The following is a 72,089-nucleotide window of genomic DNA, read 5'->3' on the forward strand; positions in this document are numbered from 1 at the left end:
AAATACCCAATCATATTTTGGTGCCCTAAAACGACATAGGTTTTGTGATAAACGACATACTGAATTTTCTTTTGTTAACTGCTCTTTGTAGAAAAGAAATATGCAGAGACCCAAAAGTTTCTAAATTGACTGCTATACATTAGAAAATCAAAATGTAAACGGTTGTACCAAAAAATATTTTAGAATTAGGTACTCTATGTTTAGTTATTTCTCTGATACATCTTTCTTTACTTAACTCTGTGGTTCTAAGTATAGAACGTTAAATAAGATGAGCTAGAGTTTATGGACTGGTATAGAGCGAGCCCTGATCTGACGACAGCTGTTGAGGTTTCTTTGACATGACTTAATAGAATTTAATTTTAGAAAGGAAATAGAAACGTTTTTGTTTTCCCTATTTTATATGAGTAAGATAAGTTTATATGCCAATATTCGATCCACAAGAAATATTCTAACGAAATAAACAGTTTTTAAGTAAATCAAGGAAATGAAACTCCAAATTGATTCTGTCAGTCGTACCGTGTTTCCACATATAACGTGGAGTTAATTGAAAAATTACTCTGCCCTACCTATTAAGTACTGTTATTAAACATGTTACTTGATTAAGATACGTCAACTTTTAAATAGACTTGTTCATTAAAATTCATTTGAAGTGATTTCAATCTAACCAATTTTTATATTTTAACCCTTTCTTTATTTATTTATGACAAGGTTATTGGTTAAGCGCGCCAATGTTAAAGTAAATAGCTACATAGAAATTTGCTTGTGGATTCTTAATGTCTTTTTTTCTTCACGAAATTTATTGACATTTTAAATTATTAGTAATTTTTTACTGTCGTAATGGATAATATTACTGAAAGGAGAGAGAGAACCACCAGGAGAAAGATATGAAATAATATGTCCAACGTATTAAAGGAAGGATTCGACAGACGACATCCCAAAAATGACAGACAACGTCACACTCATTTACTCTCTCGTTGGACAGACTTTACTTACTAACGAAGCAATATAATATACCGGGTGTGTCTCAAAAGCGGCTCACCCCTATAACTTTTTTATTTTTCAGGTAAAAAAACGAGATTTGGTATGTTAGTATAGGACATAAATTAGGATTGATTGACGCACTCAATTATTGTTTTTGGTCACTTCCTGTTTCACCGGAAATGACTACAACTTTTGATTTTTAAATAGTAAAATGACACTCTGAATAGAATGACATATAATATATCAACTTTTGACATTTTTGCATATGGTTTATTTGAAATTGTAACATGCAGTTCATATTGACAATTTGACTCGAAATACCAAGTGTGTGGTATCAAACTCTTCGTAAAAAATGCTTTTTCCGAATTTCCGAACCCTTGAAAAAATTGAAATATAAAAAAAATACGATTTTGGGAATCTTTTAACCGGTCAGGACAAGACACGAAAAACATTAGATGATCAAATCTATTTTTCCAAGGCTCCTTGATTAAAAATGAGTGTTTTAAGACAGCCATGGCACTCTAGATTTAAATTTTAAATACAATTTTTGTTTTGTCCAAGGTTGACATATGATATGTCATTCTCTATCAGAATGTCATTTTCTATCGAATAAAGTGAGCCTGAAAAAATAAAAAGTTATAGGGGTGAGCCACTTTTGAGACGCACCCGGTATAGTACCTATAGTTCATATCAAATAAACTTTTATTCACGTGTTTGAGCTATTGAACTTGATCGGCACAGCGTTGCCCACTGTTACATATTTTCTTTTTGTCAAAATATTTTTGGAAACAAAAATAAATTAATTATAAATATCTAAACAGTTATTATTACAACAAAACTCACCTTCTTAACAGCACCTAAGGGACATAAAAGGCCATTATCATCGTTATTTATAGATTTAAGCCCGGACCCCATTAGCCAACACGCTACGCCACGCGGTGCCATGCTACCCCACGTCATGAAGAGCAGTGCGTATGTTTTTATATTTAATTACATGTATTGCGTACACACTAGGCAACACGCCACGCCAACCGACGCTATAACACGCTATGACACGTGTGATGATCGATTCATCGGTCCCAGGGGTGCAACTTTGTTCAAGTTAGCAACCGATCGTTTAGAAGCGATGTCAAAACCAGATCGATACTATGTTCATTGCAAAACTATTGTCGCTCAAATGCTGCGAAATATGGTATCACTATCACACTCTTGCACACGTGTCTAGACTGTCGCCTCGCCACAAAGCGAGAAATCAGAATATTTAGTTTTCCTATAGGTTTACTTACCTCTACACTCCATAGGTCTACTTCAAATTTAGATAATAAACTTAGTTAAATCGCATGATTAAATAGAGATTGTAGCAATGTAAGTATGTATATGTACAAAATGAATTTAAATAAAAATGCTAACCTCACTTTTTTGAGTAGACATGGATATGATATTAAAACTAGTAATTACTTAACGTTCAAATAAACCACACAACCCACAAGTTCTACAATCTACAACCAAGTTATTTTAATCAAATATGGAGAAAAATAGACCACAAGAAAAATAGACCAAAAGAAAAATAATTAGACTGAATGAATAAATAATGAAAGATTATCTTCATTCATTACTTGAAGTTCTACGTTGAACTTTTGTATTCTTAATCTAAGCTTCAAGAGAGACTTCAAACTACAAATAAAATATATTTACGGTGAAACGTGGGTGAAACTGAGCGAAACCATGGAAAACTTTTGAAGAACCGTTGAAAATCCATTAAAGTCGGTTAAAATTTAAATATAGAATTTAGAGAATCTATTTGAAGTTAGGTTTGTATCACTTGGCTAGCTGGTGGCTAGTAGTAGTCTATGGCATTAGTACTTTGCTTTATGGCCCTGGGGTGCGACTTTGTTCAAGTTAGCAATCGATCGTTTAGAAGCGATGTCGAAACCAGATCGATACTATGTTCATTGCAAAACTGGTGTCGCTCAAATGCTGCGAAATATGGTATTACTATCACACTCTTGCACACGTGTCTAGACTGTCGCCTCGCCAAAAAGCGAGAAATCAGAATATCGCTACAAATCGATGTTGCTACTGAACATAGTGCATCAAGCTACAAATTACTTTGCTATCGCTTTGAAACATGAACAAAGTTGCACCCCTGACCTGTCAGGGCCATTCGGCCGTTGTTTTGATTATTATCATCAGGGTTCGCCTGATGCCTGATTTAATTTTGACATTTGATGTCATATATTTTCGTTTTGGGAGCGGGAGCGGGATCTCCCGTTATCGTCGTAATATCGGGAAGATCCGTGCCGTTCGCTTCTTCGAAATTTACGATTCAAACAGCTAATATTTAATTGTTAGTTGTTTTAAACAAGTACGATTTTTTAAAAAATAACTGGCTATAGGTTATTGAACGTAATGCAAGGTTATTAGGTTAATTGGTGAAAAAAAACTACCTTTAAATAACCGGTTATTTTAGAGGAAAATACCGGTTATTCAAAAAACCGGTTACTTTTGCCCATCTCTAGTCCCAGATCTCACCGACGACGTGTGTTACGGCGCGGCGTGTCGTTCCTCGCTTGTCTCTCTAGTCCCGCAGCTATTTTCTAACGGTTATTTTGTTATTTTCGAATGCAACAGAAAACAAAAATATTTTTTTGAGTGTTCAATCAGTAAGAATACAAATTCTATTATTAATTTTACAATTTAATAATCAAAAATTAGGGAAAGAAGGTTAATGGAGATTGTGAAGTTAAGGTATTATGATTATAATCTAATATCGGTATGGGTATCGGCACTTCTAGTATTTTTGTATCCCTATTGACAATTTTTTTAACTCTAATAAACATTTCAGGCGTGTTAACAGGTGTTACCAAATGTATACAACCATTCCTCGTCGCAACACGTGGGATAACATGGCATCGCGTCGGTTGTTGGCTAATGGGGTCCCGGCTTTATTCTCAGACCTTTTTTTCTAGTGATTAAACATTTCAAATTCCAATAGATTTTTACAAATAAATGAACTTTCAACAATATGGTTTTGTATAGACTCAGAAATAAATAATGCTATTAATTGATGCCACTTAAAGAAAATTGCAGAAAGTAAGCAAAAATATATTCTATAACTACATGCAAGACTTAAAGGCGTACAATTGAAATTAATGGGTTTTTGAAAACTATGATAATATGACTGGAGAACAAATCAGCTTTGAATCAGAGTCATTGACCTAAAGTTTAAAAACTTGTAATTAATGTAAGAAACGTCAAACAAAACTGGGATCATGATGTTGACTCCATTTTACATAGTTAGTTCTCTCCAGTTATGTCTATTCATTACATAATTTCTATATCATATTCAGTATCAGGCACCTGTGTTTAATTATAATTAACATCGTCTAAATTTATAGAGCTTTTAACATCTTACTCAATAACCGTTTTGTTTATCTTAATTTCGTTCTTACATTAGCCTACAAGTTTCGGTTCAAAAAATATTCCTAACAGAAAAATCCTTACCAGGTTCTTAGATTAAGCCAGAGACCACAAAATGCCTTCTGTCTGTCTTCGACGGACATTAAAAAGAAAATGAATTATTCCATGGACCATGCATGGAATTTAGCACTAGGTAATTTATGAATATTTTGTTACGCCAACAGAAAAGTTCAAACAGAGGAGAGATTGTGACTGATTTTTAATTCGCATTATTAGCAAGTTATTTTGAAAGAATGAAAGAAAAAACGTATTTTATGTCAGTGATATTTGTTCGGAATTTGTTTTGTTTTTGTTTGTGTTTCATTTTATGTTTAGTTATCCAAGAGTGTAAATATTTTATATGATTGCTATTCTGTACTCAATAATTGATTATTTTTGGAGATAGCGTCCAGTTCATGAACAAATTAGGGTAGTTTTCAATGTTACTCTTTTTTCAGCAAATTCACCCTAGGAAACTCGTTCAAAATAAGAGTACATCTACCTTTGCCTTATGAACTTTTTTTTGTAACTTGACTATTTTTGGAGATAGCGCCCAGATCATGAACAAGTGGTGGTAGCTTTAAGTGTTTTTTTTTCAGGAAATTCACTAGTGCTATTGGAAAATGGATTCGTGTTTTATTTGCAAGAAATTATTGAATGTTGCTGAAATTGTGTAATTTTAATATGAACACCCTTAAGTTGGTAAATATATATTTATATAAAAATTTATATTTATATAAAAATAAAAAAAAACGCTTTGAGACAAAGGTTATTGAAATTTAAACCCATTTTAATGGGTTTCCATATTGACTATCTTTGTTAAATTTTATTTGTTATTACTACTTGTAAAAATGTAGAACAAGTTCAGAAGTCTTTAAAACATAATTAATCAACATAAAACGCATATCACAAAAGGAACACTAATGACAAAGCTATAAATAAAAATGGGAATAAAGAATTTATGTCATATTTTTCGATCTGCGTAACGTTCAACAATAATAAAAAAGAAAAATAGTGGTAATTTGTTTATTTATGGTAATTAGTGACGATAGTATGATAATAAGCAAGAAATAGACAAGTAGCAGGCGCCTATATACAATCCGGAATGACAACACAAATTTATTTATATTAGGAAATTCCAGTACCTGAACTTTAAACAAATTAATAGGTAAAAGGTGATTGGTTAAAAGCATCTGAAAACCAAAATCAAATCTAATATCAGTGATTTTTTAGATAAAATAACAATTTAGGTTCTTTAGATAATGATGTCATTATACAATTTATACAGGGTGATCCGAACCTTAGATCCGAACTGTATTCCGGAAACTTTGGCAGCATATTCGGCAGATAAAAATAAGTAAAAAAGTTCGTATAAATGTATGTCCTAAAATGCTTAGATTTGGAGATACAGGGTGTAGAAGTTTCATTGTTATTTCGAAGTGGCGCCCTTTACAAGTAGGAGTCATATTGGCATCAAAATCAAATTTCTCATGTCAAAAAACGCCCAGACACCAATTTTCATCCAAATGTTGATGTTACTTCACAAATTATTTGGAAAAAATCAAAATAGAAATGAAACTTCTACACCCTGTATCTCCGAAACTAAGCATCTGAGGACATACATTTATACGAAGTCTTTTACTTATTTTGTCTGCAGAATATGCTGCCGAAGTTTCCGGAATACAGTTCGGACCACCCTGTATATTTAATATACAGGGTGTCTCATAAATTATTGGTAAATAATATTTTATCTGGTTGTAGGTCTATTTCTATCCCAGAAGCATTCCCATGAGATTATTTTTGCAAAAAAAAATCGAAAATTTCACATTTTTTTTACATTTTCCGAAAAACTTTTAGGTGCCGCTGGACCATTCTCTGCAATGTTGCCACCTCCAACGTTACACATATTCTTCCCTATTTGTTTGTTCATATAAGTTCACAGAAATTTTAATTTTCTTCACAATAAATTTGGAAAATTAATTTTAATTCATATCAGTAGCATTATAAATAATTCTAGAAAAACAAACTGAAGTTATTTTTTAGCACATGTTAAAAAGTATGTACAGTATGTTTTTCTGGAAGTTTCAGTTCAAATTCATTTTATTGCAGATTATGGCTTATAGCCTTATTATTAATTTAAGGATTTTTGATACAATACTAAACATAAACTTTGGAAAACCAAAAGAAAATATGATTTTATCGATTTTAATTAAAAAGAAATATACTTAATATTAATAGTCAATTTTTCAACATAAAATTACCACAGGATCTCATAAATTCTTCTATCATATAAATCTATTTAATATCCCATTACACTAAAAATTCCTGCTACCTGGTAACCTGCTGATTACAACTCAGAGAGTAAGAAAATATCCACAGTAAACATTTCCTACAATATAGCTAAGAATACATATAACTTATACATTTAATTTAAGTAATATTCCTTTTAAAACTGAAGATCTCTAAATCCTATGACATAACTATGTCTTTATCTGATATTATTCAGCTATAAATTTCAAAGAGAATTCCGCTACAAGCAGTAGTCAACATTATCTTCACCGAACATTGAGATAAATTATATAATCCGATATCGTCAACGTGGGTGGTCCACTTTTTAGTGTTGATTTCTATCTGTTTCCTTAACCAATTAGTCAAAAAAGAATTTCAAAGGCTTAGGATGAAGATTAATGGGAATCTACGGGTTGTATGACGCGTTTTATTTTTAATTTTGATGATGAGAAATCACTGTATATATTATAATAAATGTCCTTGTATTTAGAAGAGCCAAATTGGTCCAAAACTGATTTTAGAATCTGTAAATTTCAGTAATTATGCTGGCTTTTATTTTAGATAATAAAATTATGAAAATAAATTCTACCATTTGAAATTACATAAGTATGTTACGCTCAATAGTCGAGTTCGGGCAATGGCCGAAAAAAATACGCAAATCTAGTTTTGAGCAAGGAATATTTCCCAAACCCGAAAAAACAACTAACCCCAATGCATTAATTAACACCCTCCAAATAACCACGCTAACCAACTCACCAAATAACTAAACCAATCCAACCAAAAAGAGTGAAACCAATGTAATCAAATCACACTATAAGCAAAAAAAATAATCGAATAAAATTAATTTTTCGGGTTTGGGAAATATTTCTTGCTCAAAACTAGATTTGCGTATAACCATTTGTACCATCCTTAGGGATAGGGTCTCAGAGTGATGAGTTCGATAAGCACCTTAGCCAACTAACAAGGCTCTTTGTGAAGTTTTTCACGAGTGATTAAAGGCAATTATATTAAATCATTCCATGAAATAAAAAAAAAACAAACATTTATTTCTATATGAAACAGGTAAAAATTAACGCAAATTCATTCGATTATGTCATGTATCTATACTAAATGTGTTTTAAATGCCCAGCCCTATATATCACTAGTTACTGTTGTTGGATTATCAGTATGAGTTTCTGCAGTATAATGAGGTGATGGAACTCTATGGCTGGAAGATGGAGTAGTATACGAACAAGGTACAGACGAATGTTGTGGATAATCATATGCTCCAATTTGGGCCTGATATAAAATATTGCTTATTAGATGTTCCACAGTAGCTTTTGAAAAATTGGTTTTTAAATTTCGTATCGTATGGCTTACTAGTTCACCAAATATTGTGTATTTATCACGTAGTTCTGCTCTCTGTGCTTCCTGATATACCGATTTAATCATATTGAATGTATCCTCAGAAATACTGCTCATATTACTAGAATCTGCGAGTTTTGAAGGTTTCTTAACAATGTTCGGTGCAGAATATAAAGGTTGACTACTTGTTCTTCGTTCCTTTGTATCTATTTGTGATATTTCTTCAGTTTTTTGTGACTCAGACTCTTCTTCTGTGTACTGTTCCAAAGGTTCAACCTTGAGTTGAACGTCCAAAATATTCCGATCTAATTCACACGTTTCACCCTCATTGGCATCACTGTCTTCACTACTTGATGAACTGCTACCCTAAAATAATACGTTTAATATACGTGGGGTTTCAAAAAGTAGAGTATTTTATTATAATTTGATGTAATTGGCATATTTTTACATGTTATGTTTTTGACAGGATATTTTGTATCAGAAGTGGGATGAGTTTCCTGACAATTCATATAAGGTATAAGTCTTAATAATAATTTTATGTGGCTGGAGTTATGTGGTATATTAAACTATATAATATTTATTTTTTTTTTATAATTAATATATACTGAGTGTGTCTCAAAAGTGGCTCACCCCTATAACTTTTTTATTTTTTCAGATAAAATAAATAGATTTGGTATGTTAGTATATGACATAAATTTGGATTGATTGACTTCAATTGTTTTTGGTCACTTCCTGTTTCACCGGAAACGACTAGAACTTTTAATTTTTAAATAGCACTCTCAGTATATTTCTACTTAATTCGATAGAAAATGACACTCTGAATAGAATGACGTATCATATGTCAACTTTTTCGCTTATAACAAAATTATATTTTAAATTTCAATCTAGAGTGCCATGGCTGTGTTAAAAACACTAATTTATAATCAAGGAGCATTGTAAAAATAAATTTAATCGTCTAATGGTTTTAGTGTCTTGTCCTGGCCGGTTAAAAGATGCCCAAATCGTATTTTTAATCATATCTTATTTTTTTCAAATGGAACGAGGGTGGCTCATTAGCATATTTGGAGTCAAATTGTGGTTATGAATCACTTATGAATCGCATATCGCAATTTTAAATAAACCGTATTCGAAAATGTCAAAAGTTGACATAATATGATATGTCATTCTATTCAGATATGATATGTCATTCTATTCAGATTTGTGTCATTTTCTATCGAATAAAGTAACAAAATACCGAGGGTGCCATTTATAAAAAATAAAAAAGTTATAGGGGTAACCCACTTTTGAGACGCACCCGGTATATATAATTGTTTTTTATAATTAAAAATAGGAATACCAACTGAAACTTACCTCAAAATCCAGTCCAATTTGACTGTCATTAATAGGTTTGTTTTTCTGTTGTAAAAAACACATGGACGCGTAACCAAACCATTTAGGTTTGAAAACGTGCCCAAATCCAGATTTTTTTAGTTTTTTATAAGTTCTTCTTTCTCGTTGATACTGGCTAATGATGTTTTTTAATTTCCTTTCAATTTCTTCATAGTTTGTCCCAAATAATTCGGCTATTTCCTTAAGAGAACAATACTTCTTCAGTCGGTTTTTGTAGTTTACATGAGAGGTGTTCCATAAATTTGGGTGCTGTCGATAGGCTTCTATTAAATTGCTGCATTCTTCCACCGTCCATTGTTTCTTTCCTTTTTTAACACTCATGTTCTAGAAATAAAAAAAATATATCACTCTGGTTTCATTATGTCTCATATTATAATGTTTAATAAATCATACTATAAACCGGGTGCGTCTCAAAAGTGGCTCACCCCTATAACTTTTTTATTTTTTCAGATAAAAAAACGAGATTTGGTATCAGTAGCGGATACAGAGGGGGGCCCATGGGGCCCGGCCCCCCCTAAAATCTATAAATTGCGTTATATATTAGGCTTTTGGGCTAAAAATCACGCCCTAAAAAGTATATTCAACATTACTTTTTATTTTGGATCCCCCCTAAAATAAATTCCTGTCTCCGCCCCTGTTTGGTTTGGTTTGCTTTGGTTTGGTATATTAGTATATGATATAAATTAGGATTGATTGACGTATTAAATTGTTTTTGGTCACTTCCTGTTTCACCGGAAATGACTACATATTTTGATTGTTAAATGGCACCGTCGGTATTTTTTTACTTTATTCGATAGAAAATTATATTCTGAATAGAAAGACATATCATATGTCATTAATAAAAAATTGTATTCTAAAATTCAATCTAGAGTGCCATGGCTATGTTAAAAGCACTAATTTTTAGTCAAGGAGCCTTGGAAAAATAAATTTGGTCGTCTAATGTCTTTAGTGTCTTGTCCTGGCTAGTTAGAAAATGCTCAAATCGTATTTTTAATCATAGTCCAATTTTTTCAAATAGAACGAATTTTACGAATAGTTTCATACCACAAATTTTCATAATTTCGAAAGTTATAATTTCAAATAAACCATATGCGGAAATGTCAAAAGCTGACATGATATGTAATTCTATTCAGAGTGTTATTTTCTAACGAATAAAGTAAAAATTTACCGGAGGTGCCATTTAAAAATCAAAAGTTGTAGTCATTTCCAGTGAAACAGGAAGTGACCGAAAACAATTGAACACGTCAATCAATCCTAATTTATGTCATATACTAACATACCAAATCTCGTTTTTTTATCTGCAAAAATAAAAAAGTTATAGGGGTGAGCCACTTTTGCGACGCACCCGGTATAAGGTGTTTCTTAATGGCATGTTAATATTTAACAGGGTGGTTCTTGGACTTCAAACAAACTTCATATGAATACGTCCTAAATATCTTAATTTTTGATTTTATTTTTTTTTCAAATTCAAGACGTGTATAAAAAAAAAGGAATGTATTATAGAAATAATATATAATAGAAATACTATAACCTATATATTTAAGTTTTTAAATTTACTTACTACACCACTGCCAGTAGCGCCACAGTCATATGGATTCGATTGTTCTTCTGTTTTAATTTCATCTTGGTTATTAGCGTTGATCTTTTCATTAGAACTTTGATTGCAAATATTTCTGAAAAAATTCGAATCGCACACAAGCAATACAGCAGACTAACTTATAGCAATATGTAACCAGCAATAAGCGAAATTAGTTAATTAGTGTCTGAGGCACCGCAATATTGCCTTCTGTAGGCAACATTGCGTTGCTTCGGTGTGCAAGGCAACATTCAATCTTTAGTATGCTGTCAATAAGCGATAATGGATAATGTCGCGTGTTGCTGATTGTGTATTGCTTATTGTCTATTGCTCAATGTGCAAAACCACTAATTCTCAAAAACAATTTTTGACATTTTTAACAAACTATTTTATTATAATAAATAATTAAACTGTACTCAAAATGCAATTCTGTATCGATTAAAAGTTATTTTATCGATTGCGTTCAATTTCTAAAGGTGCGTTCACACCGGATGCGCCGCTCCGCGCAAAACATTTTTTTAACATGTACTTTTGAAGTGTATTTTTTTAGCGCGCACAAAAGTATATGCTAAATAAATGATTTGCGCAGAGCGGCGCAGCCGGTGCAAACGCACCTTAACCTTGTTTTGAAAACCCGGACGAAAAGCCATTATATTATGTAGGTACTCCTTTTGCATGTTGAACACTATAGTTTTATGAAAAATTGTATTTTTTACATTGAAAACCATCAAAACTTGTAAATGTAAAAAGTTAAAAATAGTCTAGTTTTTTGGGAGAGGTTTCAAATAATGTTTAGCTCCATTGGCGTAACTACAGGGGTGTCCGGGAGTGCCGCCCCTCCCAGATACTGCTGGGCACCCCCCAGAGAAATCCTGAATTATGACTCTTGGCTACGTATTAATTTTTATTTGCTTGCATGTGATGTAGTAAAAATGACGTTTTCTAGTTTTGTTTAGTTAATATTATTTTATTGTGTTCAAAAAATGTGCTAATTTTTATTTTTTTAGAAAATTTGTAGGTATTTAAGTAATCTACGGGAACACGGTTTGATAACCAAGTCTATGAAATTTATTGATAGAGAAATTCATGTAAAATTGTATTCAAAAAATTTGTTTTTTAAAATTATTTTTCATTTAAAAAAGAACAAAAGCTCAACCCCAAGGCTCAACCCTAGGCCCCCCCAGGCCCACTCCAGGAAAAATTGCTAGTTACGCTAATTTTTAGCTCCACTCTAGACCTTTACTCACCTGTGGCCTTGCAGTCTTCCGGCACCGGTATTTTTTAGAATATATCCACATAACGTACATTTTGCAGCGTGCTTGTCATTTACTTTTACTAGATCGAACTTCAGTTCATGAAAGTTTTTATTACACTTTCTACCACTCATTTTTCAGTCTACTGCCTTAATTCAACAAAGACAAACAATAACCGTCATTTGTGACATCTACAGGATAATCTGAGTAAAACTAAATAACTAAAAATATCCGGAAAAATGAAAAATCAATCACTATAATGACAAACCTAACCTTAAACCTGCATCTGTGACATTTTTGATATTGTCAACATACTTGAGATTTTTTTGAGACAATAAAAGCCGACGCCCAAATATGCTTCCCCCGTCTTTTGATTTTTTAAATAATATAAAGTTTGATCGAAAAAAAACGGCGCCAAAGAAAGCTGGGGAATGATAATCGATGATAATTTTGGCGAGGTTAATCTCTAGGCATCATTTGCCATCAGTCGACAATACGTCGACTGTAAAATAAAAAAAAGAAAAAAAAAAGGAATAAGACATTTAGAAAATTTGAGAAAAAATGTCAAAATTATTTTTCTAGATGAAACAAAACTATATTGTTTATATTTTTATATTTTTTTTAATTTACTTCATAGTCGACGTATTGTAGACTTGTTGAGATGCTGATGTCACCAATGCTTATTCAAGGTCATGTTATTGTCAATTCTATACATACATTCCCTTTTTTTTATCTCCGAAACTATGAGAGAGACAAGTAACAAGTAAGTACTTATATGATACTACAATAGAAGAACTATACGAAATGAAAGCTGTTTCAAAAAACGTAATAATATGTATAACGGGTGTTCCGTTTAAAATAACAGAAATGCTACTACTTTTAAAATGAAGCGGCAACACCGTAATACTGAAAATAATTTTATTATAGATGTAGCAAGAGTCTCTATGTAAAAATTCAAATTTTCAAAAAAATCAACGGTTTTTCAGTAACGTCTAATCTATCGTGAATCACCGTGATACATAAAATATTAAACAATACCTATAAATTAAACGATTGTTTTATAGGTTATATTGTAATATAGGCTATAGGCACAAAATACCAAACAATAATACATTATTAAACAATACTTATAACATATAAATCTATTTTATATAAAAAATATGTTTGTATACTATACATACCCAACGCTTCAATAGATTAATGCACGAAAGGAATACATTACACAAAATATCCACATGGCTGTCGCAGTTGGCGTCGTGTTTACCCATAGAGCGAACTCTGTCGACAAAAACACGGACAAACCTCAGAGACTCTTCCGCCAGGGGACAGGACTTGTCGCTGTTCACGAAAACAGTCCCAGTTTTGTTGCGTTTTGTCTGTTTCAATTTACAACACAAAATATAATACATCCACCAGACTGTCAAGAATATCTTAATGTTAAAGACTATAATAGCGACAAATTTAATGAGTTTTAATAGTTTGTTGTGTGTGGTGAACTTTGTATAAACTGTAATTATATTGTAAAAAAAGTGTAAAAGTTGCAACTATAAGAAAAAGCCAGGAGTTATGTTTCAAAAAATATTGTGCTGGGTTGGCGTTGGTTTCTATGTAATTTGACAAATAAATAAAGCTGTCTCTTTAGTTGTCAGTTTTGAGTCAATATTTTTTAATTCTCTTTCGTGTCGATTGCTGATTGAATTGGAGTCAGAAATGGCTCAAAACGAAATAAGTAAATTACCAACAGATATTCAGGCTGAGGCGACAAACGCCATATCCAAACTATTTCCATATAAATCCCGAATAACTTATGAAAAGGAATACAAAAGCTTTCAAAAATGAAAGCAATTAAAAAACGTGCGAGAAGAAATAAAGTTTTTAACCTATCCTCGCTGTTAAAGTATCATTTAATCTACTCTTGCGGTTAAAGTACTATTTTATCTACTATTTTTGATAGATATAAGGCAATTTTAACAGTTGCTATGGAAAAAATATTTAATTTGTATTTTATTATGCCTGAAAAATGTTAAATTCGTACGCAAGAATAATGGCGCATTCACCATTTTGTCATAAAAATATTTCCTTTAAAAAATATTTAATTATACACAAGTTCGTGCTAAAGAAACGCAGATATAATTTAAGAATCTTATTTTAAAACATTTGTTTAATTTGTAAAATGTATATTATTCATGTATATTTTTAAACTCTCAAAATATCTGTCAATTAATTATAGCAATTTTCCACACTAATATAGAAATTAACCAGCACATATTATTATGAGTTGGCTCGCAGGATAGAAATATTTCACACTAGATCAACCGACTGAATTATTTAATAAAATTTAATACAGAAATTGTTTATAACATTAGATAGATCTGTTCAAGGCAATAAACAATAAGGACCTATATTTCTGGCTGTTTTTACAGCCTTCAGTTGGCTTTATATTTGGTGTTATCTGACTAAAAGAAAATTATGTTCAAAATTAAGTTCTTTGTGTTGCTGATGCTATCGCTGGTTCCTAACAATTGGACCGATGACAGGGGCGTGTGTGAGATGAATGCTTGCCAGGCTCTCGAAGAAAGTTTAATCCAATTAACGGAGTTTGCTGATAAGATTGAAGAACAAAATAGGACGAACGATCAGTTTAAGAATTTGGAGAGGCGACTAAGGTCTTTGGAACAACCCAGTAAGTAAATACGACCTACCTTATGGTAATAATAATTACGGATGGTATTTTTTTTATGTATGAATATCTATCGAAAGTTATCAATATATCGAATAACCAATAGTTGACTTATTAAGATATATTTATAGCATTTATTTACCTATCGAAAATCGATAACCGTTACCCATAATGTGATTTCTCATATACAGGGTCCGGCAATAGTGCGTCGGGCATATGTAGCTCCTAGAATAAAAGAAACTTGTGAATTTGATCTAAATGCAAACCTAAAGTATGGGAAAATATTTAAGTTCTTTACTTTTTTTCTCAAAAACTGTTCGAACAGAAGACTCGACGATCAAGAAAATAAAAAGAGTCAACATCTAAATATCAATTCTAAATCATTGAAAATCCGACCAGCGCACTTGTTATGTAACTTTGCTTTGTATACACAATATAGACACTTCTAAACATTCCTTCACTGTTTCAGTATGGAACATAGTAAGGGATGATTCCAAATGGATGGACTGTGCAAAAGGTCCTTGCAAATGTAAACCAGAAACCAAGTCCTTAAGTTGTTGGCAACAAGAAATCACTCAACTACCTTCAGATCAAATCTTGCCATATGACGTAAGAGCTATGTATGTGTGATTAGGAGAATATGGTATAATTTCTTATTAATGCTTGTTTTTAATACTTGCAGCGATTTAGGTATCAATGGTTTGACGACACTAAATAAGAATTCATTCAGTAGTTTACCATATTTAAATGAACTGGATTTGTTTGATAATAAGATTGATTTTTTGCCACCAGATATATTTAAACAGCTGAACAGTTTAGTATATTTGTAAGTATAGTATAGTTTTGGTATATTATAGTTGAGTTATGTGTTTAAATAACTGATATAGAGGTAGATGTAGAAAGAATGAACGTATATACCGGGTGCGTCTTAAAAGTGGCTCAACCCTATAACTTTTTTATTTTTTCAGATAAAAAAACGAGATATGGTACGTTAGTATATGACATAAATTAGGATTGCTTGACGTATTCAATTGTTTTTGGTCACTTCCTGTTTCTTCGGAAATGACTACAACTTTTGATTTTTAAATGGCATCCCCGGTATTTTTTACTTTATTCGATAGATGAATGAATTATTATTCATTCTGAATAGAATGACATATCATATGTCAACTTTTTACATTCTCGCTTAATAAAAAATCGTATTTTAAAATGCAATCTAGAGTGCCACGGCTATGTTTGGTTAGGTTAGGCTATGTTAAAAACACTAATTCTTAATCAAGGAGCCTTGGTAAAATAGATTTGATCGTCTAATGTTTTTAGTGCTCAAATCGTATTTTTAATCATATCTCAATTTTTTCAAATGAAACGAGGGTTGCTCATTAGCATATTTGGAAAAAGCATTTTTTACGATTAATTTGATACCACACACTTGGTATTTCGAGTCAAATTTTCGTTACGAACCGCAAGTTATAATTTCAAATAAACCATATGCGTATATGTCACAAGTTGACATATGATATGTCATTCTATTGAGAGTGTTATTTTCTATCGAATAAAATAAAAAAATATGGAGGGTGCCATTTGAAAATCAAAAGTTATAGTCATTTCCGATGAAACAGGAAGTGACCAAAAACAATTGAATACGTCAATCAATCCTAATTTATGTCATAACTAAAAGTTATAGGGGTGAGCCACTTTTGAGACGCACCCGGTATAGAACATCGCAACCTTGTGTTTCTTGAGTTATAACTCATCATATTCAGTCTCAGGATTTAGTATTAGGATTCAGTAGACTCTTTTTGTAGACTGAATTCTTATTTCTATAACTTTACGTACTTCTAGGAGACTACACAAAAACGAATTGGAATACCTTCATTCTGATCTTCTCGTAAACCTACCAAACCTGCGGACTTTTGACGTTTCAGCCAATAAACTGAAATCTTTACCGCCAAACCTATTTCGAGAAAACAAAAATTTGATCTTGCTCCATTTATCGAGGAATGAACTGACCTCAATCCCTGAGGTTTTATTTAATAAACTAGAATATTTGGAGGACTTGGATTTGAGTAATAACTATTTGGTAACGCTTCCCAAGTTTGTTTTTTCGGATTTGAAGACTTTGAGGAGGTTACATCTTTCTGAGAATAATATAACATTGTTACCTACAGGTATAATAAAATTATTATATAATAATTGCAGTTTGCATGGCTTGCACGTGAACTGTAATATCTACAGTAATCACATTATAGTGCTGTGATTTTAAGTACTGTACTAAGTTAGTATACTAATATTATATTAATTATACAGGGTGAGTCTCACAAGGGGCTAATTTTAAATTAAAAAACATAATATCTTGATAATAATGCAACATAGGTTGTAGATTAAATTTAGAATAAAGAACACCCAGAATCCAGTGGTTCTCAAAATTTTAGCAAACAATATTTTTTTTTTATTTTCGAAGTAAAACATAAAAAAATCTTTGTTCTTTTCAACTTATTTGAAAAACAGTGAAGAGAAAATATGTTTCTTTTATCGAGATCTACTAGCACTGAAAATATTTGCACTTATTTAGAACTCACCCTGTATAATTGTACAGGGTGTTACATATTCTAGTTAAATGAAGGAAAAGTTGCGCAATTTGATGCTGATTGGTGATGAGCAAATACAAGACCAAGACTCATTTAACCCACCTCATATTTCTTCTAGTTTTCGAGATCCTAACAACGAGGCTCAAATATGTGACACCTCGTGTGACACTGTGTACACGTGCATCGTGCATGCCTCATGTACTTGTTTGCCTTTGGTGCATCTTGGACATGAATAAACTGTAGATATGTTATTAATCCTTTTTTAGGTGTATTTGACAAATTAACAAATCTGGAATTGCTCAACTTGAGAAAAAATAAAATAACTCATTTATCTGATCAACTATTCGGTAAAATGGCTAATTTGAAAATATTACAGTTGACAAGTAATCAGATATCACAGGTAAATATATTTTTTAATAATTATATAAACAATCACTTGTTTTTTAATAAAAATAAATGTTTTATATTCAAATAGGGGTTCTAATAATAGATCAACTGTGTATATATATTTTTGATAAAGTTTACAGTAAAAAAAATATTGGTAATTTTGGAAACAGATAATATATTATTGTGTTCTTGACAAATCTTTTATTTAATTTTCTTGATGACAGACTGATACTTGAACTGTCATGTTCTGTGTCTCCTATTAAATTATAACATGGCATTTTTAATTTCCTATAGTACTTGTTGAATATATAAACATTACTATTATGAACTTGTAGAACAACAATAAAAGTTTATTCTTAAACGTTAATACCAAAATAGTAACTAAATTTATTCTATTTTATAGATATCTCCTAATGATTTCATATCTCTTATCAGTCTCGTGGAGCTACATCTTGGTCAAAATATGATTAACAGCCTACCAGAGAACGCTTTTTTGAGGAATAAAGATCTAGAGAAGCTGTACTTGTTCTCCAATAATTTGGAAGAACTCAAAGAAAAAACATTCAATGGTCTCATCAGTTTGACGTTTTTGTTGATAAACAACAATATCTTGAAGGATATAAGTCCTAGGGTATTTATTTACACACCCAGTCTTCAAAAACTGTAAGAATTTTGCTCTTTATATGCTGTGTATAATTAGTTAAACTTCACTGCTAAAGTTAATATGAAATTTTATTTCTAAAAAAAATATCTATGGATTTTCATTAATGAAAAGCGGACCTCCCTGTAAATGTTAAATGAATTAATTTTTAGGCAACTGGATAGCAACAAATTTCAGTATTTACCAGCGAAAATATTTGATCCCCTCACAGAACTGGTATCAGTAAAATTGGCCAAGAATCCTTGGCATTGTGACTGCAATATTTTATACTTATCCTTGTAAGTTTAAAATGAGTGAATTATTTGTTTTGATGATGAAATTGAAGTTCAAAATAGTCAAAATCAATTATTTTAAATAGGTCTGCAATACTTGACTTCATTGTTTCACCTCTTTATGTTATTAATTTTAATTTTTAACTCTATGTTATTTATGCTCGTTGACTCGTAGGTAGAAGTTGTTATGTCTCCAATATACTACTCACCGCATTCACAGGGTACCTGATCCTGACAGATGCACTCTTTCTCTTGTTGTCTTGCTTTTGTTAAAACGCTTGTTAGCGTAGTTCCAGACTTCTTTTTCTTCTTTTACTTATTTTTCGATCTGTTCATTAAAATGTTGTATCCTATGTTATAGGGCTTGTTTCTCTCTACAATTTCCTGTCTTACAATGTACCGTTTCTTGTCGGGGAAGGGATCATAGTTTCATTGTTGTCGATTTTCGAAAGAAATCAGTACATGTATATTATTTCGTACATTTTTCATTTTATTGATTTTATGGAAAGCACTGTTCATTAAAATGTTGTATCCTGTGTTATAGGGCTTGTTTGTCTCTACAATTTCCTATGTACCGTTTGTGTCGGGGAAGGGATCATAGTTTCATAGTTGTCGATTTTCGAAAGAAATCAGTACACGTATATTATTTCGTACATTTTTCATTTTATTGATTTTATGGAAAGCACTGTTCATTAAAATGTTGTATCCTGTGTTATAGGGCTTGTTTCTCTCTACAATTTCCTGTCTCACAATGTACCGTTTGTGTCGGGGAAGGGATCATAGTTTCATAGTTGTCGATTTTCGAAAGAAATCAGTACATGTATATTATTTCGTATATTTTTTATTTTATTGATTTTATGGAAACCACTGTTCACTAAAATGTTGTATCCTATGTTATAGGGCTTGTTTCTCTCTAGTATTTTAAGGTTGCCTCTGTAGGAGTTCTTGGGAGAGGGACTGCCAACTGTCTTTCCATCTTTTTGGAGGTCTTCCCGGCTGTCTCTTACATATGGGTTTTGTACCATGGGGTTTTCTCCCATGTGTTTTACCTGTGCGAACCATTGTCTTCTTTTTTGCCTACACCATCTCACTACGTCCTGCAATCCACATTGTTGTCTGATATTTGTGTTTCTAATTCTCTTCTAGTATTTCCCATTATGGTTTTTAGATTCTTCATTTCAGCGACTCTTAACATGCTTTTGGTCTTGTTTGTTTTCTCTCGGATTTCTATGCCATACATCATTATTGGTCTGATGCAGGTCATACAAATTTTAATTTTGCTGTCTGTTCGCATGAAGGGGTTTGTCCACACCATTTATCTCAGATATCCTGACATGGCCGTTGCTCTGTTAATTTGGCTTCTCAGATCTTTCTCTGGGTCATGGTAGTGCGACATATCTAGTCCTAGGTATCTGGATTGTGATTTTTATTATCTTACCGGCTCTTTAGAGAAAGTTAAGCAATTAGTTTTTTAGTTCCAGACTTAAAAACAGTTTTTCTGATATTTCTTTTATATATTATGTATTATGAAAGCATCAAGCGGTCAAGACAGATCATCTTCTTCAGAATAGCGAACCAATGAGTCAAGCACATGACTCCCAAATTTTTTTAGTATCAGATTTTTTTTACAATAAACTAAAATAAACTAAACTAATATTAGTTAAAACTAAGTTTCAAGATAATAACTTTATTTATCCAAATCCAAACTGATTTTCATTGTCTTTTAGATGGATTGATGCAAATAACAATAAAATATGGGACTCTGACCCATCCTGTAGAGGACCAGGGTATCTCGGTGGACTGCTCCTTAAGGATATGACCTTTGACAAGCTGTGCGAAGGTCAGTGGGCCAGCATGTTGAATCTTGCTGCTAGAATACCGGTTAAACCAGACGGTTTCAACCAGAATAAAACCGATAACTAAAATATAGTGTAAAATTATTATTTCTTGTTCATAGTTTTTCATATATGTAATGTATATTTTCCTAATGGAGTATACTTTAGAATAAAATATTTATTGGATCATGTATTGTTTTAGTAGCCTATCAATCAACTTCTCGAAATCGGTATTCGGTACGTATTAAGAATAGTTAGGGATTAGCTTCAGATAATATTATGATAAGATATACTTATTGAGAATATTTATTTGAATATAATATGTTATGGTAATAATGAAACTAAATATGATTTGCGTAAATTATATTCTATCTTCTTATGACGTTTTTCATGCAGTTCATCATATTAAAATAGACATCCCTCAGAGGAAAATTATAAAATATTTATCCCTTATTTTTATTAATTAACATTAAAACTCCCTTATCTTTTAGTAAATATCGTAAGAATGATTTTCATGTTATAGTGGTCTCTACTGTATGATCGAAAAAAAACGGCGTCGAGAATGGCAATCGATGATAATTTTGGCGAGGTCAATCTTCAGGCGTTATTTACTAAAAATTAGAAAGATTCAAAAAGGATAGAACGTTTCCAGACACAAATTTATTCCCAAAAAAAAATTATCAAATTTTAAAATAAAAAATTAATTTTACTCAATAACAAAATAAGAAAAAAGTCATTAAAAAATAAAGAAGAATCGGACCAAGTAATGGCGTCTAGGACAGGGTTTGACCTTGTCAAAATTATCATCGATAGTCATTCTCGACGCCGTTTTTTTTTCGTATCCGTATGCTATATATTTAATAAGAACAAATCAGTGTATTTCTAAGTATGTACCAAAGTGCTTTTTCAAATCTCTCTACGCAAAATATCAAATCAATAAAATTCTGATATACTCGATTGTCTAATAATATTCATTGCAGAAAAATCTGATAATGTTTTGCTGATTAGATATATTTTTATATTAAATCTACTCTCAGTCATCATCTTACTGTGATATGATACACACATAGTCAATCAAAATGGAAAAGTGTTTATGGGTTTTTGTGTCGTTTTTAGTGAGTTCACAAATGACAAATGGTATGTAGCCTTTAAGTGTAATCCACAGAATTCATTTATTTTATTAATATTGCGAAAATCTGAGGGTACAAACATAGTGGGGCATCTCGATGCGATGCTCGCCGCGATGCATCCTACGCGCACGTTTTAAGCACTGTTTTAAAACGGCGAGATTTAAAACCCCTAATGTATATTAAATTAAAAAATAAAAAAAAATAATGTATTTAGAGATGCACATATATACAAAACGTTTATAGCAACAATTGATTAAAATAATGAAATAAAGCAATAAAAATAATTGATTTATGACATTGTTTAGAAGCGCTATTGTTATTTTTGGGAAAGTACCGTTATCTAATCTTAAATAGACGAATTTTGACAGTTTGAGATTTGATTTTTTAATACCTGTCATAGAAAAGTATGAGATGGGAATATTCGATACAAATATACAATCAGGAGATTATTCAGATGCTTTAAAATTATTGAAATGCTTTTATATCCATATTATTTTAAATTCTAATCAATGAAACTATAAAAACATTTTAAAAATATGTTTTTTTTCCGGGTATATTAGAGATCGAAGTAATCCACCAAAATGAAAACTTTAACTTGCGACTTGAACTTGCGAACGGTCATGTTGTAGCCCTCTTGATTATGCCCATTCTAACAAAAAAATAAGATTGAAACAGTTAGTTTATTTTAAAATCGATGAAATACCAGAATACCATAACACCAGATGTATTAATGTCTTATAATTCAAATATTAATAACAGTGAACAAGAAACGATGATTCAGTGAAGTCATCGTAGGCTTTGGAAAAAACTTGCTTTGGCGTAATAGTTTTAGCAGCGTTTTTTACCTTTTAATTGCCTTTTCAAAATGCATTTATTATTTGAAGTAGTTGAAGTTGTTGGTACAGTACAATAAATGGGAGAACCCTTAACACTTTGTTTGGCAAAGACAAGGCTCATCCCATGTATATTTTAATAAAGTTTTCCACAAGAAGTAATAAATTAAACTCTTATACTACCACACACGTAGAGTTTAGTCTGTGTAGACAGGCCTGCACAATTTTGTGGACTGAACAGTCGACAGACAGCCTTAATGTTTTTACCAGAAACGTTGAGGAATGTCTCAAGTCTCAAGGATTGGACTGCATAGTCGAAGCATTGAGGGAAAACTGTATATGCAATTAAGATTGTTGATCTAAGTTCACAGAGTTTGGATTCTCATATTCTCAAATTCATGAGAATATTTCCTATCCGTGTAGCCACATTAATTCAAATTTAATTAATTCATTAAATATTAATTTCAGGTCAAATTTGTACTAACACTTTGCAAGTATTAACAATAAAGGATACAGATGTTGAAGTACAAATCCTTTCAACCACTAGAAGTTCAGGTAAAAACTATTTTTGTTTAGTAGGTAGAAATAATAATATATGTTGTTGGCATGATTTTATAACATAATATCGTTAAGAATTGGACCCAGTTCTTTCAATAATATTTTATTAGTTTTTTAATAACTATAGGTTAACGTAATATTATTTATGTTTTAGATATAACTTCAATGACTGTATCAGTAAGCAACAACGTAGACAAAGATACTGCTCTAAGCTATTTTACATATAGCACGGACGACAATAACTTCATTTTGTCAACAACTGAGAGTTTTGCCAATGTCAATAAGGATGCTTCACCAACAAATAATAAAGCATTAGATATCTATTTGACGATCGTTTGCTCTTCGGGACAGGTATAATATACATTTTTATTTTTCTTGTCATATTTGTAAAGACAGTAAGGATTGGGGGTTCGAACCTTTGGTGTGACAACAGCAAAATAAAACACTAATTCACCACATTATTATTATTATTTATAAAAGCCGTATTTGCGAAAAAAAGGCACACGTGTAAAATATATATTTTTTATAAATATTCACTTTATTTTCATATTAAAACATTGTTTTTCGTTTGACCAGACACCTTAAAAATGTAATGTATAATGCAAATATTTTTATAAATAGACTAATCTAACTACCTATGTTGCCATTATATCAAGAAATTATGTTTTTTTAGCTAAAAACTATAAAAAATTGTAAATATTTTTTCGAAAAATTCCGAATTTTCAAAAAAAAAATCGCAAAAAAAACTCATAGGCGTGTTTCTGGGGTTGAACTATACTACCAGTTAAAATACTTGCACTTATTTCTGGGACACCTTGTATATTTATTCAAATTATTTAACTAAATCTCTTCCTAATAATAGGGAATATTTATATAAATAAATATTTAACTGACAATCGGGCTACCATCAGTTATTCTTACTTTTCCTCAATAATAAAATAAGTTGTCAAACATTTTGGTGGTAATTGGTATAAGAAAAATATAATAAAATTATATTATACAGGGTGAGTTTCCTACGATGTTCTCTATGGGCAACTCGGAAACTACTGGAGATAGAGAGTCGGTTAAATGGGGAAAGAATTGCAGCTTTGTGGGGTCATAAATATGCGCCTTTCAGATTTTTGAAAAAGTTCATGGCTTACTAGATATTTCGAAAAAAACAAATTTTGGCTATTTTAAAAATTGTCACTAATTCCATTATAATCTATTTTAGACAAAAAGTGTTCAGATAAAAGTTGTAGATAATCACATTCTTAATGAGTCTGTGTTCTCCGATTTTTTCTAAAGCCTGTCATTTTTGACATATGACACAAACATATGTTTTTTTAAATGGAAACCATAGTTGACCATGACTTCATAAAAAGCGCCATTTTTTAAGCTTTTCAGCGATATAAGCTATAATATGTTTCTTTCACGAAATTACTGAGTTATAGCCAATTCTTATCTTTCTTGACTAATTTCACTTAGTTAGCCATGGAAACAAGTTCAATCGTCGTTGCTCTCAGAAATATGAAACTGTCGCATTCAATCTTTTTGAATTAAAATAAACAAAAATTGTAAACAAGAGTTTTTCAAATGAAGAAAAGCGTGTAGGATTATTGGTTCAACTTTTTTCGGCTATACAGTTTCGAGGATGCGTTGACCAGTGAAAGTTATTTACGCTTTTTTTAGAGAACGGTTTTCAATGGTGTTCTAATTTTGTTATGATTTATTACTTATAAAAAGACAAAATATATTATTAATCTATATTATAAAGTTATTTTAGAAAATTTTCAAAAAATCCGCAATTGTTTTGAGTACATAAATGCATCTTTTTAAAACTGAATTTCTAGCTATTCTCACAGAACGACCGGTCGACTTAATTAAACTTCTCCTGTTCCGCCTCTTCCAGTGCCTCTCTTAATGCATAAGTTCTTCTGTAAACCTTGTTGTTAACCATACCGCATAAAAAAATCTAAAATGGATAGGTCAAGTGACCGAGGAGACCCATGCAATTTGGTCCACCTCTTTCTATCCCTGAGTCAGATAATTATGATATAAATAATTTTTAACATTTTTTCATTGTGTGTGTTTGGGGGGGGGGGTTGGGGTTGGTGTGTCATAATGAAAGTCATGTTGGAACCACTCTATTAATGGGCGAGTATTAATAAATTTAACTTTCCTAACATGTCTTGAAAACCTTTCTCTACAAAACGTAAGTAACGTTTACCGGTCAACGTATCCTCGAAACTGTATGGCCAAGAAAAATTGAACCAATAATCCTACACGCTTTTCTTCATTTGAAAAACTCTTATTTACAATTTTTGTTTATTTTAATTCACAAAGATTGAATATGACAATTTCATATTTCTGAGAGCAACGACGATTGAACTTGTTTCCATGGCTAACTAAGTAAAATTAGTCAAGAAAGATAAGAATTGGCTATAACTCAGTAATTTTGTGAAAGAAACATATTATAGCTTATATCGCTGAAAAGCTTAAAAAATGACGCTGTTTATGAAGTCATGGCCAACTATGGTTTCCATTTAAAAAAAAACATATATTTGTGTCATATGTCAAAAATGACAGGCTTTAGAAAAAATCGGAGAACACAGTCTCATTAGGGATGTGAATATCTACAACTTTTATCTGAAAACTTTTTGTCTAAAATAGATTATAATGGAATTAGGGACAATTTTTAAAATAGCCAAAATTTGTTCTTTTCGAAATATCTAGTAAGCCATGAACTTTTTCAAAAATCTGAAAGGCGCTTATTTATGACCCCATAAAACTGCAATTCTTTCCTTATTTAACTGACTCTCTATCTCCAGTAGTTTCCGAGATACCCATAGAGAACATCGTAGGAAACTCACCCTGTATATCAAAATTATATTTATACATCTCATGTTTTAGACGTACCTGCAAATATCTATAGAAAACACCCATCAAAATTCTCCAGTATTCTCAGAAGAAAACTATACCTTTAAAGTTCCAATGCCTTTGATGCCCAAAAGTGACATTACGGTTTACGGCGATTCTGTAACTGTTACTCATTTGGATTTCACCAATACTAACATCGTTTTTTCCATCGACCCAGCAGATTTTGACATTACCACTTCCAATCATGGTAATAAAACCTACACACCTTCATTTAGTGCAAATAAAATCATATCGCTGAGTGGGACGACAATATATCAGCTAACAGCAACAGTAAGTATAATTGGAAAGTATAGACTTCTTTTATTCCATAACCAACTCATAGAAAAATTGGCTTTTTTGCGAATATATTTATTTATATACGTAGGTTTTAAATACGATTTTCTATAAACATGTACTGCGTGACAAAAAAAAACGAGAACGCCTATGTATATTCATAAGAATTTAATGATTCTTGGTCTACAGGATGGCAGCTTTTTCTGACTTAGCAATCGATTAGGATTTCAGCTCTATAAGATACCCTAATGGAAATGTTAGGTCAAATGTGTTGCTGACTTCCGATTGAGACGCCTGAGCATAGTTCTGATAAGGTGGTCGATGCCCTCTTGGGTTATCCCATTCCATGTTACTTCAACTTTATGTATAAGGGCTGCTAAAATCTGCGGAGGGTGTTCTAAATTCGACAGCCTTCAATGGTGGCCATGGTAAAAATTATCGAAATATGATAAACATGCATAGATGTTTTCTTTTTTTGCCACTCAGTATATCTGCTAGTGTTTCTATAAAATCTTATAATTTCAAACAAAACACTGGTAGCTTTAAGTTTGGTTTTGTAGGATAGTGCTCCCGAACCGAAGTCTACTACAGTAACTCTAACAATTGAAGTGGATGAAGAGACTGGTTTGGACACGCCAACATTTTCTAGTTCTCTTTTTTCATATAGCTACACATATAAAGACAATGTCCCTACTTTAGTTAGTCTTGGTTCTGATATTAGTATCAACAGCAACAAAATCAGTAATGCTGACTATGAACTGGCTGGAGGTAAGGACTTTTATAAACACATACAACATACATGATCCGAATGCTTTCCTAGAGTAATATTTTTATCTTTATTTTGCCCAAATGTTAATTTTTTATATGTTTACTCATACATTTAAAAACTATAACTTTGGCTATGTTTACATTTAAATTATAACATAGATACTTAACTTATATCTCCGTTTTCAGATTACAAAGACAACTTTAAGATAGTGTTTACTAATGAATCGAAAACTTTTTCTCTGGAAGTTAACACAGATAACTCTCTTAAACTTGATGCTATCAGCCCAGTTATACTTAATTTAGTGTATACAACTGATTACACTACTAGTACAGTTCTAGTAGTGAACGTTATCAAAATATTACCTAAGTTCAACAATGATTATTACAGCGGAACTTACAGTTTCGATGACAACACCATAACGTGGCAAGATGAAATAAGCATTACCGATGCTAGTGGCGTAACCCTGTCTGGAGGTAAGTATATCCCAAGCGAGGTTTATACCGTATTATTTTTAATACTCATTCAGATGAATGAATCGTTCAATTTTTGTCTACTCTGAACGAATCATCATATCGGGGAACGATTCTTTCATCAAAAGTAGATGGTGATCAAATTTTTCTCGTAAAAAAACTAATCTATGATTATTCTTATTGGATTTTTTTTGGTTACAATTGTTTTCATTTTTTAGGCAAAGCAAGTTTATTTAATATCGATTCGTCTACGTACAAAATTACACCTATAGATTCTTTGAAGACTAGTGATTTTGACTCGAACTCAAATATAATTTTGACCGTGACTGCACAATCTGAGAGTGGCAATTCCGAAGCCATGGTCATCATTTCTACGCCTTCAAGTGATACGGGTTCATTGAAGTTTGACAAATCACTGTATAAAGCAACGTATTCAGTCAGTACAGAGGATAAAGATACTGTATCACTGACCGATGATATTGGATTTTCTGGAATTACTGACTATACTGATATAAGTATCGAAGTTGAGGAAAGTAAGTACAGTGTTTTTTTTTGTTTTTTAGTAGGTAACAGTAAATTTTCAAAATCTAGAGCAATATAGAGCTAAAGATTTTTTAAAAATAAAACTATTATATCTTTAGTTTATATTTTTCTCTTCAATTTTTTTCCTTTAATTTTCTCATGATTGTTTGTAATTATTGGTTATACAGGGTCGCTGATATGAATGGAAACGGTCGATTATTGGGCAAAGTATACGTGGTCCCGCAAAAAGTTAAATACAAAAGTTAGAGGGTTTTTAAATTCCTAACATCTTGTAATAAATTTAAGTATACAGGGTCAGTCATGAAGTCGTGGCACCTCAAAGATTCATTTTTTTTAAATGGAACCCTTTATATATTATTGGGTATTTCAATTCTAAGCAAAAATTGTAATACGCATGATGTACCTGAATACAACCTTTTTGGTTTTGACATGTTAAACGAAAATTTTGTAATTTCCGGTCTTGATATAATCTCATTTTATACATCTATAAATACTAACTTGAAAACTAATATCAAATATCATTAGCTATCACAGTTTCCTCAGAATGGCATCGTTAAATGAAACCGAACACATCGAAATTAATTAAATCGAATTGTTTAAGTGATATTTTCAAAAGTCTCAAAATAACTCGGAAACGATTGGTTTGAGGTACATTATGTGTATCTCTGGTTTTCCTTAGAATTGAAGGAAGAATTGAAACCTGCAATAATATACAGGGGGTTCCATTTAAAAGAACGAAACATTGATGTGATACGACTTTATGACCGACCCTGTTTATCTACTTAAATTTATTACTCGCCAATAGACATTTAAAACCCCATAACTTTTATGTTTAACCTTTTGCGGTACCTCGTATATTTTACCCAATACTCGACCGTTTTCATACCCATATATTAACTACTAATATAGCTACTAATATCTATATGGTCATAATCATAATCATATATAGCTTTTTATCAGATCTCTATTAAAAATAAGTTATTAGGAATATATCGAACTGCATTAACCTTTGTTCTTATACGCCATTTTATATACCCTGATGTGGTGCATTGGAACTCGGGTATATTAATTCGGAACATTATAAAATTTTAGTATTTTGAAGGTAGATTTTGGTAAAAAAATAACAAATATCATTTAAATGCCTATTCTAAATTAAAGGAAATTCTAGACCAAAGTACAACTTGCGGCGGCTACACGACAGCGACTTGCCTGCACGGTATAGTTTGCGCAAACTAGAAGGAACACTGTGCGGTGTCCACACGATGCAAGGAAGAGCGTACATTCATCATTATTTTTATTCTGAATTTGTGGTTCCGTTCGTGGAAATGTCAAGTGGCGAATTATTGTTTTTTATTGCTTATTGTTAAAGAAAAAACAGCAAAATAAACGGTATGGATCGAAGTGGAGTAAAAACTGACTTAAATAGAAAACCATTTTCTTGTACGCATCATTTTTTCGGTTTCTATCGGAATAATCTTTCAATTTTATCTTCCATAGACATGGCAACGATCAATATATTTCAATAAAACTCGTCATAAACTCCTTATTGGAATAAGTACGAATATTAGACATTTTCTAAGAGTTGATAACTAATAACACAAAACCCACAGAAGTCACAAAACTGTACCTTGAACGCGCTGATACCGTCTACACGTATGATATCACCGCACAAACTGGTTTGCGCAAACTAACATCTTTAGCAGCGCGACGTTTTCGAAGGCCGCGCTTGTTGGTTTGTGCGTACTACCGTTTTACCGTCTACACTAGCGATGGGAACTATCGAATGAATTAGACTATCGAATGGTTAATGAATGAATGATATCAACTATCGAATGGTTTTATTCGAATAAAATCATTCATTCATTTGTATACTAAAGCATATGTGACAACCTCGCCGTGCGACTAAATGGTTATCGTTGAGCCACGACTATCGAATGCTTTTGATAAATGAAATTTAGTTTTCGTTTGATTTTTGTATGCGTCAGTGCATTATTAGTTCTTCCAAATTTTTATAACTTCGCCGTATAAATACTGTGCTATTTTTGCGTTTATTAAAATAGTTAAAATACTAAAATAGTAGTTATTTTTTAATTTTATTTATTGACGATTGTGTGCATGTGCAGGTGGTCAAAATTTTTCCGAAAATTTGTGTGGTTTTCCGTAGTCCGATCTTTCAATTATTTAATTTTATATGGTATATGGTCTATTTTTTAATGGGAAATTTTGAGAAGTAGCAATTTTTAAGAGAGATGAGATGAACTTACAATTAATGTTAAAAATACATATTTGTATTTTAGATGTTTTAATAATATGAATTAGTTGAACTTAATAATCATATTTAAGTAATGTGGTTAAGTAAATGTGGTTATCGAACTCAAACTATGGGGTGAGAAAATTAAAATGAAAGTTTTACACGTGCCAATTTTAAAAAAAAGTTAACGATGTTTGTATTTTGTTTATGCTAATTCTCTTACATGTAGTTTTTTGCGAAGAAATATTTAATTTATTTTTTAAAGTAAATGCCAGTAAAAGTAATATAATTAATTAATATAATTTTTAAATAGAGATATAAAGCACCTAATATAAATAATTTTGATTTCTAATTTTTTATTTATATTTTCGTTCCATTACACTGCATGCTTAGAAAATTAATAAATGTTTATATTTCATGATTTTAAAATTTGTTGTTAATATAACAAATTAGTTCTGTAATTATTATTATTTAACAAACCAACGTTGCCAAAAAATTTAAAGACTATATTATTTTTAAATAGGATCTAATATAAATAATTTTGACATCTAATTTGTTGTTTATATTTTGCTACTACTTAAAAAAATATTGATATTAAATCATTTTAAATTTTGTTGTTAATAGGTATAACAAATTATTACTGTTATTATTATTTATTAAACCAGTCTTTGCTTAAAAACATTAAAAATCACTTTCATGTTCTTACATCCAAAATAACAAGTATTATTGCAGTGTAACAACAGAATATTAATAAAAAAAAATGCAGAATATATAGACATACTATCCCTAACTAACTAAAGCCAAACAATAATATTCTTTGCTAATATCAACTAATGCCAAAATATGGCAACAGCGCCCTTCATAATGTATTTTCTGTGTAAATACTAGCACCTCAATAAAAAAAATAATGTGTCCTTATCTATATCTGACTCCGCAAAAAATCAAAGATGCCGGCTTCTTTCATAGCATTGCCACCGACCGCTGTCGGGTTTCTCGGAAAGAAACCTACGTCGCCGGGCGACAACTAAAATTCAGTTAATATTTTATTATAATCGATCCTGACGAATAAATGAATTTCATAAATGAATGAATGGTTTTTGCTGCCGAATTACTAGAATACAATATTTCAAAGCAGATGACGGATCTATTCGATAATTTTTATTCGAATAGTTTTCAACGAATGTTTTCTTACTAACTATCGAATTATTCGAATGAATTGCAACTATCGAATGTTTCGATAGTATTCATTCGATAGTTCCCACTACTAGTCTACACACAGCGAGTTCCCGATACAAACAGGTTTGCGCAGGTGTGTAAAGCTTGTACACGTACAAGCTTTACGCTTCTTCAAAAAAAGTCTAATACAGCTTTTACATAAAATTATCTGGGGAGATAATATTTGATCTTTTCAAAATTTACATGGGATTTTCTATGTCCCGTGGTCCGATGCACCACACGGTATAAGTCATTTTTAAAATTCTGTCCAATTAAATTACTTCTTTTAGCTTACCAGTCTTCCATTGAAATCAAACTGGTCTCCGATAAATTCCAAGTCAACGTTTTATCAAACTTGGAAGACTCTATTCTGGCTTCAGGCGGAGAACTTTTAATTTCAATAACAGCAAGCCAATCCGGAGTTACAGATAAAGCTGTAGGCGTTTTAGTTTTGGAGCTTCCAAGCACCGTAATGACATTTGGTAAAAATTACTATACGGCTTCCTATACCCAGGCGGAGTCTGGTTCTGATTCTGTCCATTTGGATGAACTAATAACCATCGATGTTGCAACATCAAATATTCAACTCACTTTTGTTGGTAAAAAATTCATTCGATTTCAAAACCAGACGTGATTTTTAGGAAATATTAATTTTAGGTTATGAAAGTAATTTCGAAGGAGCCTGTGATTCGTCTCAGTGCACCTTCAAGGTTAAGGATAACTTAGATTCAAGTGTTCTAAGTTCAAATACCGAAATATTAGTGCCAGTGGTAGCAACATATAGATATATTTCTGGAAAAACAGCAATTATGGTTAAATTACCTTCATATACTACCACGTTTTCATTTTCCCAGTTACATTATTCGGCAGACTATATTATAGAAACTACCGAAACTGGAACTGCGCAGGTTAATATAACTGATGTCATTTCCTTTGTTGATCTTGGCTCATCAGATGTAGCTATATCTTTAAGTGGTAAGTATATTATTATTATAGTCTTAATTAGTGATGATGATGGGCATTTAACATTAACATTTTTTTGAGTCCTAATGATTTCCTAAAGCATTTACTCATACAGGGTCCGACAATAGTGCGTCGGGCATCTGTAGCTCCCAGAATTTAAAACTTGAAAATTTGGTTTAAATGCAACAAAAAGTCAATCGGGATGATTTTTTTTTAAATGGAACACCTTGTGTATTATTGCATTTTTGGCTCCCTTCCAGATTACCTTTACATAATCCTAAGATATGAGTAAATATATTTCGATAATTTTAGATATAAGAGATATTAATAAATAATTAGAAACTATATATTTTTTAACCTTTCTTAAAAAAAATATTACAAATACAAGAACTGTCCTGAATATCAAAACTATATTAGGTATTTACCTGAGATGGTCTATACTTACTTTGCTATAAATATCGTAATCTTAAATCATATAGGGTGTTCTAAATACCGTTTTTGGATTGGACATAACTTACTAAAGCAGCTTAATTTTCAGATTATTCCTCCAACTTTAAAATCGCTTACGATTCTTCAACTAAAGCCTGCCAGATTACAGTGACGGAAAATTTAAAGTCTGAAGTACTTGGGAATAATTCTAAATTAATTATAGATTTAACAGCGTCTAAAGATGGAACCGGCGATTACAGCAGAGCTAGTTTAATTTTGAAATTACCTGATAAAATAAGCGTGGCTTTCGTGCAGGCGCATTACACTGCTGAATACGTCATTAATGGAGACCAAAACGAAATAGTACTATTGGACGATTCGGGCATTGAAATTACCGATTATGCGAACGTAATTATTACTTTAAATTGTTAGTATTAATTGATTATATAGAAAAATATATTCAGTGCATATTAGTTTTTAGTTAAAAAACATAATTTCTTGATAATATGGCAACATAGGTATTAGATTAAATTTACTAGAAAGAAAACCCGGAAAAAATCCAGTGTTTCTTAAAATTTAAGCAAAACATCATTTTTTTGATGTCCAAATTAACTCGGTTATTTTGGACTTATTTGAAAAACAACAAAGAGAAAATATATTTCTTTTATCGAGATCTACCAGCCCTGAAATTATTTGCACTTATTTAAGACTCACCCTGTATAAGTTTATTATTTGTTAGAGAACGTTTCGGCACTATTGTACAGGGTGTCCTAAATTCGAGCATCATACTTGGGATCGCGGGATGCGAGGTTGATTAAATTGAGGTAAGGTTACGTAATTTGATGCTGATCCAAAATTTTACAAGAAAGAAAACCCAGAAAAATCCAGTGTTTCTTAAAATTTAAGCAAAACATCATTTTTTTGATGTCCAAAATAACTCGGTTATTTTGGACTTATTTGAAAAACAACAAAGAGAAAATATATTTCTTTTATCGAGATCTACCAGCCCTGAAATTATTTGCACTTATTTAAGACTGTATAAGTTTATTATTTATTAGAGAACGTTTTGCACTATTGTACAGGGTGTCCTAAATTCGAGCATCATACTTGGGATCTCGGGATACGAGGTTGATTAAATTGAGGCAAGGTTACGTAATTTGATGCTGATCCAAAATGCCACATTAAAAGTTTAAAAATTCAGAATACTTTCGAAGATTTTTTGAAAAAAAAAAGAAATTTTCGTGATTGAATCCTTTATAGGTTGATGGTTGCTAAATCGACCCCCATAATTTTAATGTTTGTTAGTTTATAGAATATATATGTTACGGTTAAGGTCCGATGTCCGGTTAATATCGACAGTACCCGGTTAATCTTGAGAATAACACGCAACAAAACAACAAAAAACATAACCTAACCCAGACATTAATATGTTAATGTCGATATTAAGCGGACGCTATACCAGGTGCGTCTCAAAAGTGGCTCACCCCCTATAACTTTTTTATTTTTTCAGATAAAAAAACCGAGATTTGGTATGTTAGTATATGACGTAAATTATGATTGCTTGACATATTCAATTGTTTTTGGTCACTTCCTGTTTCACCGGAAATGACTACAACTTATAATTTTTAAATAGCACCCTCGGTATTTTTTTACGTTATTCAATAGAAAATGACATGTTGAATCGAATGACATATCATACGTCAACTTCTGACATATTCGCTCACAAACAAATTGTATTTTAAGTTTCATTCTAGAGTGCCATGGTTGTGTTGAAAACACTAATTTTTAATCAAGCAGCCTTGGAAAAATAGATTTGATCGTCTAATGTTTTTAGTGTCGTGTTCTGGCCGGTTAAAATATGACCAAATCGTATTTTTAATCATATATCAATTCGTTCAAACGGAACGAGGATGGCTCATCAGCATATTCGGAAAAAGCATTTTTTTACGAATAATTTGATACCACACACTTGGTATGGTATTGAGTCAAATTGTTGTTATGAACCGCATGTTACAATTTCAAATAAACCATATGCGTAAATGTCAAAAGTTGACATATGATATGTCATTTTATTCAGAGTGTCATTTTCTATCAAATAAAGTAAAATAATACCGAGGTTGCTATTTAAAAATCAAAAGTTGTAGTCATTTCCGGTGAAACCGGAAGTGACCGAAAGCAATTGAATACGTCAATCAATCCTAATTTATGTCATATACTAACATACCAAATCTCGTTTTTATATCTAAAAAAAATAAAAAAGTTATGGGGGTGAACCACTTTTGTGACGCACCCGGTATAGCATATAATAATTCAGGAACTAAGAGGGCTAGGACATATCTGTGTGTAGCATCTTTAGTTATAAAAAAGTAGCACAGTCGTGTGAATGTGAAATCTTTGTATCTCTACTCATAAACGAGACACCCTGTAAATCACACGAAAATGGGACACCCTGTACACAAAACGTGCAATAGTACAAAGCATTCTGTAGTCTGTAGAATGATCCACTCAAAAAAAAAATTAAAATTCAAAATTATGGTTGATATTTTTTTTGAGTATACACTACAAAAAAAACTTATTGAAACTATGAACTATTTCAGCATTTTCTGAAGTCTTCAGTGTCGCTTATGATGCGACTCAAAGCAAGACTGTAATAAAAATAGATAATCCTTTAAACGACACTGTTTTAACTAACTATTCTGAACTAAAACTGTCCATGACGATTACTAAAGTTGCTGTGTCTTACGGAGATGCAGTTTTGACTATTAAGTTGCCCAGCCTTAGTTTTGCCAACAAGTTTAAAAAATTAAAATTCAAAATTATGGTTGACATTTTTTTTGAGTATACACTACAAAAAAAACTTATTGATTCTATGAACTATTTCAGCATTTTCTGAAGTCTTCAGTGTCGCTTATGATGCGACTCAAAGCAAAACTGTAATAAAAATAGATAATCCTTTAAACGACACTGTTTTAACTAACTATTCTGAACTAAAACTGTCCATGACGATTACTAAAGTTGGTGTGTCTTACGGAGACGCAGTTTTGACTGTTAAGTTGCCCAGCCTTAGTTTTTCCAACAAGTTTTATGTGGGGACTTACTCTGTGGAAAATGATGCAGCTAAAATCGATATTGATGCTATGTCAATTGAAACCGCAGATTTGTCACTCGTTGATGTAACTTTATCAGGTAAATATTAGAATTGTTGAATATTTCCATTTCATATACTTATTAAAATTAAATTATTAAGTACTAAAACTTAAAAAAAAACTATTATTATATTGAATTGTTCTGATTAACCTTTATAAATCTTATTTTAGATTATACAGACTATTTTACAACAACCTTGACTGATAACAAATTGACTTTGACAAGTTCAAAACCCTTAACTTCCGAGATAACGGACAAGAACGAGAATCTACCCGTCACGCTTACAGCAACTAGAAAAAGCGACAACAGTGTATTGGCCACAACCAGTCTAGTCATCAATTTACCTTCTAGTGCCAGTGATAGTAAAAAACCAGAATTCACCAAATTCACATTTAATGGAACCTATACTGTCACAGATAATGGGGCAACTGTTGCATTAGATAGTGATATAATTATACTAAAAAAGAGTGGCATCACTGTTACTTCAGTTTACATTGAAGGTAACTTTTTTGGGAGTAATATAAGTTTCAATCATAACAAATAAACTTTTAATTACGTGATTAAGCTTGACCGGAACAGCATTGCTGACTTTTACATATTTTCTTTTAATCAGAACATTTTAGGAAATAAACATTAATTAATTATAAATATATAAACAGTTATCTGGGGTCTCCGCAACAACTTAAGGGGCATACAGGGCCATTATATTAGCGCTTTCCCGTTTAAAATATTCTAATAAGGTTGGGATAAGTTTCTTGCAACGGCTGTTAAACTGCTCTGGAATCTTGTACACTACACAATAAAAGCGGTCCTAAAAAGAACAATTTTCGACTGCAAGGTCTGCTAGTAAAAAAATCTTAAGCTTAAAGTATCACAGCAAAATACATTTACACCAAAAACTAGTAATACAAAACTGGAGTATCAAAACGAATCAAAATTAATAAATAAATGTGGCAAATTCATAAATGACATTTTTAAAGCAGAGCTACCACCTGAATCCGCAGCGAGAAATTTAAATTCCAGTTAGTCAGCCCGGCGCCGAATATGTCCATGGTTGGTAACAATGGATTTAATAATCGCGTCCTCGATGACGTAACTAAAAGTTTATTTGGTATAGATTATATAAAATATAAAGTCATTCCAGCAAAAAAAGGACAGTTTCGATAAACCCCATCCAAAAAACTGACAGAAAATATAGTCCAAGCTTAAATTAAAATGACAGACCAGAATTGCCAATGACATATATTAAATTGTTTTAGATACTATATTATTCTTGGCTTGTATCTGAATTAAGTTGGTGTAATTATTAAGAATATATTTGACACCTTTTCATAGCATAAAGTTTTATATTTTTAATTGCTTGTTGCTTCTACAACAAGATCATATCTCTTAGTTCCAGAGTTTCTCTGTCATTTTAATTGAAAGGAAACCGATTATTCTGTCAATTTTTGGTTTGTTTTCAAGTTGAAATTTTCTCTTCTCGACGATATTTCCAGAGGTGTATTAAATTCCCAAGTAGCATTTTCACGACTTGCGACCACATGTTTACTAAACACAACGTTGGATTAGTTACAAAAAATAGTTAGCTCCGTACCTTGGGTATTAAAATCTAGTACTACAACAAAGTAAAAGCTTCTGCGACGTCGAATAAACGTTGTCTTGTAACCTTTTTCGTTTAAGTGATCTTTAGTTTGGGCGATAAAGAGTTTTCCGACGTCACTTTCAGGACCTATTCCAACCTCACTTTCAGGACCTATTCCAACGTTGCGCAAACGTCGTCTGTTTTACTAATTCCAACGTTGTTTAGATTTCCTTATTCTTACGTTGGTAGGACGTCGAGCCACTACCTTTTTGCAACTGTATTGAACCATAACCTTAAATCTTAAATTTTCACTTCATTGTTCTGTTGAGTCAGACAGTTCAGTGCTGTTTTTGTTTTTATAAAAAAAAACTTAATTAAAATGGGACGTAAGAAAGGCACATATAAAACTAAATTTAAATATACATCGACATATTACCGATACTTTATCCACTCCCTCATTTATTTAGAATATAGAGCGCGGCACAAGCTAGACTCTAGGATGACTAAATTAGACAATCTTGCGACAAGTATACTACTGTGATACTACCTGTTAAGGCTGAACTCCGACTTTATTAGTCCAGTATGCGACTACTCGAACTACTTCCTCTTAATCTTCAAAACAACAAAGTGAAAGCCGCCATGTTGTTAAATAAGAAAATGTTTCGTTCCTAAAATAGCAATTCCTGCTTTTTGAATACATTAACTTGAAATATTTGACCCTAAACAACACGCGGAAACAATTTTTTTTCGACTGCGAATAAATTTTTCTCACTTTACTAAAAAAAAATTTCAAGAAATTTTTTAAAACTTCTTTAATTTTAAGGCCCATTAGTATTTTTCAAAGTAGAAACAATACATTTATCAATAAAGTTGTTTGCGTTCAACTTTTTTGCCTGGGGTAACGAGTTACAGAATTGTTTAAAGTGTTTCAATAATTGTGATCTTCACACATCCTCCACACTTAAATACTTTTGTTTTGTTTTCCTTTACTGCCATCTGGCATTTGTCTCTAACTAAATCATAAAAATAATATTTTTACTATAATTATCCCAATTTAGGATAAAACGCGACTTAGACGCCATATTATTATAGTTTTGTATTTCTGTGAAATAGGATTTTAAACAACGTTGCAGTTTGTACTAAATTAGGCTGCTAGCCAATGTAGGTATCCAACGTCGTTTCGACCCAAAAATTATTCCCCAAACTAGTGCAGACTAGAGTTGATACGATGTTGTGCCGACGGACGTCCAAATGCTGCTTGGGTTATTTTCGATTGTGTTTTACCTTTTTTAGATGCAACATATTCAGGTAATTTTGAGTTAGAGAGTAAAGAAGAAAACATCTATACAATAAAAGTGAACAGCTTATTATCAGATAACACTTTAAAAACTGAAACCAGTCTTGTTTTCACTCTCATAGCTGTATCCAGCGATGGTAAATAACCAAAAATATATTTTTCTTTCTCTAAAAATTCTTTGATTTATTAACAGGTGTTAGTGGTTATGCATCCTTAGTAATTACACTTCCAAAAATAGCTAAAGAACAATCAGTTAAATTCAAAGACATTTTGTATACTTCAGAATACAAAAATGGAGAACTTAAGTTAAACATTGACTTAGAAACGGATTCTAGTGATAGTGACATCAATATTGTCCTCTCCAATGGTATGATAAGCTGCAAATTAAAAAAACTGAGTCATATGACAATTTATCCTGATTTTTAGAAAATAACTTGGCTTCGTATTTCACCAAAACTTATTCCAAGAATGTTCTTGTGATTAGTGCTACCAACTTACCCGAAAGTGTAACCAGTAACAATGCAGTTATAGCACTAAAAATAGTAGTGACTGATCAAAGTACTCAGGATGAAGCTAGTGCTGTCCTAAATGTGAATACTGGTGTCAGCAATAATTCAAACGATGATAGTAGTCCAACTGGCATGAACAAAGGTTTACTGGTAGCTGTGATTATATTGGCCTGTCTTTTAGTTAGTTTAATAGTCACTGCAGGAGTATACTGGTACTTTAAAAACAGGTAAATATCTTTTTGTTTTTGAAGTGGCTTTAGGTTTAATGGTACCTTTTTTAAAGAGAAAATTACGCCAATTTGGAAGAAGATGTCGAAAAGATAGAACCAAAGCAGACCAAGTTTACTAAGAAGAATGACATCAAGAAAAAACCTGATTCGTAAGTGTTATTTGAATCAAGTTAGTTACTCAATTTAAGTGATATTCCCCACATAATATTACTTTCAAATTGATACAGATCTTCATTTACAAGCCATCTTTGACGTCGTTTTTTTTTGATTGTATGATAAAAATTATTGTTATATAAAATATAGTTTGATTATTTCCCTGATCGTGAAATGAACAAATCAGCTAATCTAATTTTTCATCTTTTTCTTTACTTCACCTACATCGACTTCTATATCTTGCGATATTTCTTCCCATGCATCATTTTTTTTATTAAACATTTTGTACATCTTTTGCGTAGTATCCCACAAAACAACATATTTTTCGTATAATTTAATTAAACTTTGCTAACATATTCCACAGGGAGATTTAGAAAGAAGCCATATATTCCATAAACTATAAACAATAAAATCTTGTTTTTTGTAGAATTTCTAGTGAACCCTTACGAAGACCTACAGGTATCCACATTATACCTCCCACTCCTCCCATAGAAGAATTGGACGAGGTTCAAGTAGATGGCGCACCCAAATCAGGCTCAGACAAAGTTGTAGCTTTCAGTGATGACGTTGAGAAAATCGAAGACAACACTAGTGACGATTTTACCGACAAGTAACATAAATATTTCTCACCAAAATAGCTACATAATAAAATCATTATTTCTAGTTATGTTAATGTTGCTGAAAGGAGACCTACAAAGTTCGTTTTTGCCAAACAAGACGCAGTAGAGACAAACGAGGATGACGATACTGACTCTGACAAGTAACACTCAATATTTTAACTCATCAACAAATTATGATCTAATTTATATTTCTAGTTATATCAGTGTAGCTGACAGAAGACCTACAAAGTTCGTCTTTGCAAATCCTTTGGAGGAAGGAGTTTTTGATTCAACGGACTCATCTGCTAAGTCTCCAGTACCAAATCCTGATGAAGAACGAAAAAAATCTGTTGCTTTTGACGATAATGTTGAAAGAGTTCACATTGACCCTATCCAAGATGAGAGCGACAGTGATGAAGATAGTGATACTGCGGAAAATGAGAAAGCAGAAGAGAAACCTGATGAAAGCCAACTAAACGAAATGCCGAGTGATATACTGAAACAAGTGTTCTAGAGGATATAAATATAGTGAAACTTAAGAGTAATCTTTTTTCTCAATGAGATTAATGTGGAATAATACTCAAAAGTAATGTTGAGTAACAAAAGAAAACCAGTTATATTTTTTACTATTTTGCTGTTTATAGGTCTGAAGTATTTGTTAAGCCTTTGTAGAGCTATTGTAAGTTATTTACATAAACATGATTAAAGTTATAACAAAAATTAAAAACTTTTGTAAAAATTTTCGTTGTTTTTTTAACCGACCATACCGACCATAAATGACCTAAATACAAAATATTTTCATGGTGTCTGTCTGTCTGTCTGTAACACGATAACTCAAAAACCGCTAAACCGATTTTAACCTAATTTGGCACAAAAATACTGTGGCACCCGAGAATCTGGCCATTAGTTTTTGGTGGGGGTGAGGGGTTGTTAAGGGGGTATGGGAGGGGTTAAAAACTTAAAAAAATCGTAACTCCAAAATTACAGTAGCTAGCGAAACGCGGTTTTCAGTTTAAGATTAAGAATAATATTTGCAACAAAATTTGTAATAACATCAAAATCAGTCAAAGTCGCAGTTTTTAAGATAACTGAAATTAAAAGAACTGCCTACCTGCCTACCTACAACTTTTCATTAACATATTTTAGTATGGGCGGCTATACGTGCCTCCCGGCGCCAATTTTTTTCTGAGATTTTAAGTTGTATATTTTTTAGATTCAAAAATGATGATTAGAAATGAACATTATAGAGAAATCAATAATATTATTACTATGCCTTAAACAGAAGGTATCATTACAATAATTTATTTTAACTGATATAAAAATTAAACTACAATGGTTCACTTAATCTAATTACTCCAGATGTCCTGCTGTACAAAGCAGTGCGTTTATCGACATTCCTATTTGTTCAACTCAATGTTGTATCTAAATAACTTTAATTGAAACTTGACCATTTTATAATTGGTCTATTTATGTATATGCAATAAGTAATACGAATATAGATACAATAAAAAATATCTATACCTATGTGGCGGATTCATCTCTCTAAAAAATCCTTTATGGGTATTTCGCCACTGCACTGCAAGAAAATCTGCAAAATAAAATAGTTATTTTTTGTAAACACTTCTGCGTTAAACCCAAACGGAAACTGCTTGTCAGAAGTTATTTTAGTTATACAAATTTGCCTAACAAAGAAAAAAATGCTTAACGTTTCGGAAAGTTTATCTCTTTCCGTCGTCTCGGAAGCAAAAAAAATTCAAAGAATAAAGAAAAAAACTATTTAAAATATTTAAATTAAAAAACTATTCGAGAAGACTTTAGTTTTTTAAAACTGATACGTCTACAAGAAACCGTTGACGAATGATTGAGAGATGAATCTGCCACATACATACATAGATATAGACACTTTTTATTTTATTATTTATTTTCGCATTATTTTGTGTTTGCTGAATTCCTTTTTTATCAAATTAAATTAATAATAATACAACAAACATTTATAAATATGTTCTATCGACTTATTCCACTTGGTATGATATATAAATGTAGATAAGTTCAATATAATCTCACTTTATCTATTATATATCTAGTACATATAGATTATTGTAGATTTTTATATTTTCTTGAGAATATTGTTACAACGTATTTATCAGACACTTTATAATAATTAAAGTGTTTGGTTTTTGAAGTGTTTATATGCACTATTTCCAGTGCTTATTAACACTCTACAAATATTTCTTGTCTAACCAAAAAAATATATACAAAATATATACCGGGTGCGTCTCAAAAGTGGCTCACCCCTATAACTTCTTTATTTTTTCAGATAAAAAAACGAGATTTGATAAATCGAAATTAAATTTGAAATAAAAGATTTTTTGAGTCCCCTAACCCTCGTCAGAGGTTTTACATTTACTTGTTTATTTTTATTTTTATAATTTTTACAAATTACACTTCCTAACTCTTTTACAATAATTATATAATAATTTTTTCCCATACTTGCGATTTAAACCTATGTATTTGTATATACCAGTTTACGATATTCTCCGATGGTGGCAGCACCGGCGGAGAATGCACCGAGCCTATAAGGTCTAAAAATTATAGCAGTAGGCTAGGAAATAAAAAGATGTAAATTCCCAAAAACATTTATGGAAAATTAACTGGGTCACCTAGTATCTCAGACAAAAATTATTTTCTAATTTTTTAAAATTTTTTTATTGATTACCTATCTATTATGGACTTCACTAGATAACGGTAAAAAAATCAAATTTTTTCGATGTTTGATACATATTAGAAAGCTTTACATACTGTAATTATATAAGGATACGTATTCTTAAAATTGACGTACACTTAATACAATAGGTTTTAACTGATAAGATAAAAAATTCAACGAACACATCTCACTAAATCTAATTAGTCCGATGTTCAGTTGCACTAAACATTATAAACCAGCTCTACCGACACCCGCATTTGTATTCATCACATTCACATGTTCCGAACGTATAATAACATATCCAAATTACATCAAATGACAGTCATCATTGCCGACGATAATTGACTTTTCTCTGTTTGTGCTTAATGCGGTATAGTTGCGCTTTTCGCAGTTCGACGCGAACGGTCACCGGCAAAAGATGGAACAGCGATTGTCAAGTGTTTTGACGTATTTCAACAGCAAGCTAACGGGACAGCAGGGCGAGACGAAAGGATCTAGTGAGCCGCAGATCGGATTCAAAGTGACGTTCGTGGAGAAACTCAAACGGATCGTGGTGAAAGTGATTGGTGCCAGGTACCTACCCACGGATTACGGCACGTGCAAAGCCAAAGGATACGTCATTAAGGTACCTACCTACATTTTTTAAATTAAATTATAGTACGTTATATTATTGATGTAGAAAAAATAATAAACAGAAAGCCAGACGTGGAATATATTGGAAATTAATATAAATACAAATTAAAATTAAAAAACAAAAATTCAGTGTGATTTTTTAAAAAATTTCGTATTCTTACAAAGATACCTGATGAATACCTATATTTTATTTCTTACTGTATTATAAGCTTATGTTATCTTGGTTGCGCTAACAAAAAATAGTCATAATTCCCTTGGAACATTATTAACGGGAATTAAGATGCCATAATTCCCTCTACCTTTTATACAGGGTGAGTCTTAAATAAGTGCAAATATTTTCAGGGGTGATATATTTCGACCCCAGGAACACGTCTATGAGGTTTTTTTCGCAAAAAAAAAGATCTTGAAAATCGTACATTTTCTTTTAAATTTCCCTGTATACTTTTCGAAAACTTTTTAGAACTGTCTGTTCACGGCAAATTTTCCCACGGTATAATTTCTTAATCTCTGATATTACCGTAGCTACAGCTTTTCTCTATGGTTACGGCACTAAAAGGGATACAAATACAGAAAAAATCCGGTGGCTCTCAAAATTTTTCCAAAAAAAAACAATTTTTTTTAAATTTTCGAACTTAAATAACTCGGTTATTTTGGACTTATTTGAAAAATGGTAAAGAGTAAATATGTTGCTTTTATCAAGATCTACCAGCCCTGAAAATATTTCCACTTATTTAAGACTCACCCTGTATAATAAAAACCTAAGGTAACAACCATGAAATACAATAGAGATTTTGAATAATATAAAATGAAAATGGATACTCATCTAACTACTCTAATAATTTACTTACATCATTAATATCACATATAATAAATTTACAAGAGACCAGTATCATCGACATCCCCTGCTACAATATATTTCTGTCCCAACCACTTAGAGTATTTTTTATATTCCTTTTGGTAAATTTTTAATCAGCATTGTTGTTTGTTGCATTACCTTAGGCCGCCATACCAAGGATGCATATGTTACCGAAGGCCTCACTACCCCAGTGTACAGTGCACCATCTGTGATCTGAGGCCCTAGATTTTTCCATGAAATCGTCTGACTACCGCTGGTGTAGCCACCGACCTCCTTGTAACATTTTCCAAATGTCAGTTCAAGCGTGGCTAACGTCATATTCAAGGTCTGACTGTTTTGACAGTTCTACCGAAGTGGTCCAGAATTAGTAGTCGTAAACAAACCAATTGTTTTCATTAGTTTCGCAACAAATCTGTGTTTTTTACGCGTTTCTATGCTAATAAAATTATACTAAATAATTTTGAGTGAATAGTGAACTATCTAGATCCGACTCATAACATCGTATCCGCGAAAAAAACCATACACCGGCGATGCCGGCTGTGTGTCCGGGCTAGGAAAAAGTTGGGGAATTTATAAAAAACATAATTAATAGCGTTAGTGTTAGTGTATAGTGTTAAACCAACGTAAGTGACGTGTATTTTTATGTAAAACAGTTTTCGTTTCTTTATTTTTACTTTGTGAAATAAAAAATTCCGCGACATTGTTTTGTGCCTGTGCCTTGTAGCAGCAATTATAATAAGTCCTCAGGATCTGTCTACATTCTCTTTCCCAACAATACTAACTGTAACTAGGTCACGTCCAAAACCTACAGAACATGCTGTGCCTACAATTTTTCCAAATCAACCCTCTTATGGACCCTCTGTGCATGTTCCCATAAAGAGAAAACGTCCCGATGAAAGAAAACAAGATTTGGAAATTCAGGATGAAATAAATATTGAAAAGTATTATTATTATTATGAAATGGCCAATATATTTTATATATTTATTTCAGTATTTTATATAAAAATATGATATCTTTATCTTTTTATTTACGATTTATGGAGATGGTTACTTGATGAACATCGAACTACAAATTACTTAATGTTAAAAGTTAATTCTATCTGATATCCACATTTTTTAAATATGTTAGGCAAATTTTTACAATTATTTTTAATTAAACTTTAAAATGTATTCTGCCGTTATCATATACAATACATTTTCTTAACTTGTCGACAAACGTATAGTTTTCAAATTTTTAATATTTGGAAACTTTTTATCTAGTATATTATTACTAGTTGCTAAATACTCGCTAACGCAATTTTAGGACACGCTTTTTATTATCTAGATTTTATTTTGTTCATCTTATGATGTAGTTTATTTCGTATTAATATTCGTGCTTTAGATCTAAATTTTAATGCTATTCAATTACTTTAACGCGATAAAAAGTTAATGTTATTTTTTAATACCTTTCTGTATAATATTTTTCATATTTATATCTGGCAAAACTATCAATAAATACTATTATTTATGCAAAACCTATATGCAGTCCCATATGGCACAATACAAAAGCCGGACTAGTGCGGTGACGTCACAAATCGATGTCTCTGGCCTGTCTGTCATGTTGGTCATGGTTCAAGCTCACTTTGGTATCCAGCGTGGTTCCTAGATACTTGATCTCCTCCGAGAGAGGAATCTCATCACCGCAGAGTCTAGAGCCTCTCTTGGTCTTGGTCTTGGTCTTGCCAAAGTCTTGCATTGCCGCTCAATTTTTTTTGACTTTTTAATCGTCTTTTGTTTACTTCTATTTAATTTTCTGGCGGTTCAGGTAAAATCTTACGAAGTATCTATGAAAACCCTGTATACTAGAGGGTGACCCAGGGTTCCCTAAAGCTCCAAATCAGGTCCTCAGTGAGATCTTTAATTATTTTACAAAATATGCGTATGTAGCTCTCAATTAAAAATACATAGTTGCAAAAACATTGTAGTGTAACATATCCAGGTTCTTTCAAAATGAAAAGCTAAAATTTTGGCCAACTGTATGACAAACAGTTTAAATAACAAATTACTGGAACACATTTTTCTTAAATTAATATTAGAAATATTTATTTAATGATTGATAAGAACAAAGATATACGATATAATAATAAAGATATAAGTATATTATCAAGAATTTTTTATTCTACCTAATGTGTTTTTGTAATTCTAGAAATACTTTATAGGTCTTTAAATTAAATTTCAAGTGGATAATCAAATAGTTCATTAGTTGCATTTTAGTATCATTACACAAAAACATGCTACACGGTTAAAGTACATAAATTAAACTTGTGGAAAAAATATATTTTAAAATATATAATTTGGTAATCAATAATTATAAAAATAATCATATGGAAAGATTTAAGGAATTAATTAAATTTATCATTTTGTATCGTTTAATATAATTTTATTAAATTGGATTATATAAAGGATGTTTTAGAGATAACCTCAATCATTGTGGTTTATTTCTGTTGGCTCTATTTTTTCCGGTAACTTATCATAGTCAAACTAACAATGCAGATATAAGAAAATATTAGTAATAATTTAAAATTGAAGTAAAGAATCGGTGACAAAATTCGATGAAATCACATTAGAGTTCAGTTAAAAATAAAGTTGATATTGATTGAAGAACCACGGAAAAAGATTCTTAACTTTTAAAAATAATTGAAAAGAAAGAAATCAAAAACTAATACCGAAAATTTTATCCACCTTGTATTTGTCACTGGTTTCGAGATCTCAAATGTGAGAGTTGGATTTGTAACATCCGGTATATTGTTTAAGTCAACACATACATTTTTCTCTATATAACAACATGACAATTACAAATAAAAATAACCTGTTTAAAGTTGTTCAAATACCATTATTTGCTTCTACCTTTGAAATTAACAAAAATAAACAGATAACTTTTGTTAGGCTGACTAGGTATCTTGTGTGCGAATATGATGCTCATATCAGTTCAAGAGCAATCAACTAAATCGATAAGCAAATATGACAGTGACATAATATCTTCGTTATGTTACATCTTATTAGCCTTGGAGTGCAAAAATAGGTATGTGATAATCAGAAATATATGTCAAAGTGAACGAAGATCGACCAATATAATATATATATATAATCTAATCTAGACATCCAGAGAATATAATATAATATAGACCCTTAAGGCACAGAATATTATATTCTGTGCTTAAGGCAATTAAGGTATCCTCGGCTGTAAAAATATAGCTTAAAATTGAGCTCATGTAAACTGTGAAAAATCTTGAATAACAAAGACTTAAACAATTTTATATTAATTATTAAATTAATATATAACAATTTGATATTCAATCAATTGTTTTCGACGGATCGAATATATCGACTTTCCTTAATCTATAACCCAAATTTCAATTTTAAATATGCCCAATAATTCATGAATTTACCAATGTATATTTAAGTTTATGTTTTTGTCAATTTTATACATGTTATACTTTTTATCTCGAAAACTATTATTAGAGAGATTAAGGTGATTACTTGAAAATTACCATGAAATGGACATCGTTGGATATTTCCCCTTATCCTACATATTTGGTAGATGATTAGTATTCTCTTTAAACTTAAAATATTTGGGATTTTAACTATTTCGACACCAACAAAGAAAATTACCCAGTTCTGGACAATCCAATTGATTTTTACGGCTGACTCAGCCAAACAATCAGGCTTTTGGGGTCACAGAGAAGAAAGTTCAAAATGCATCGGCGTTAATATAAATTAAAACGTATCATTAAACCCAGAACAATGACAAATACGAGTACTGTATCGACTAACAAGTGCTAAACGATTTTGCACCATGGACTACAAATGTGTGCCTATTTACAGAGTGGTTTTTAGAATTTTTATACGTTCGCTTTCTAAGTAGAGCGCCTAATTTTTTATGTAAGCAACGAACACAAAAATTTGCTTTATATTTTTACGATGTGATGAAATCAAGTGAAATACTGAAAATTTACTACTTGCAGATGTAGCGTTGTAGGGAGTTATGTATGTCAGAGTAGTAATAAAAGTTAGAAATTACAGTTTCTTAAAAATATTTGTCTCTTAAATAGGTTCGTTGTAATATAGTCTAATAGAATCACTGAAGTAAAATAAAAACACTAAATCACCACAATACACCAAAACACTTTTACTTTTACACTGGACGCGCGTTTCGCTAACCATGTTAGCATCATCAGCAGATGATTATAAACTGAGTAGTTTATAGTCATCATCTAGTTTATAATCATCTGCTGATGATGCTAACATGGTTAGCGAAACGCGCGTCCAGTGTAAAAGTAAAAGTGTTTTGGTGTATTGTGGTGATTTAGTGTTTTTATTTTGCTGTGTAACACCAAAGGTTCCAACCCTCAACTGTAATCACTGAAGTGGCATACTATTCATATTGTGAACCAACCACAGACTCAGTAGGTTCAATACTATTCTTATACTATTTTTAGTAAATTAGAATTACCTTAAAAAATTCATAAAAAAATTAATTTTCATTTTAAAGGATTAAATTCTTATCTTATCCTTTAAAATTTATGAACTTAAATTATAAAACACATGTTGGCAAACAGTTTATATGAGTAATTTTTAGATTAGCATTTACAGAATTTGCACAGTATAAAAATGTTTTGAAATAAGAATTTATAAACTGTACCTAGTTTTGTTATATCCGTAATATATTTTTGAAATATGTATTTCATTTTTAGTTTTAACTTTTGTTAATTAATTACAGCTAACTAATAATTAATGAAGAACAATGAATGAATGTTGTTTTATACAGGGTGAGCCTTAAATCAGTACAAATATTTTCAGGGCTGGTAGATCTCCATTAAAGAAACATATTTCCTCTTTACCCTTTTTCAAATAAATCCAAAGTAACCGAGTTATTTTTGAATCACTACCTATGTTGCCATTATTATGAAGAAATTAATTAACTAAAGACCAAACAAATTTCCAAAAAAAATGTAAAAAAAATTTTTTCGCGAAAAAACCTCATAATCGTGTCTCTGGAGTCGAATTTCTAAACCCCTAAAAATATTTGCACTTATTTAAGACTCACCCTGTATAACAACATATCATATGATCGAAAAAAAAAACCACGTCGCATAGTGACCCCTAAAATGATCTAAGTTAATTGATAGTTTCTGACTCCCATTTCTTATACATTCCTGATGAAAATGATGCCAATTATTAATAAATAACGTGTATGCGTTGGCCTGGCAGAAATTATCATTGATTATCATTCCAAAGCTCACCGCGATGGCTTTTTTTTTCGAACGGATAATTTATTTAGCCTGGTGTCTATGAATAAAACTTTACAAGAATAAAAATATCATATAAATCGTTATGTAAAAAGCACCTCAAATAATCTAGAGATGTCTTCATAATAATATAGTTTAAACTTCATAATAATTCATATTTTTATCTATATTTTAGAAATAAAGATATTCTGCTAAATTTATAAATTAATGTCAACAGGAGAAAACAAAAAGTCAAGAGATTGCAATATTGCATTCCTCTAAACAAAGATACATTAAAATTAATTTTATTGAGATAACTTTATCATTGCATTTTTTCAAATAACTCGGTGATAGGTTGGCTTATTCAATGGGTCAATTATTTTGTTATTGATTTTCAAATTTGAACAGCTGGTGATCTTTGATAAATTAACAAAGAAATAGTAAATAACAAAAAGATAAATACTTACAAAAGATAAATAAATACTTACTTAGATTTTTTTTTCTACTTAAATATCTACTACTCTTTATATGTTTTAGAAACATTTTATATACTAGAAAAATGCTCAAAAAAAAGACTCTTTCTAATTTAAAAATCAAGTTTCTTTGAGAAACATGGAGGCATCCTTTAAATTTAAAGAAATTTGTTTTTACTATCTTTTTAGAGTGAATAATTAAACTTTATTATTGTTTAATTCTGTATATAACAGTAACAATAAATAAATTATTATTGAATAAATTTTAATCAATATTGTGATAATTTATTTGTTGTCAAAGTTTAGATTACTAATATGCTTTTCATTATCTTCAATAAAACGTGCACACATAATGTTTAAGCGTTCAATTAGTTGTCATGTACCGATCAATTTTGAATCACCAAAACATAACAATAGTATTGACGTCTTCATACTTCTTTTGTTAATTAGATGTGTATCTATATACGGGTTTTCCTATTTCGGCTTATGTTCTTGAACTTGATCAAGTAGATTTATACGTTAGTATAATCGTTATAATTCTTCCCAATAATACAACCGTAATGGCAAGAGCTAAACAGATCAATGTCATTGATGGGGCATTACGCAATCAACACATCGAAATTAATTAAATCGTATTGCTTAAGTGATATTTTCAAAAGTTAATAACTCGAAAACGGTTGGTTGAGGTACATTGTATGTATCTCTATTCTTCCTTAGAATTGAAAGAAGAATTGAAATATGCAATAATATACAGGAGGATTCCATTTTAAAAAAATGAAAGTTTGATGTGCCACGACTTTATGACCGACCCCGTATACTTAAATTTATTACTGGCTAGTAGATATTTAAAAATCTCATAGCTTTTGTATTTAACTTTTTGCGGTACCTCCTATATTTTCCCTAATAATCGACCGTTTCCTCATATAACAGCGACCCTGTATAAATTGATTATTAGTCCAAATTACAGGATTTTATAGAATATGTCGCCAACCCTAACTAATATTAGTATTATATTATTAATCTCTAATAAAGTTTATTTTCGTAAAAAGATTTTTAAAAAGAATGCTTGATATTCTTAATATCGTGGATTTTCAGTAAATCTTTATTTCTAAAATTAAATTATCAAGTCATATAGTCTCTAGAATTGTATGGTTTTTCATATATGACCAATTTTAAATGAAATTGTTTCCATTTTCTTATGTTATATTTTTTTTCTAGGTGACGATATTCCCTTCAAAAGAAAAATTCGAAACCAAAATTGTAAAGGACAGTTGGCCAACAATCAACGAAGAGTTCACTTTCAACCTCAACGTTTCCCCCAAGACATACGACATTTTGAAAGGAACTTTTGTTTCTTTCACGATCTACGCCATTTTAGAAGAGACTGTTGAAGAGAAACCCCAGAAAAATACAAATTATTTAAAGAAATTTCTATCTGATAAAACGGAAGATTTTATTAGGAAGAATAATAACAGGACTCTTAGAAGGAGCAGTTTTAGGTAAATTATAATAGATACCTAGTTAAATACCGTTAGTTATTAGTTACCAATAGTTAGCAACAATATTGATATTTTTAATTTATGAGTCATTGATTTTCTTTATTAATTACTTCAAGAAGTAGTCTACTTAGAATATTATGCAATTTTTGATTGAAATGAACTGATTCAATAACACAAGTTTACAAATTCGGGTCAAATTTGGACCCGAGCATATGAGAACGATTTTTAACGTTATTTGATGCCCTGAACCCAGATCTTCAATCCGTTTGTCAAGATTGGCTCTAGTTTTCGAGTTCGTGCATGGTAGTAGCCACAGGTAGTAGCACTGCGGTCTTATAGCGGCCCGGGTAGGTGAGGCACGGTCAGTTGACGGCGTTGCATTAAACATCATTTGGATTTGTATTGTGATTGTGTTGCGGAACGTGTGAAAATGCAGAGAGAACGTTGCAAAGTCGATTCAAAGCCTCAATCGCGAAGGCTTTCCAGTACTTAACCAAGTTATTTCCAAAACTGTCATACGCAAAAATCAAAGAAGGAATATTTGTCGACCTGATATTCGAAAACTAATGGCTGACGCAACGTTTACAAAATGTTTAACGCTTGATGAGGCAGCAGCATGAGCATCGTTTCAAAGTGTCGTTCACAACTTTCTCGGTAATCATAAATCACCGGATTACAAGCAAGTAATCGACAATTTATTGCAAAATTACCACAAGATTGGAGCTCGAATGTCTCTCAAGATACATTTTTTGCATTCACATCTTGATTTTTTTCCACAAAACTTGGGCGACACGAGCGACGAACAAGGAGAGCGGCTACACCAAGATATAGCGAAAATCGAAAGGCGATACGAAGGATTTTGGGACGAAGACATGATGAGCGATTTACTGTTGGACCCTAATCCGTGAAACAGATCCCAAGCAGTATAAAAGACTCAGTTCAACCTCTGTCAATTTCTGATTTACATTGTTTAACGGTCAAAAATAGTAAAATAATGGATTTATTGAATATTTCGAAAACTAGAACCAATCTTAAAAAATGGACTGCTGATTTGGATTCAGCTACAAAAATTATGTTAGAAATTGCTTTTAGTTGTTCAGGTCCAAAACCGTGTATACTTGTGTTATTATGGTTTATTTTTTTCAGGAATTCAATGAAAGATCGTAGGACCATAGGAGCGGTGACTTATAACTTAGAATACAAGAACTTCACTCAAAACCTGCGAGACGACGCGATCGGCACGCCAGATGTGTGGAGGAGCGTGAAGGAGATTACGAGTGGGATCCAGACGCAACCCGTAAGACGAATTTGGCAAATTGATGCTATTTTATTTCGCATTTGCATAATATACGCGCAGTTCCTTAATGACGCACGTCATATATTCAAATTATCCGTTTACTGAAAATGATAAATTGCATTGTTGTTGTCCAGATCATCCCATTAAGTAGACAGAATAGCTAAATTATTAATGACTTGCTTAAAATGATGTGTGTATTTTTCTTCATTAATATCTATTATTAACCATTAATACCATACGATCGAAAAAAAACGGCGTCTAAGAGGGCTGGGGAATGACAATCGATGATAATTTTGGCGAGGTCAAGCCCTAGACGTCATTTACTTGGCCCGTACTTTTTGTAATAGTGCTTATATACTGCTAGTTGGCCTCAAGAAGGTTGTGATTTAGTTTTATATTGAGTAAACATATTTTTTTGTATATTTTAGTTTAAAAAATTCGAGAAAACAATATTTTTGAAAATAGATTTGTGGCTAGAAACGTTCTAGCCTTTTTTAAACTGTCTGTTAGTGTTAAGTTATATGTTAATTTTTAGTAAATCATGTATAGAGATTGACCTGGCCAAAATTATCATCGATTGTCATTTCTCAGTAGTCTTTGACGCGGTTTTTTTCCATTGGATGGCATGATATACTATTAATAAAAAGGATATAATTTTATTAATATACAGGGTGTGCCAAATTCAAGCCTCATCATTGTGATCTCTGAAACTTGAAGAGATGCCTACGAGGTGCGTAAAATGAAGGAAAAACTATGCAGTCTAATACTGATTAAAATGCCACATTAAAAGTTTAAAAATGCCAAATACTTTACGAATAGTAGCCATTTTATTTTTATGTTTTATCACTCTTTTTGAATAGCAAAATAAAACACTAAATCACCACAATACAACAAAAACACTTTTACTTTTACACTGGACGCGCGTTTCGCTAACCGTGTTAGCGTCATCAGCAGATGATCAAGACTTGCAGCAGCCTTTACTAAAAGTAAAAGTGTTTTGGTGTATTGTGGTGATTTAGTGTTTTATTTTGCTGTGTAACACCAAAGGTTCCAACCCCCAACTGTAATCTTTTTGAATAGATAAAGAAATTACACTGTAAATATTTTTTTTCCATAAACTCTCACATACCCGAGATACACCCGATGTTCTCTATTATTGGAGCACCCTGTATATTATTAAACTACGGTTTTTCTAATATTTATGCAACGAAATTTAAGACTTATTAAGACCTGTATGTTTCTGTAACAAGATTATTATTAGGAAAGACTGAATCTAGAACCTAGAACCAAGAATATTTTTAATGATTATGTTTTCACATTTCTTTAGCATAAAATTTGATGACACTTAATATTATTTTTTGCAGAGGGAAGGTAAAAATGGCTGTGTTGAATTAACCCTACAATATGCTGTCAGCGAGGACGGTACCAATGATGTAGTTGAAATAAGTGTCACTAAATTTCGATGTACTCTACATACAATGCAAGAGCATGAAAGGACCAAAGGTATTTATTAATTTCACATTGAATTTTAAACGTGTTAATAATATTCAATAAAAAAACTCATATCATTGGATTTTTCTTTGGTGAATTTTAGTTTTCTTTATTTAGTCCAATAAAAAACTGGACAATTTTTAAATTCACTGTTTTTGTTTTTTTTTTATAAAAGAAAATATATCCACTTTTCTTTTTTCTTTGTATCATGATAACCACCTGTAGTAATATCTAAATGTCAAATCTTTATTTCTGCAATATTCTTTGAAAATAAGAACAACATAATTACACATAACTGAATATCTGTTTTAATCAAAGTCTTTTGTTTTAAAATTCACGAACATAGGTATATTTTCCAGTTTTTTTATTTCTTTTTAACAAAATATCAAAATACCATGCGATCGAAAAAAAAAACGTCACATTCGCCAATGAAATGACAGTTAATGATAATTTTTGTGGCACTCCTTGACATCATTTATTTGCTAAAATCTGATTGAAAAATTTTTCAAAAATGAATTTGTATTTTTATTGCAGTTTTGAACACTTTGAATGCACACCTCCTAAGTACTCCATATTGTTTTTATATTTTCATATATTTAAGAATTTTATCGAGTTTTTTATGATAATTTTTAATAAATTACAATAACAATAGAGGTCGACCCCCGCAAAATTATCATCAATTAGCATTTCTACGCATACTTTGATGGCATTTATATTCGATCATATAAAATTCAATCAAATGAAAAACAAAATAAATTACCATGTTTTGCCAGAGAAAAAACTGTCATGTTACTTTCAACCCTTTGACCCCCAGGGCACCTACCTCTAAAATTTTAAATGGCAACCCCTATTTCTTTTACCATTTTTGTGTTCCTTATAAAATTCTCAAAAAAATAATGCAGTTTATGTAGAATTCTATAAGAAACACAAAAATGGTAAAAGAAATAGGGGTAGCTATTTTAAATTTTAGGGGTAGGTGCCCTGGGGGTCAAGGGGTTGAAAGTAACAAGACAACAAATGTCTCAAACATTGTCCCCCTTGATATGAAAATTGACGTGTTTCGCCAAATTTTCATACTATCATCAGTAGAGGTAATATTAAATACTGTTCGTTTTCACCCTGTATAATATTTCATATACAAAAGAGATAGATTATATAGATAGATAGGATATTTTTATTTATAGTGTGCTCTCCAAGTCAAACTATGCATTTTGTGAAGCGGAGGTTGCATTTTTTAAGCCAAAAAAATTCAACATGCATGCAGACAACCTCTATATAGTCTGTCCAACGAGAAGATCCTTGACAGTGATAGATGTGTCTATCATTTTAATTTCAAAGTAGTTTATTTTATTTTATAAAGAAATAAGTTGGTACAACTGGAACGCATAGCAGGAAATATTTAAAATTTGATTGACAAGATGACAAGTGATTACTTCAAAATATTGTGAATAAAACTGAAAAAATGTAATCGAGTTATTTTATTTAATAAAAACGGTATGTGTTAATACAAAACAAACAAGAACAAGACACTACATACCAAAAAAATATAAAAAAGAACTATTATTTACTTTCAAGCTTTATGAAACTACCCGCATTTATGATTATATTTATCAATATAACTTATGTACAAATACAAATTTGTAATATTTCACAGGAATAAATAAAACAACATAGGTAAATAAAACAAACTATTTTATTAATAATAACACCTACCAAATTTTATACCTTAAAGGTTGATTAATTAACTTTAATCATAATTTTTTTAAACCAGTACCTTTTGACATTATTTTTCTGCAGTACTAAAATCCATTATTTACCTATCGTGTGATGTCGATATTTTACAGCTACTCCAGTTTTTAGTATGTGTTTAGTTTGATCCTTCTACCATATACGAGATGCACTTATCTACGACGAAATGGTGTACAAACTTTATCGATGGCAACTTCATTGGTGTATAAGACTTTCTGCCTGGGCAGCGAGTATTAACCATAAACTGTGCTCTGGGTCTACAGTTAATTTTCACTCGATTTTTCCTCCAATTGACTTCAAAAGACACAAAACACACGTAATAATACGAATCAAAATGCATCATCTTCCAAAACGCAGGGAATTTAACAAAGTTGACACAAAATTATAACCTATAATTTGGCAAGACTTTGACAAGCGTCAAAAATGACAAAAATCTAAAGGCGAGTTCATACGCATCGGAGTCCGTTTGTCGTTCATCGTTCCGTCAAACCAATAAAATTGAAATACGATCTGTCATTTTTTAAATAAACCAATAAAACTGGTTAAAAACAACAAAACACGACGCATGACGGATTTATATTTAAACCCATCCATAGATAACTTAAAAATTATTAGAAACTTTTTTTAGTAAAATAAATAGATTGGTATGGGACGTCATCTGCTTTTCTTCTGTCATCGTCTGTCGAAATCTTACCTGAGAAAAAAAGCAGGGTATATTTGAAATGGAAGAAAAATATTTAAAAAAAAACTTCAAATATACACGGTGTTCCAATAAAAAAATTTAATTATACCAATCGATATGTTTGTTAGAGTTAGAACATCCGGGCTTCCATTTATTTATTATTAATGTTTTTGTCATTTAGCTGAAGATGATAGGCACTGTATACAGGGTGTCCCATTATTCCGTTGACATAGAACTTGGAATATTTGACTTTCACAAAAATCAAGAAAATGTATGGAAAGGATAAAAACTACCCCCCACTCTTATATAAATTTTAGTAAAAATATTTTCCAACTCGTTAAGGTATTTACTACAGTTTTGCGTCTTGAGAGTGTAGAATAAAGACCATTTTCCAAAAAAAAATCGTTAGTCGGTGGACTTGGGAATTATTTATACTAAAATGTATGTATTGGTGGGTGTAGTTTCCACCCTTCCCATGATTTTTCTTGATTTTTGTAAAAGCCAAATGTTAAAGCACTTAACAAAACATAAGCACCCCAAATCTCATTCAAATAGGAATAGCGGTTCTTAAAAAAAATGTGTTTATTTTGTTAAAGTTTGATGCTTTCTAACGGACAAATGAAGCACTTTTTATATAGGTAAATTTTGTGTCAATAAACTTATTTTGATTCAAAAAATACATTGTAGTTCTATGTCCACGCAATATTGGGACACCCTGTATTATTGTTTTTATAAATCTATGGTTTTTATTGAAAAAATCTCTTGAGCAAAAGTCGCCAGATAGAAACCATGGCTCTTAGCTGCTCATCTCTATTTGAATACCAATTTATTTTTGTAACAGATTTAAATATTTCTATATAAAGGCCACTGACTGATTCATTATTGGACAATAGATAAATTAAAGAATTCTTTTTGTTCCTTTGTAGGTCAGCTATACATAAAGATAAGCGCATTTGAAAGCGACGAAGTGATACAAAAGAAGAAGAGTGACAAATTTGACCCAACGATTAGTCTGAAGCTTGAAGCCAACACTGCAACTCTAAGAGCAAACGTGAACAACTTCATGCTGGACCAAGTAAAAATACTTATCAGGCTACTATCCAAAAATCTACTCGGCAAGAAAACACTCCTTGGAAAAATAGAAATAGACAAAGACAATCCGTTTTGGAAAGAAATAGTTGCCAATCCCAGTGTCCCAATAACGAAAATGGTCAATTTTGAATAATTTATTTTTTTTTTAACTCAACACGATCTTTCTTCGACTTTAAAGTGATATTTTTTAGTGTATAGGAAGTAAATTTTGAGATAAGATTATTTTATTATACATATATTAGTGAGAAACGATGTCGTAAAGATATTTTATTAAAATGGTTTAGCCTTGAGTGTGATCGCATGATAATATAATTATTTATTTTATTAATAAGTGGTTTTATTTATGGCACGATAGGTTTTTTCCCACTTCTAGTAAAAAAAAATAATTATATCATTCCAGGATAACGAATTATTAAATGGAATAACACAAGTATTGATAAAGTTAAATAATTTCTAAGGTTTTAGTTAATATTATCTGTTATTGTATCAATAACAAAAATAATTAAGCATTTTACTGTTTTAATTCTAAATTTCCATAATTTTTTAATATAAATAAGAAGAAAATACAGTATTAAAAGAATTTATAGTCAAGAGGTCTTTGATTTATGCTAAAACAATTATTATTAAACTGTATTGAATTTAAATTAAATGTCTTATTACAAATTTTAAAATTAGTGAAAATGAGTGACATCTGTGGAATAATAACAGAACTAAATAATAAAATTCAACTTAGTTTTACAGTGAGCATTGAATTTTTCTGCTGGAGTTCACACGTTCGTCACTAGATGACGCCTATAGCTCTGAAATTTCTTTTTAGCTGAATATTATTTGGAGGTAAAAATGATCATATTTAAAAAATAAATTGATGGGATTAGAAGAAATACAATTATATGTATTATTGATAGATTTTTCTTTGTTATATACTTGAAATTAAACTTATTCTCTTCTTTTTTAGTACCTACAATTTTAGTTTCCTACAGGCTGCTTCTCTAATTTCGTTGCTAAGCCTTTTGCTAGTTATTTATTTACAGTTTAATTTCGACAATAGCCAAAATGTTTCAAATATTCTGTCTTCATTAACTTTTTGGTGTTGCTTTTTCTCATCAGGCTGAAAAAATCGTAAAAAAACATCTTAAAACATAGACAAAATTTGCTTGTTGTAAATATTTCATAAATAAAAAACCAAAGTGGTGTTTTATTTGTGAAATATTTTAAATTTAATATCAAAAATTAAATTTTCAGAGAAAAAGTAAATTATACTCTAGCTAAAATTGTATACCGGGTGATTAAAATTACAGTTTTCTATTGGGATCTCGGAAACAGTAAAATATAGAGAGAGACTCAAACTTAGAGAACTTGAATTTATTTTAAAGATTAGAAAAAATCTACAAATAATGGACTACTTCATCCTTTGGAGACGTCAAACATATTTAGAGTCATTTCGTTTTTCTGAGACCATCATCAACTTTATTTTTTTCAAATAGACACCTAGAATTTTTTATTTTAATTTTTAGAAGCTTAATTTTGACTTTACAAATACCATACTTAAGAGGCAATCTCTATGTTGGAATGGATATTAAAGACATTCTAATAAATAACAAAACACTGACAGACAGACAGTTAAATAATAATGTCACAAAAATATAAATACATATATACACATACACATTTCTGAAAGTTTTGTTTCACGCATTTTTTATCTTTTAAGTCAATTCTTTCTCTAAACGTTTTTCGAAATTTAAGCAATTGTTTTCTTTTAACCGACCGATTTTACAAACTAAACACCATATGTTGTCTATTTGAAAATATCTATTCCAGAATCAGTCAACAAGAGTTCATCATTTATCCAGAACCAGAAAATTATGAATTATTACCTACACAAATTTCGCGCTGCATCTCAAACCCTCAGCTGCGACAAAGCTACGGCAACTAAAACTAATTTTTTTTTCGATATTAAAAATTTAAATATTGATTTATATTGACTAAACCAAACATTAGACGCGATATGCGATAAACGATACGAAAAATTGGGTTATTTATAATTTGAGTCTTTATGAACACCCAAACTGCCCAAACGGCGAAATTTTTCCAGCGATATGACTGAAATCTATACTAATATACAGGGTGTCCCAGAAATAAGTGCAAGTATTTTCACTTGTAGTATATTTCGGCCTCAGAAACACGCCTATAAGGTTTTTTTGCGAAAAAAAATTTTTGAAAATTTGAAATTTTTTTAAAAAATTTTGGAAATTTTTTTAGTTTTAAGTTAAAAAACATAATTTCTTGACAATATGGCAACACAGGTAGTAAATTAAATATACATGAAAGAAAATCCAGAAGAGATCCAGCTCAAAATATAAGCAAAAAAGCATTTTTTGTTTAAATTTTCAAAGTAAAATAACTCGGTTTGGACTTATTTGAAAAATGGTAAAGAGAAAAAATGTTTCTTTTGACCAAATACTTGCACTTATTTATTGGACCCCCTGTATAAAATCCTTAAGTGACTGACATACTGATTAATCATGATCCTGCTCAAACCACTCAACGTAAAAAGCTCAATTTTGGCATACAGGTTGATTCTAGGGTGTAGAGGTTCGATAAGAAGGGATTTTTCGAAATTCCAGTTCCAAGAGGATGAAACCACGCCTCAAGTATTACAATATTTGTTATTTAAAAAACGGTCAAGTTTCCGAAAAAACGCTTAAAAACGTATATTTTATTTAATTTTTTACATATTTTAAGATTTTTGAAAAATGTATACAGGGTGTTTCGAAAGATCTGGTCATTGATTAATCACGCTCTTGCTTAAAGCGCTTGACGTAAAAATCTGATTTTTGGAAAACAGCTTTATTAAAAACAATTTTATTACGTATTTGTTGACTGGAAGAATTGAATATCCTGTACATTTTACCATAAAACTTAACAACCCTAAACGAATAACGTAAACCGAAAGTTATCTGCGTATAACGCTAAAATAATTTTAGAAATCACAGTTCATGGCCGTTGTAAATATAAAAAAGTTCCATTTTTACGACATCCCCCAAATCCAACGCATCCAAATCGATTTACACATCATATTTGTCATAAACAACACTTTAACGTCCCATCTCTGGTTTTATAGATCCATCGTCAAAGCATTATTTGATGGCGAAACTTTATCTATTAAAATAAATATTTTTGTAGTTAAAAACGCTACAGTATTAATTTTTATGGGCAAAAAATAACAACTCAATTATTAATCTTGGATCCTACTATGTTAAAATAATTTTGTTTCAGTTTGTGGGTAATTCTCCTTTAAACCTCATACAACTAATACTGATAGAAAAACCTTACTGTAAAGAACGAAAGTACTGAAGTTATACAGGGCGAGTCTTAAATAAGTGCAAATATTTTTAGGGGTATATTTCGACCCCAGAAAACACGTCTATGAGTTTTTTTCGCGAAAATAAAATTTCAAAATTTGGAATTTTTTGGATTTTTTTAAATTTTTAATATAAAAAACATAATAACCTCATAATATGGCAACATAAATATCGTTGAATATGACAACATAGGTAGTAGATTTAATTTATAAGAAAGAAAATCCAGAAAAGATCAAGTGGTTCTCAAAATGTTAGCAAAAAATCTTTTTTTCTGGAAATTTTCAAAGTAAAATATCTCCGTTATTTTTGACTTATTTGAAAAACGATAAAAAGAAAATATATATACAGGGTTGTTCACCACATACGACACGGAGTATTGTAGCTAAACGATGAGATTTTTACAAATTGTAAGTTTTGGGTTCGATGAAGGACTATTAGAGGTACAATTTAAAAATAATTTTACAAGATACAGAGTGTCCCAAATAAGTAAAAATATCAAAGTTGTATTTTTTTAAATGAAACACCCTGTATATTATTACATTTTTAGTTTCTACGATTAAAATAAAGGTAAATTTGATTAAGGTTTATTATACTTAAACCTTACCGTTTTTGAAATATTTTCTATTTTGTGAAATTGCAGTAAAAATTTTAAGGCTTCATTTCTCCAAGGGTATCAAAGTTTTTAATACTAAATATTTACTGAAGTTTATTTACTGATCAGTTATTGTGTTGCAATAATAAAAATAATACTACCTTATACAGAGTGTCTAAAAATTTATTTTAAATAATTATTAGCTTCAAACGGCAATAACTTGTTTAATTTAAATGGAACACCCTGTATATTTAACGAGAATCAGATGCACAATTTAATTCTCTATCAAATTATATTATACCATTTTTTACCTATCGCTTTAAGTTTCCGTAGAAAATGCATTTTCTTGTAATTTAGAACTTATTTATCAATATACCCATGGACTATTGACATTTTAGATTGTTTTTAAATGATCTTTTATCGAGATCTAGCATCCCTTAAAATACTTACACTTATTTCTGGGACACCCTGTTTATCATTTTTTTTTTAATTTTCTCTAAAACGGTGTGGAAATTTGGAAAAGTATAAACGGGAATAACCATTTTAGAACAAGAAAAAATTTTTGATGAAGAATGCATTTTTCTAAAATGTCAATAATAAAAAAGTTTCTATCTGGAGAGAATAATAAAAAAGACAATCTGGAGACATACTGTAGAAAAAAAACTAAAAAAATCAAATTTTCACTAAAAAATGTTTCTTTACACATTTATTTAAAGTATCCTTCAAAAGCCACAAACTTTTCCTTTTCTATCAACTTGACAAATGTCGCTGCCCACAGCAGTCGCTTTTTTTCTCCTTCGACAATAGCAAATCCGCAACGACATCGGATTTTTCACAATTCCAGTTGGGGCGGCGCCGGCGTCACCGTAACTTGTTTCATACCGATACCGCCCTGTGCGACCAAAAAAGGGCGTCTGAAAATTGTTTTTTGTTTGTCGGGATATACGTGTAAGGCAATAGATGGCTTGAGTAACAATTGAGAATAATAGACCTGAAAAATAAATTCCCAAAGGGGAACTACTTTTTTATACTTTTTATATGTTGTTCTTTTGTGGAAAATAAAGCTGTTTTAAAATTATTTTGAATTTGTGTATAACAGAGGGTTAGATTTGAGTTAGAAGTATAAAAAAAGGATTATATATATTGACCCCAAAACAATACTGTCAATTAATATTAGTTACTAGAGTTATAGCTAAACATTAACCTAACTTAAGGTCTACCGACCGCCAAATCATTAATGTTTTGATTTCTTCCATTCTGACGAACTCATTTCGAAACAATACAAGGACTAATAACACCCGAGACTAAATAGTTACGACATTCTGAAACAGTGCCCTGGCACATATTTTTCTTAACATAGCTGAAGAGATACTTAAATATTTCATAAATGTTTTGATACGCCTATGGTGTATGCGGTGGTATCATACTAATTAATTAGGAAAAATGTATTATAATGTTAACAAAAGGTACAAAACTAGTATCGACGTTTAGCACACATCAATCGCAATCATAAAATATCAGAAAAATAATTATCGAATTCAATAAGAAAAGTATGAAAATGCTAAAAAGGTTGAGTGGACTGTTTATTACACTTACTTGAAAGCTGAACAATTAATCACTATTGTAATAAAGTTTATACAAAGTTCACTACACACAAACTATTATAGGAAAAAGTGAGGTATTTCTGTTTTTTAAATAGTAAATCACCGATAGGTGGATAGGGCATAAAAGGGGATCATGCATAAAAAAAATATGGTATTTTAAATTACTTTTCTTGACTATAATGACAAATAACTCGATATTCTCTTTCGGGGGTAATACTACTCACATAACCTTTCTCTGTCGAATGTCACTGATAATGGCTATATTTTCTAGTTTTCTTAAATGTACGTTTTTTTCGGTAAATTTGGCCTTTTTATCGTACTAACGTAACTCGATTTTTTCTTGCGGTATCCACTGCCTGACACAAATGGTGAAAAATCAGCGTCGATTTTGGCCGGGTCCCCGCAAACCCACTGCTATCGGCATTCGCATTTGTCAAACCGATGGCGCATCGATGAAATATCGGCCTTTCGGGCATTTTTACCCCCTGCGCTGCCGAATTCATTGTTCTTTTCTGGTCCGCTTTATGCTAATGAGCCGTCATAAATCCCGCTATTGTGGTGGAGACTGTGGAGAGTCGACGACGAGTTTGTTCAGCCGCGCCCGGTCTTCCCCTATTTTTTTTTTCGGAATTTCGTCTATTATGTAGGAGTAGGAAGGATTTGCGGTTTTTTATCAAACTGCATATACTTATGATATCTATACTAATCTATACTAATATATAAAATCCTTAAGTGACTGACATACTGATTAATCACGATCCTGCTTAAACCACTCAACGTAAGAAGCTCAATTTTGGCATACAGGTTGATCCTAGGGTGTAGAGGTTCAATAAGAAGGGATTTTTCGAAATTCCAGTTCCAAGAGGGTGAAACCACCCCTCAAGTATTACAATATTTTTTATTTAAAAAAACGGTCAAGTTTCCGAAAAAACGCTTAAACACGTATATTTTATTTTGATTTTTTACATATTTTAAGATTTTTTAAAAATGTATACAGGGTGTTTCGAAAAATCTGGTTATTGATTAATCACGATCCTGCTTAAAGCGATTGACGTAAAAAGCTGATTTTTGGAAAACAGATTGACTTTAGGGTGTAGGGGTTCGATAAGAAGGGATTTTTCGAAACTCGAATTCTAAGGGGGTGAAACTATCCCTCAAATATTAAAATATTTTCTATTTAAAAACCGGTGAGTTTTTCGGAAAAACTCTTAAACACGTATATTTTATTTTGTTGTTTTACATATTTTAAGATTTTTTATAAATTTATACAGGGTGTTTCATAAAATATGACCATTGAGTAATCACGATTCTGCTTAAACTGCTTGACGTTTAAAGCTGATTTTTGGCAAACGAATTGACAGTGGGGTGTAGAGGTTCGATAAGGAGGGGTTTCTCGAATCTCGAATTCCAAGAGGGTGAAAACGCCCCTCAAATATTACAATATTTCTTATTTAAAAAACGGTTAGTCTTTCGGGAAAACGCTTAGACAAGCATAATTTATTTTGCTTTTTTACATATTTTGAATTTTTTTAAAAAATCGTACAGGGTGTTCCAAAAAGTTTGGTAATTCATTAACCACGATTCTGCTTGACGTAAAAAGCTTATTTTTGGCAAACGGATTTTTCGACAGTCAAATTCCAACGAGATGAAACTACCCCTCAAATATTACCAAGTTATATAATAATATCGCCATATTGTTTTTTCTCATGCTGACATAAATGTGAGAAAATTTTATCCAGTTTGTATGTTAATGGAAATTCTTGCTTTGCTTTATCATCACCATTACAAATGATTAATTCGAATTCTTCAGCATTACAAATGAAAATGGCGAACAAAGTCGCGGGTACACGCTAGTTTATTTATATTTTAATGTTAACACACTGTAATAAGGACACTTGACGCTGAAAAGCGCGCAAAGGTTTAATCGGTTTAATTTTAATTAACACCTCTAAACTGTTTTCTGAAGGCTGAAAATTTGTAGATAACATTCGAATGCAGTGTAAAACAAAAATATAACAGTCAGACAGAGCAGTCAAACGCGCTTTCAACAAATTTTTGTCAATGCAATCGATTTTGAAAATATGTCCCGGCTCTTGGACTATGAGTGGAATTGTTGAAATGCTTAATAAATAAAAGACTAAACTTTTATTCAATTTTTAATCTGGAATTTGATGTACCTATACAAAAGTCTCACACTCCACTACTGTAGTCACTGTACTGAATCTTCAAAGATAAACACACTAGACGAGTGTGCGTATCGCATGCAATAAATCGGACCAGGATGGTGTATAGAAGCGCCGCCATAGACCTCCTCAGGAACTAGCGAATCAATCTTGGCTCTTCCTATTGAAGGAATCGGGTAATTTACAAATGGACGGCTGTGAAAAAGTTTCTTGTAAGGAACCGACAGGGCCCTGAATTTATCGCCCGTGTCGAGCTTCGTGCTGAGAGAAATGGAAGGTTTGTGAGGAAATCGTGTTAGGGTATTTAGGTCAGTTTGTTTCGAAATTACAGGACAAAGTAGAGTAGGTATATGGTGTGTTCAAAATAGAGTACAGGAGAGAAATAGGAATTGTTCTAATATTGAACTACACACACCGGAAAAGTCTAGGGATATTACAATTTTATCCAGCCATCGTCAGTAATTTTATTATTTGCATTTCTGATATAATAAAATTAAAATAAACAAATAGTTTACAGGACGTATTGGAAATAAAAATGCGAAATTTACCGAATTTTTCAAATTTACCTTGATTTTTATTGAACTCAAAAAAATACACACATTTTTTTATTCTAAACTGTGAATTAAAAAAAAAGATAAAACCAATTTTACTTAATAAAGGGTATAGTCTCCTCTACTGTTCATTACAGCCCTACATCGTCTCTCCATGCTCCTGATCAGGTTGTCGATGTCTTCTTGAGGTACAGCCTGCCACGCTGCATTCACGGCCCGAATCAGATCCCTACGAGTTTCACGAGGCATACCCATTCTCAAAATTCTTCTTTGGACCGCGTCCCATACGTGCTCTATGGGGTTGAGGTCAGGAGATTGTGCCGGCCAGGGTAAGATGTTTAATTGATGAGCATTGATAAACTCACTTACCACCCTGGCTGTGTGAGGCCGTGCATTGTCATGCATGAGAATGAAGTTTCTCCCAAAATCATTGGCATATGGTAACACGACAGGCTCAAGAATTAAATCACGATATGTGATTCCTGTTGGAAACCTTTCAAGAAAAACGAGATCGGTTTTTCGGCCTAACTGGACACCTCCCGAGACCATAACTGTTCCACCTTGATAAGAACATCCTGTATATTATTGCATTTTTGGCTTCCTTTCAGAGCACTTTACATAATCATAAGATATTAGTAAATATATTTAGATAGTTTCAGAGATATTAATAAATAAATAAAAATATATATTTTACCTTTTACCTACTTTCTACTAAAAGTACGGTCGAGAAACAATCCTTAAATACATATAGATATATACAGAAGAAATTTTTCTCCGCCTATGGTTGTTTGTTACTATGTCTAAGGAAAAGAAAAAAATCCAAGTCGACCTATAGGAGCAATAAAAGGCCGTAAGACCAGCAAACGTAGTGGAAACTGCAGGGGACGCGCGTTTCCTGCCGAATTTATAGTAAACATAACGCAATCGGGGGTCTCTGTCGTCGTTCGACGGCCTTGAATGCTCCGAGGTCGTAAAACGTCCATTAAGAACCACTTCTTCAACGAATAATTCATTTCCTTGCGGTAGATAGTGTTTCAGAGCTTTATATTTTCTTCATATTCAATAGAACTAATAAAAAAATGGACTTTGATTTCCACTGCCTTTATTTTAAAAGTGTGGCAACCCACATTACTACAAAAGTATGACACAACCCATAGACATGCATAAAAGATAAACTAACCATATATCTATCATACGATTCTATTCACAAAGTGGAAAACACAAATATATTATATAAGAATATATTGCTAGTACCGCATTTACACAATGAGTGCAAAGTGAAGCCAAGGAAAAGAAATAGGAATATCAATCTTCCATAAGCCTATCCTTTTGGTTAGGTTAGGTTAGGCCCTATTATATTTGTAGAATGCAAAGCAGGAACACGTTTTCAATGTAACCGATTTCAGTTATTCCAAAGTCGGAAAAAAGAGAATGATGCATTTCCGAAGAGAAATTTTTATGATGTTGTGTTTAGGGACGCTTCTATACAGAGTGTCCCAGAAATAAGTGCAAGTATTTTAGCAGGTATTATAGTTCAACCCTAGAAACACGCTTAAGAGGTTTTTTCACGATACAATTTTTTTGAAAATCCGTATTTTTTTTGGAATACTTTTTAGTTTTTAGTTAAAAAACATAATTTCATGATAATATGACAACATAGGTATTAGATTAAATTAACAAGAAAGCAAATCCAGAAAAAATCCTGCGGTTCTCAAAATTTTAGCAAAAAATAATTTTTACAAAGTAAAATAACTGTGTTAATTTGGACTTATTTGAAAAACGATATAGCGAAAATATGTTTCTTTTATCGAGATCTACCACCCCCTAAAATACTTGCACTTATTTCTGGGACATCCTGTATAAGGCTAATCTGGATGAGGCCTATACTTTATTTACGCATAAACCTGGCTATATTATTATCAATGGCTTACCGGTTTGGCGAGTGTCTAAATTGACTCATGAGATATCCGATCTCATCCGGCCTCGAACCGGTGTGAGTGAGTAGCAAGTTTAGGTAGCAAGTGTCAATAGATTTTGATATTTTACACTCTTGCTATGGAATAACAGCAAGACAGATTTTCCAGTTGGTGACCTCTCGGTCTTTCCTCTCGCACCATATAACGTCGCTTAACTTCGGCGATCTATTTGAAACCGATTTAAGAAATCGGTTTTAGAAAATCAATGCCTAAAATTTATAGTTTTCAATTTATAAAAAATTAATAGAACAATAAAGCTTTGTGCCATTTCTTCGAGCAATTTCAACTTTCTTAGCCCGATTAAAAATTTTATTTCCCGTCGTTATTCACGCCTCGTCTCGTGCTCGGAACGCGCCAAACAACTTTTCCAGTCTGGATTTTGATCGTTTCCAGCAGTTGACAGACTCAATCGGATGTCTGAATGGAATTTCGTTGAAAAGGTGGAATTTCGTTTATTTTGGGCCTCGGCGCGATCGGGAAAAGGTCGGTCGCACGTTCGGCGTCGGAGGAGAGAAACGCTGCGAGCTGTCACCGACACGATTATATTTTCTGGATTGCCATACCGTCTATATTGGATAGAAATAGTGGGAAAGTGAAATAGAGAAAAGAAAGGCAAAGAATAAAATTGAGATACGTAAATATGTAATAAAAACTTAACAGTTTAGAAAGCAGTTAAATACCCTAAGATAAATTCCACCTACTCTGGGCACCAGCACACCAAGGGATAGAAGGTAGTGAAAAAGTAAACGATTTAGCTAGAAAAGGAGCGAACGCTCCACTAACTGGACCAGAATCGTTCTGCTTCACAAGTGGAACCCAAAAACCTTGCAGATTCCATCCGTAACTTGGAATGAGAATCCTGTAACGGTTTAAGACACTCGAAGACATTTTCAGGACTTACGACCGAGAAAAATAAAAACATTTTCCTTGATTTAAGTATATAACGTGGATGCAGATTCTGTGAGGAAAATGGGGAGCGATTCTACCGATTCAACCATTCGTGCCATAAACTTTGGTACGAGATCTACATTCTAAATTCTACATTCTACATTCTACATTCTACATTCTACATTCTACATTCTACATTCTACATTCTACATTCTACATTCTACATTCTACATTCTACATTCTACATTCTACATTCTACATTCTACATTCTACATTCTATTCTACATCTCTGCATTCTACATTCTGCATTCTGCATTCTACGTTCTACATCTCATTCTACAGTTCTACATTCTTACATTCTACATTCTACATTCTTACATTCTACATTCTACATTCTAACATTCAACATTCTTCATTCTTCATTCTACATCTCCTACATTCTACATTCAACGTTCTACAATCTACATTCTACAATCTACAATCTACATTCTACATTCTACATTCTACATTCTACATTCTACATTCTACATTCTACATTCTACATCTCTACATCTCTACATTCTACATCTCTACATTCTACATTCTACATTCTACATTCTACATTGCCTACATTCTACATTCTACAGTCCACAGTCCATAGCTCCACATGCTACATTCTACATTCCCACCTATGTAATATAACGGTGAATGCAGATTCTGTGAGGAAAATGGGGAGACAACCATTCGTGCCATAAACTTTGGTACGACTTATATCGGAGATCTACATTCTACATTCTACATTCTAACATCCAAAAGGCCCTACATCCTACATTCTACATTCTACATTCTACATTCTACATTCTACATACTACATACTACATTCTACATTCTACATTCTACATTCTGCATTCTGCATTCTGCATTCTGCATTCTACGTTCTACATTCTACGTTCTACATTCTACATTCTACATTCTACATTGTACATTCTACATTCTACATTCAACATTCAACATTCTTCATTCTTCATTCTACATTCTACATTCTACATTCTACATTCTACATTCTACATTCTACATTCTACATTCTACATTCTACATTCTACATTCTACATTCTACATTCTACATTCTACATTCTACAGTCTACAGTCTACAGTCTACAGTCTACAGTCTACAGTCTACAGTCTACATTCTACATTCTAATTCTACATTCTAATTCTGCATTCTAATTCTACATTCTACTTTCAACGTTCTACCTTCTACATCTACAGTCTACAGTCTACAGCTACATTCTACATTTTATATGGAAATCTATATGTCGCCACTTAAAACTAACTTGAATAAAACGAATAAAATATTTTCATGCGTCAGTTATCCGCTGATTTGATGGTCCGACGGCGCGGCCGGCGCTCTGATAGGTCATAGCGTTTACGCGCCACTTTTCATCCGTAATTTTTTTACTCCAGCTTGTCAAAATGTCAAAGGAGAAAGATCGTACGATAACGAACGTTTTGACACTTTTTTGACAAATTTAATCTAACCTTAATAATGATAAAACAATCGTACAAGAGCTAGAAAGCATCGGACAAAAAAGCAGAGAAAGAGCCGACAGGAAAACGAGAATTTTAAGAAAGCTTTAATATAGCTTCTTTAATACATCTTTTGTTATGCTCTCCTCTGCTCTCCTAACCAAAGTGACTGCCGGTTTACTACTGCGCATCACATCTGTACAGGGTATCCCATTTTCATGTGTTTTATGGGATTTCTCTTATGAAACTGGATACTTTTTATGAAACTAAATCTGCTACAAACAGGTTTGTATTAGCTTCCTTAGTTCCTGAAATACAGGACAAATTTGTAATGCGTAGTAGTGAACAGACGTTGAATACAAATATGATGCGCAGTAGTGAACGCAACCTCTACCTGCAGCCAGACGGTCCGCACTCTGTTCAGGAGAGCATAGCAAAAGATATATTAAAGAACCAGCTTTCTTAAAATTCTCTCTCGAAAACGTTGCTAGCTCTTAGTCTGTAAGTAAAACAGCGAAATCGTTATGGAAATGAAAATATAAAATGACACCAATCACAAGCAAATCGTATATCCGATGAACGGAGACATGAAAATGCAATAAATTTAAAAACTGCGTAATTTTCTAACCAATTGCAGTCTTTAAATTCTACCAATAAAATTAATATCGTATCATCGTAACGTCAGCTTGATTCAGAAGATAATTTATTATATTTTGAAGAATTATTTAGATTGTGCATATGTGCATCCCGGAAAATCCTTGATTTTAACAGAATAAGGCAATTTCTTTATCTGAAATAGCCATGTTTAAACACATTTAACAACAACCAATCAAAACCTGACAAAAATTTAATGCGACCCCACACTCCAGTCTTTTTCAATAACGTCACATCGTTTACAATGTCTCCCTCACTCTTTCTCTTCACAAGAACACATTTACTTAAAATCTGACACGTCAACTTGGCCTTATTAAATCTGAACGAGCGGCCCCTGGTGTCGACCTGTCAATTGCACACCACTGCTCAGTCCTCATGTAAGAGTGCGTGTATGTTTATATGTATAGATATATGTGTTTAACGGGTATATTCACATAGATGTGCCG

The 72,089-nt window shown here is 31.5% G+C and overlaps 4 protein-coding genes across 7 annotated transcripts; 3 read left to right on the forward strand and 1 right to left on the reverse strand.

The window, feature by feature from the left end:
* Window positions 1–7,754: 7,754 nt before the first annotated feature.
* LOC115881632 lies at window positions 7,755–13,670 on the reverse strand. 2 transcript variants are annotated; one of them, XM_030899189.1, is made up of 5 exons: window positions 13,473–13,670; window positions 12,286–12,512; window positions 11,024–11,135; window positions 9,424–9,786; window positions 7,755–8,439 (listed from the first exon to the last, which is right to left on the reverse strand). In XM_030899189.1, exons 2-5 carry the CDS (start codon window positions 12,423–12,425, stop codon window positions 7,861–7,863), a joined length of 1,194 nt encoding a protein of 397 aa, XP_030755049.1. In that variant the 5' UTR covers window positions 12,426–12,512; window positions 13,473–13,670; the 3' UTR covers window positions 7,755–7,860. The 2 variants fall into 2 exon arrangements, with proteins under 2 accessions (XP_030755049.1, XP_030755050.1); XM_030899190.1 differs by lacking the exons at window positions 11,024–11,135; window positions 12,286–12,512 and having other exon boundaries at window positions 13,473–13,662.
* A 1,014-nt stretch (window positions 13,671–14,684) lies between these two features.
* Window positions 14,685–20,838, forward strand: LOC115881631 (carboxypeptidase N subunit 2-like). The gene is made up of 8 exons (XM_030899188.1): window positions 14,685–14,974; window positions 15,441–15,591; window positions 15,654–15,797; window positions 16,814–17,139; window positions 17,826–17,959; window positions 18,350–18,609; window positions 18,760–18,885; window positions 20,607–20,838. The coding sequence occupies exons 1-8, from the start codon at window positions 14,761–14,763 to the stop codon at window positions 20,800–20,802; spliced, it is 1,551 nt and encodes a 516-aa protein (XP_030755048.1). The 5' UTR covers window positions 14,685–14,760; the 3' UTR covers window positions 20,803–20,838.
* A 900-nt stretch (window positions 20,839–21,738) lies between these two features.
* LOC115881502 lies at window positions 21,739–41,323 on the forward strand. Of its 3 annotated transcripts, XM_030899005.1 has the most exons (20): window positions 21,739–21,851; window positions 23,146–23,232; window positions 23,390–23,586; window positions 26,128–26,424; window positions 26,988–27,195; window positions 27,382–27,669; window positions 27,885–28,199; window positions 31,966–32,274; window positions 32,333–32,650; window positions 33,177–33,494; window positions 35,665–35,861; window positions 36,148–36,253; window positions 36,385–36,714; window positions 39,090–39,230; window positions 39,287–39,460; window positions 39,520–39,829; window positions 39,886–39,981; window positions 40,413–40,595; window positions 40,650–40,745; window positions 40,801–41,323. In XM_030899005.1, the coding sequence occupies exons 1-20, from the start codon at window positions 21,794–21,796 to the stop codon at window positions 41,096–41,098; spliced, it is 4,326 nt and encodes a 1,441-aa protein (XP_030754865.1). In that variant the 5' UTR covers window positions 21,739–21,793; the 3' UTR covers window positions 41,099–41,323. The 3 variants fall into 3 exon arrangements, with proteins under 3 accessions (XP_030754865.1, XP_030754866.1, XP_030754867.1); XM_030899006.1 differs by lacking the exon at window positions 35,665–35,861 and having other exon boundaries at window positions 35,951–36,253; XM_030899007.1 differs by lacking the exon at window positions 33,177–33,494.
* Window positions 41,324–43,486: 2,163 nt separating this feature from the next.
* On the forward strand, window positions 43,487–58,655 carry LOC115881529. The gene is made up of 5 exons (XM_030899060.1): window positions 43,487–43,913; window positions 51,736–52,016; window positions 53,163–53,313; window positions 54,678–54,816; window positions 58,162–58,655. The coding sequence occupies exons 1-5, from the start codon at window positions 43,707–43,709 to the stop codon at window positions 58,458–58,460; spliced, it is 1,077 nt and encodes a 358-aa protein (XP_030754920.1). The 5' UTR covers window positions 43,487–43,706; the 3' UTR covers window positions 58,461–58,655.
* The last annotated feature ends 13,434 nt before the right edge of the window (window positions 58,656–72,089 follow it).

The sequence above is a fragment of the Sitophilus oryzae genome, unplaced genomic scaffold, assembly GCF_002938485.1.
Source record: "Sitophilus oryzae breed Bouriz unplaced genomic scaffold, Soryzae_2.0 scaffold_172_pilon_pilon, whole genome shotgun sequence".
Taxonomy (NCBI): domain Eukaryota; kingdom Metazoa; phylum Arthropoda; class Insecta; order Coleoptera; family Curculionidae; genus Sitophilus; species Sitophilus oryzae.

Bases quoted from the DNA above. Each gene is read 5' to 3' on its own strand.
- LOC115881632 (XM_030899189.1), bottom strand. From the start codon at position 12,425: ATGAGTGGTAGAAAGTGTAATAAAAACTTTCATGAACTGAAGTTCGAT. The intron at 9,787-11,023 runs GTAAGTAAATTT...TTTTATTTCTAG, and splicing joins GCGCTACTGGCAGTGGTGTA to AACATGAGTGTTAAAAAAGG. The intron at 8,440-9,423 runs GTAAGTTTCAGT...GTATTATTTTAG, and splicing joins AAATTGGACTGGATTTTGAG to GGTAGCAGTTCATCAAGTAG.
- LOC115881631 (XM_030899188.1), top strand. From the start codon at position 14,761: ATGTTCAAAATTAAGTTCTTTGTGTTGCTGATGCTATCGCTGGTTCCT. The intron at 14,975-15,440 runs GTAAGTAAATAC...TCACTGTTTCAG, and splicing joins AAGGTCTTTGGAACAACCCA to TATGGAACATAGTAAGGGAT. The intron at 15,798-16,813 runs GTAAGTATAGTA...ACGTACTTCTAG, and splicing joins CTGAACAGTTTAGTATATTT to GAGACTACACAAAAACGAAT.
- LOC115881502 (XM_030899005.1), top strand. From the start codon at position 21,794: ATGGAAAAGTGTTTATGGGTTTTTGTGTCGTTTTTAGTGAGTTCACAA. The intron at 27,670-27,884 runs GTAAGTATATCC...TTCATTTTTTAG, and splicing joins TGGCGTAACCCTGTCTGGAG to GCAAAGCAAGTTTATTTAAT. The intron at 36,715-39,089 runs GTAACTTTTTTG...TACCTTTTTTAG, and splicing joins TACTTCAGTTTACATTGAAG to ATGCAACATATTCAGGTAAT.
- LOC115881529 (XM_030899060.1), top strand. From the start codon at position 43,707: ATGGAACAGCGATTGTCAAGTGTTTTGACGTATTTCAACAGCAAGCTA. The intron at 53,314-54,677 runs GTAAGACGAATT...TATTTTTTGCAG, and splicing joins GTGGGATCCAGACGCAACCC to AGGGAAGGTAAAAATGGCTG. The intron at 54,817-58,161 runs GTATTTATTAAT...GTTCCTTTGTAG, and splicing joins AGAGCATGAAAGGACCAAAG to GTCAGCTATACATAAAGATA.